Source organism: Camellia sinensis, chromosome 9 (genome assembly GCF_055761805.1).
Source record: "Camellia sinensis isolate YWXY chromosome 9, ASM5576180v1, whole genome shotgun sequence".
NCBI classification, from domain to species: domain Eukaryota; kingdom Viridiplantae; phylum Streptophyta; class Magnoliopsida; order Ericales; family Theaceae; genus Camellia; species Camellia sinensis.
Window position 1 is genome coordinate 8,521,332 of NC_138969.1, and position 72,089 is coordinate 8,593,420.

A 72,089-nucleotide genomic window follows, 5' to 3' on the forward strand; every position below is an offset into this window, starting at 1 on the left:
TTATACATATTCAACTGAAAGGGTTTCATGGAAGAAATGGATTTTAGGGCCAAGAAGTTTCAAAACCTTAAAGAATAAAGAAAAATGTTTTGGAGTTCTAATTCTTGAACTTTAAAGCCAACTCTAATGAGTTGGCACTGGGCCCCACCCATTGTGGTATGATGTTTTGGTCTTGATTTGTTTGTTTGTTTGTTTGCTTATTTTTTTATAGAGAAATTACCCACAGGTCCCATGTGAAACATGTGGACACCATTTAATCCCATAACTTTTTGAGTACACCCAAAAGTCCTTTCCTCTCTCTCTCTCTCTCTCTCTGTTTTTTGCTTCCCTTCTTCTCTCGTTTTTTTTTTTTCTGCATTTTTCTCTCATCGTCTTTGTCATGGACGACGACCGGTGATCATGTCTTTCTCCATTGATCGGGGTTCACTGATAACCGCCAACCATCGAAAGCAACTCGTGACTTCACTCTCACCGACGACGAAGATAATATATTTCCGACGAAGAAGATGATATATTTCCGACGAAGAAGATGAGTGGATGTACTTAGATCTGATGTAGATCTACTTAGATCTACATCAAATCTGAGTAGATCTACATCAGATTTGGCTAGATCTAAACAAAAAATAGTTGCCGGAGTACAATCCTCTCTCTACATGCGCCTTTCTCCTTCGATCACTTTTTTTTTTCTCTGCTATACACTTCTGTTTTTCTGTTCTAATGGAGAAAATTTTCGAATTCTGAACAAGTAGTTTTCGAGTTTTAGTTACAGGCGGTGAAAACTGTAAAATTTTGCAGTTTCAAATTTTTTTGGTGCTGGAATGAATCATGGTATAAAACTGTAAAATTTTACAGTTTCATAACATGTTTTTCAGTTTGATTAATAAGGATAAATGCTTAATAGATTTTTGTTTTGAAACTGTAACATTTTACAGTTTCAAAACTTACTTTTCAGTTTGATCACTATTTAGAGATTATTTGCTTGAACCTTACAAAAATTGAAAAATAACATATGTTTTCCCCATTGTTGCTGTTTTTTGTCGTTTCATTTTTTTTCCTTTTAGTTTATCAATATTTAGCACATTTTGCTATGTTTTTTTTGCTATAATTTATCCATTTATTCTTTTTTTTTCCGGCAATATTCTAGACATTCCGGTGAGTCTTCAGTGATGTTCTTAACGTCTAGTGAACGTTCTGAACATTCCGGCGACTTCCATTAACGTTCTTAACACTCCGGCGAACTTCCGGCGAAACTCCGGCGACTTCCCAGCGATGTTGAACATTTCGACGAGTCTCCGGCGACCGTTTGATGGAAGTCCTACGGTAGTAAGATGTGAACAGTGTCTGTAAATTAAAAAAAAAAAAAAAGATTTTTTGGTAACAATTAAAAATATATTGGACTAATTGGTGCAAGTATTTTGTTTTGGGATTAGCTGAGTTTTGAACTTGGTGCATGGGACTTATCAGTAAGTTCTCCTTTTTTTTATCTCATTACCATGTCATTAGTGTTTCACTAGAGTATCGAAATTAGTACTCTGAATCATTGCTGAAAAAATAAAATATAAATTAGAATCTTCAATGATTAATTTTACAAACAAAATATATATCAAAATCTTATCCAAAACATAAGCACCCTTTTCGGACAATACAAACCCAAAACCTCAATCAATGGTTGCACTAACAAATCCAATTTCCGACATTTATTGTTACAATCTACACAAAATCCAATCCATTAGAGGGTTCAGGCATTTATGTTACAACCTATGCAATGCATTTATTGTCTCTCCATGCAATTCTTCTGGGTTCTGGCCATTGAATTTTTTTTTGATGAATACAATGTATGGAATACCCGATGATCCCCCATATAATAACAACATTGTAAGATTCGATTACTTCAGCAGACAATCTGGGTCTGTTGAACGCTTGTTTTTCATGGTTTTACATCTTTGATCTATACTATATATTAAGTAAGAGGGAGTTTTTAACCCTCAAAGCTTGTGGGAGTTTCAATATGTCAATCCTAATTTTCTAATTTTTTATTTAAAAAAAAAAAACCTTAGTATTCGTTAACTTCTCCTAACCCCCAAGCTTTACTCTCATAATAACACCTTAACACATTAAAAATAAGTATAAAAAAAATTCCTTAAAAAATTCAACACATATAAATTCCTTGAAAAGTTCCAACACATAAGATTATTATCCCTCATAATAACACTTTAATGTATTAAGAACAAGCATAAAAGAAATTCCTTAAAAAGTCCAACACATGAATTCCTTGAAAAGTCCAACACGTGATTATTATCAAAATATTAAACTTTAATATAATATAAAATAAAAAAGAAGACATTTAAAAAAAAGAAAAAAGAAGACAAAGTGGTGAAATACAACCTGTGCATAACACGGGTGATATGCTAGTACTATATATTAAGCAAAAGGGAGTTTTTAACCCTCAAGGCTTGTGGGAGCTTCAATATGTCAATCCTAATTTTCTAATTCTTTATTTAAAAAAAAATTAACTTCAGCAATTATTAACTTTTCTCAACCCACGAGACTTTTTGACTTCTCTCATAATTACTGCAGTACCTTTTTCAAAACAAATAATTTGTATATTAAAAAAATTTAAAACAAATATAAATATCTATATCTATATCTATATCTATCTATTTATTTATATCTATTTCTAACCCACAAGTTTTGTGGGAGTTTCAATATCTGAACCTTAATTTCTTAATTTTTTTGTTTTTTTTTTTTAAAAAAAACTTAACACTTATTAAATTCTTTCAAGTCTTTTTAACTTCTCCAATACACACACTCTTTTTAACTTTTCACATACCTATTGCAAACAGTGAGTTTCTTTTTTGTTTTCTCTTTCTTGACTTCTCACTTCGACACTTTCAATTTCAGTGACCACGTATGCAAACAGTAAGTCTTCTTTTTGTTTTCTCTTTCTTAACTTTTCCTTTTGTTTATTGTTTTAATATTGTAGTTAGATAGCGCATAAAAATATTTGTGATTTGTCTAGCGAATAATAAATTATAATTTGATTTTTTAATATAATTGAAGTTAGATAAATATAAACCCTCATAAAGAGAAAAATGTGATTATAATTAGTTGAATGATTCTTTTTTTTTTTAATGTGATTGTAGTTAGTTTAATAGTTCTTTTTTTTCATTTATTTATTTTATTATGGGAAAAATGTAATGTAATTGTAGTTTGTTCAATGACTCTTTTTTTTTAATATGATTGTTGTAGTTAGTTCAATGGATTTTTTTTTTAAAGTTATTTAATCTTTTTATTTATTATTTTAATTTTATTTTTAATATGATTGAAATTAGATAAACATAAACACTCACAAAGAAAAAAATGTGATTGTAGTTAGTCAATTGTTCTTTTTTTCATTTATTTATTTTTTTTATTATGGGAAAAATGTGATGTGATTGTAGTTTGTTCAATGGTTCTTTTTTTTAATGTGATTTAATCTTTTATTTACTGTTTTAATGGTTTTTCTTTACAATTATTCATGAAAAAAAAAAGATTGTAGTTAGATAACATAAAAATATTTGTGATTTGATTTGATTTTTTTCTGATTTGATTTTTAAAGTACCAATTATTGATAATGCTTAGATTGTATTTTGAAAAAAAAAATGTAATTGATTTTTTTAACTCACTGTGTTTTTTTGAAAAAAAAATATTGTGTTTTTTAAACTATCAATTCACTTAATTTGTGATTTGATTTTTAATCCACTGTGTTTTTTGAAAAAAAAAATGGATTGTACTCATTAGGGTCACATAATGTACTAATTATTGATGATGATTAGATTGTTTTTTGACCCCCAAAAAAATTGTAATTCATATTTTTAACTCACTATATTTTTTGAAAAATAAATTATTGTGTTTTTTAATTATCAATTAACTTAATTTTTGATTGATTTTTTTAATTATTGATGATGATTAGATAGAATTAAAAAAATCAACAATGATAGAGACCACTAATTTTGAAGCTCTAAAAAGATCACTAATGACATGACACTAAATAAAAAAAGAAAAAAAATACAGCACCAAGGCCAAAGAAAAATGCTTGGGAGCACTAAAAGGGGATCACTAAAGGGAGCACTAATGATGTGGCAGTGGGCCCCGCCCACTTTCTATGCCTTGTTTTTATTTTGAAAAATGCTTGGGAGCACTAATTAGTGCTCCCACTAATTAGGTGGCAGTGGGTCCCGCCATTAATGATGTGATGTTTTGGTCTTGAAGTTGTATTTTTTTTTATTTTTTTTTACTTTTTTAATGCATTAGTGCTATTAGTGGTGATGTTTTTAGTGGGATGACTCATTGTTGTTTTATTTTTTTATTATTTTTTTTGTCATTCCCAATGTATTAGTGCTATTAGTGGTGTATTTTTTAGTGGCCTAAATCAATGTTGAAGGCCAAAACATCAAATCATTCATGGTGGGGCCCCACTGCCACATCATTAGTGGTAGCACTAATTAGTGCTCTCACGCATTTTCCTAAAAAAATTGTGATTTGTATGATTGAAGTTATCTCCTTTTGTTTATAATTTTATATTTTAATATGATTGAAGTTAGATAAACATAAGAAATTAGTGCTCCCACTAATTAGGTGGCAGTGGGTCCCGTCATGAATGATGTGATGTTTTGGTCTTGGAGCTGTAATTTTTTTTTTTTTTTTTAATGCATTAGTGCTATTAGTGGTGATATTTTTAGTGGGATGAATCATTGTTGTAAACATAAACACTCACAAAAAAGAAAAATGTGATTGTAATTTGTTCAATGGTTCTAAATAATCTTTTTTATTTACTATTTTAATGGTTATTTTTTCAATTATTTTTTTTATTATGAGAAAAATGTCATTGTAGTTAGATAGCGTCAAAAAATTGTGATTTGTATGATTAAAGTTATCTTTTTTTGTTTATAATTTGATTTTTTAATATGATTGAAGTTAACTCACAAAAGAAAAAAGTGATTGTAGTTTGTTCAACGGCTCTAAATAATATTTTTATTTACTATTTTAATGGTTCTTTTTTCAATTATTTTTTTTATTATGAGCAAAATATGATTGTAGTTAGATAACAATAAAAAAATTGTGATTTGTATGATTAAAATTATCTCATTTTGTTTATAATTTGGTTTTTTAATATGATTGAAGTTAACTCACAAAAAGAAAAATGTGATTGTAGTTTGTTCAACGGCTCTAAATAATATTTTTATTTACTATTTTAATGGTTCTTTTTTTCAATTAATTTTTTTATTATGAGAAAAATATGATTGTAGTTAGATAGCATTAAAAAAATTATGATTTGTATGATTGAAGTTATCTTCTTTTGTTTATAATTTGATTTTTTAATATGATTGAAATTAATTGACAAAAAGAAAAATGTGATTACAGTTTGTTCAACAGTTCTAAATAATATTTTTATTTACTATTTTAATGGTTCTTTTTTTCAATTATTTTTTTTTATTATGAGAAAAATATGATTATAGTAAGATAGCATTAAAAAAATTGTGATTTGTATGATTGAAGTTATGTCATTTTGTTTATAATTTGATTTTTTAATATGATTGAAGTTAACTCACAAAAAGAAAAATGTGATTGTAGTTTGTTCAACGGCTCTAAATAATATTTTTATTTACTATTTTAATGGTTCTTTTTTTTAATTATTTTTTTTATTATGAAAAAAATATGATTGTAGTTAGATAGCATTAAAAAAATTGTGATTTGTATGATTGAAGTTATCTCATTTTGTTTATAATTTGATTTTTTTAATATGATTAAAGTTAGATAAACATAAACACTCACAAAAAGAAAAATGTGATTGTAGTTTGTTCAATGCTTCTAAGCAATCTTTTTATTTACTATTTTAATGGTTCTTTTTTTGAATTATTTTTTTTTATTATGAGAAAAATGTGATTGTAGTTAGATAGCATTAAAAAAAAAGTGATTTGTATGATTGAAGTTATCTCCTTTTGTATATACTTTGTTTTTTTAATATGATTGAAGTTAGATAAATATAAACGCTCACACAAAAAAAAATGTGATTGTAATTTGTTCAATACTTCTAAATAATCTTTTTATTTACTATTTTAATGGTTCTTTTTTTCAATTATTTTTTTATTATGAGAAAAATATGATTGTAGTTAGATAGCATTAAAAAAATTGTGATTTGTATGATTGAAATTATCTCATTTTGTTTATAATTTGATTTTTTTTAATATGATTGAAGTTAACTCACAAAAAGAAAAATGTGATTGTAATTTGTTTAACGGCTCTAAATAATATTTTTATTTACTATTTTAATGGTTATTTTTTCAATTATTTTTTTTATTATGAGAAAAATATGATTGTAGTTAGATAGTATTAAAAAAATTGTGATTTGTATGATTAAATTTATCTCCTTTTGTTTATAATTTATTTTTTAATATGATTGAAACTAACTCACAGAAAGAAAAATGTGATTGTAGGTTGTTCAACGGCTCTAAATAATATTTTTATTTACTAGTTTAATGGTTCTTTTTTTCAATTATTTTTTTATTATGAGAAAAATATGATTGTAGTTAGATAGCATTAAAAAAATTGTGATTTGTATGATTGAAATTATCTCCTTTTGTTTATAATTTGATTTTTTAATATGATTGAAATTAATTGACAAAAAGAAAAATGTGATTATAGTTTGTTCAACGGCTCTAAATAATATTTTTATTTACTATTTTAATGGTTCTTTTTTTCAATTATTTTTTTTATTATGAGAAAAATATGATTGTAGTTAGATAGCATTAAAAAAAATTGTGATTTGTATGATTGAAGTTATCTCCTTTTGTTTATAATTTGATTTTTTAATATGTTTAAAGTTAGATAAACATAAACACTCACAAAAAGAAAAATGTGATTGTAGTTTGTTCAATGCTTCTAAGCAATCTTTTTATTTACTATTTTAATGGTTCTTTTTTTGAATTATTTTTTTTTATTATGTGAAAAATGTGATTGTAGTTAGATAGCATTAAAAAAAATGTGATTTGTATGATTGAAGTTATCTCCTTTTGTTTATACTTTGATTTTTTAATATGATTGAAGTTAGATAAATATAAACGCTCACACAAAAAAAAATGTGATTGTAATTTGTTCAATACTTCTAAATAATCTTTTTATTTACTATTTTAATGGTTCTTTTTTTCAATTATTTTTTTATTATGAGAAAAATATGATTGTAGTTAGATAGCATTAAAAAAATTGTGATTTGTATGATTGAAATTATCTCATTTTGTTTATAATTTGATTTTTTTAATATGATTGAAGTTAACTCACAAAAAGAAAAATGTGATTGTAATTTGTTTAACGGCTCTAAATAATATTTTTATTTACTATTTTAATGGTTATTTTTTCAATTATTTTTTTTTATTATGAGAAAAATATGATTGTAGTTAGATAGTATTAAAAAAATTATGATTTGTATGATTAAATTTATCTCCTTTTGTTTATAATTTATTTTTTAATATGATTGAAGCTAACTCACAAAAAGAAAAATGTGATTGTAGGTTGTTCAACGGCTCTAAATAATATTTTTATTTACTATTTTAATGGTTCTTTTTTTCAATTATTTTTTTATTATGAGAAAAATATGATTGTAGTTAGATAGCATTAAAAAAATTGTGATTTGTATGATTGAAATTATCTCCTTTTGTTTATAATTTGATTTTTTAATATGATTGAAATTAATTGACAAAAAGAAAAATGTGATTATAGTTTGTTCAACAGCTCTAAATAATATTTTTATTTACTATTTTAATGGTTCTTTTTTCCAATTATTTTTTTTATTATGAGAAAAATATGATTGTAGTTCGATAGCATTAAAAAAATTGTGATTTGTATGATTGAAGTTATGTCATTTTGTTTATAATTTGATTTTTTAATATGTTTGAAGTTAACTCACTAAAAGAAAAATGTGATTGTAGTTTGTTCAACGGCTCTAAATAATATTTTTATTTACTATTTTAATGGTTCTTTTTTTCAATTATTTTTTTTATTATGAAAAAAATATGATTGTAGTTAGATAGTATTAAAAAAATTATGATTTGTATGATTGAAGTTATCTCTTTTTGTTTATAATTTGATTTTGTTAATATGATTAAAGTTAGATAAACATAAACATTCACAAAAAGAAAAATGTGATTGTAGTTTGTTCAATGTTTCTAAATAATCTTCTTATTTACTATTTTAATGGTTTTTTTTTCAATTTTTTTTTTTATTTTGACAAAAATGTGATTGTTGTTAGATAGCATTAAAAAAAATGTGATTTGTATGATTGAAGTTATCTCCTTTTGTTTATAATTTTATTTTTTAATATGATTGAAGTTAGATAAACATAAACACTCACAAAAAGAAAAATGTGATTGTAATTTGTTCAATTCTTCTAAATAATCTTTTTATTTACTATTTTAATGGTTCTTTTTTTAATTATTTTTTTTATTATGAGAAAAATATAATTGTAGTTAGATAACATTAAAATATTGTGATTTGTAAGATTGAAGTTATCTCTTTTTGTTTATCATTTGATTTTTTTAATATGATTAAAGTTAACTCACAAAAAGAAAAATGTGATTGTAGTTTGTTCAATAGTTCTAAATAATCTTTTTATTTACTATTTTAATTGTTCTTTTTTAGAAGCTATTTTTTTTATTATGAGAAAAATATGATTGTAGTTAGAAAGCATCTATCTATCTATCTATATTTATTATATATTAAGCAAAAAGGGGTTTTTAACCCCCAAGTCCTATGGGAGCTTTAATATCCAAATCTAAATTTTTAAAATTTTTTATTTAAGAAAAAAAACTCAGCATTTATTGATTTGGTCAAAATCCCCTGATTAGCATTTAAAATCCCTTCATACAAATAATTATAGATACAATCCATGTATAGTTACTGTAGTATCTTTTTCAACTTCTCCTATACCTTATGTTTAGTGATAAGATTGTTAAATTATTTTTATAAAAAATCTTAAAAAACATAATTTATATATTAAAAAAATCTAAAACAAATATAAATATTTATAATTATCCTGTGCATAGCACGGGTGATAAGCTAGTTCATCTATAATTCAAAGTGGTGTTGGGTGTACCTTGAGAGGTAATTTGGGAAAGAAAAAAAAAAAGGTTTATTTAAAATAAATTATAACCTTAAGTAATTGAATAGGAGTTGTTGAGAAGTTAAGCATATTTAATAATTTTTAAGGTACAAGTAAAATCCCCCGAAATCCAGTTAGGCCCACAAAATATGAAGATTTGGGACTTTATATTTTTAGTACCATATTTTTCTATTGATTAGATTTAGTATGTTTAGATTTAGTACCATATTTTTATTACTTGTATTGTTATTTTTTAGCATGTTTAGATTTAGTACCATATTTTTATTCTTTTTCTATTGAAAAGCATGCCCAAATCTAAGGGCCCAAACCGATCCCCCTATCCGATTCACCACTTTGCAAAACCAAAGTGGTCGGTTTGGTTCAAATTCCCTGTTAAACCCGGACGGTAGTGCATCCATTACACTCTTGTTTTTATTGTTTTTGTTTTTGAGAATACGAAAAATTAAAACAGAAAAAAAAAAAAAGAAAAAAGTACACAACTAAATATTGCCTAATTTTTTTTTCTCTCTTTCTTTTTATTTTTATTTTTATTTGTTAAGTTAAGAAAATAATAAAAAAAATTAATTGATATAAATGAAAAAATAATTTCTTCTCGATTATTCATGATACGTAATTTCATTTTCCTTTTTGTTTTTTTTTATTTGAAAAATTCAAAATCTCAATATGACAAGGGGTCGAAATTGGCATTACATTATGTGTGGGTGATTTTCTGGCCACAATGCCAAACAGGTACCCAGTTGGAGAGCACCGGCAGAATAGATTAAGTCCGAACGACCTGCAATAGAAAGAAAAGTTTTCGGCGGTGGCTCGTCCACCCGGGGGCACTCCGACGATTAAGTCAGTACTCAATATCTCTCAAAGATAACCAATAGTGCTTAATTCACTAGACAGAATATCAAAAGTCTACCTTAGACCCATGGGGGTGCCTCCATTTTATAACCAACACAATCCTAGTCCCAATAGAAGCTTAGCTTTAATGGACTTAGGATTACTGCTAATCTTGGACTCCCAGTAGAATTAGGATAAACTCTCTAAGAGTCTCATCTTTACCTAAACTGAAGTATTCTCCCATTTTAGGACTCTTGTCCCTTATCCGCTTATCTCGGATTTCGGTATTCTCGCAGATAATCTCGGCCTAGCCGAGATTACCTCGACGTCATAACCAGGACACGTAGCACCTCGGTGACACCTTGGTTACGTGTTGTCGTTCAAAAATTATGTCCCCACAACTGCCTCCTAGGTTCTATTACCTCGGCATCCTGAGGTGATGGAACCTATACATGTACTCCTCCGACCGAGTTCATGGCTTGTCGGCACCAAGAATTTAGGACTCATATGTCCACTCATCAAGAATTAAGAATCAAGAACCATCATGTTCTTTCTCATCCAGGTTCAACATCTCAACAGAGATCACACTATCATCAGAGATCATCATCAGATTTGGAACATACCGATCACGTCCCCATTGTGTCGCATCAGTTCTGCCCCCGCTATCTGACGTCAGCACGGGCACGTCATGATTTCTAATTCCAACAAAACCATTTGATTTCTATCTGTGTCCCTAGACTCTCTTTCTTTTTATTCTCCTAAATCTGCCATGTTTCAAGCTCTCAAGCTCTGCAACCACTTCCATTCTTCTCCTCCGGTGAAGCTTTTGCTGATCCTTTCTGATTGCTGCCGTCATCTGACTCTGGCATACTGGACACCGGCTTCATTTTCTTCGGTGAGTTATTCCTTTTTTTCCCTCTTTAGTTTCATACCTTGTTGTCTCTGCTTGTTTGCCATGTTTTGAACATATCCATCTGCTCTTGTCCCTAAGGATTCTCCTCTCAAGAATGCTAGCAACCTCGTCCTGTCATTCCCTCCATCTCCAAGCCAGTCTGAAGACGAAGCTGAGTCCGAGGATCAGACTGAGGCTGAGAAGAAATGAAGAGGCTGATAAGGCCAAGTCTTCAACTCTAAATGAGCAAGTCTTCGACTTGACTCAGGATGAAGGGGATGAGGTCTCAAAGACGCTATCCCTAAGAAGACCACATTTGACGCGTCTATCGCCAAGAAGAGCATTGACCAGACTCTACAAGAGATCGACGCTGAGCTCGAGGCGGAGAAGGTTGCCGGGAAGTCTTCCTAGCTGTCTTCTGGAGGTGAGACATAGTCTGTTGCCAACGCTGAGTAGTTTTGTTTATGATTTTTTTTTCTTTGTACTTAGTACTCTTTTCTTACTTTTGAAACAATGTAAGCTTTAATTTGGCCGACGTGCCACTTTTGTAATCTGTACAATCATTCTTCAATGTTTAGGCCGAAGTGCCTTCTTTCCTTTTCTGAATGCATTCTATACTTAAAATAATTTGCATGTCTTCAAGGTACACCCTCAAAATAATACATAAAACCCATCACTTTAGACATGCATTGATATAAAAGAAACTAACCATTTCTATTTATCAGAGTAATTCTTATAACAGTATTACATGTTCACAACAAAAGCAAATGCCCTATGGGCTTACAGCTTTCCAAGTTAACACTTGGTTACAAAAATGAGAGTGCTAACTCAATACATATTAAGCCCTTGGCTTGAGTTTACAAGTAATACATCAAAATAAACAAAAAGAGTCTTCAACTCTCATCCTCACCCAAGCTATGTCCTTGGAGGTGGCATACTACCTGTACCTGAAAATAATGTCCCATAAAGTGTGAGCCAACGCCCAGTAGAGATATGCTAAACACAGTATGAGCAATAACTAAGACATTAGCAATTGATAAATGTTCAATGTCCATAAACCAATTCATAACCCGTTTCCATTTCTTATCAGTTTCACAATTTTCATTAACGGCTCAGAACCTGGCCAACCACTTATATGAGACAATGACTCATATTAAACATTTCCCATTTTATAATAGATAAACATACTAGTTGTATCAACATCTCAACAGATAAGCATACAAGTTGTATCCACATTTCAACAGATATGCATATTAGCTATATCAATACTTCCAACGATAAGCATATGAGCTGTATCAGTGGAGTCCATCCGCTATCTCCTCCTAAACAACATCCGGTTTAGAGGTCCATCTCCTATCTTCCCCTAAACCGTGGAGTACATCCCCTATCTCCTCCCATACACACAACGTATATACACAAAGATCATATACACAATCAATCAATACATAACGTTAATGTATTCTATCAACCGTCATACTCTATGACATATCCAATTGATTAGTTTTAGTTTGCCTAATCATCATGCATTGTCTACAACAATCAAAACTACCCTCCACCGGTAGCCCAAGCAATTATTTCTAAACAGATAATAAAAGCTCCAACAGATAAAATATCAATGTTTTCAAAAGTGAGCGATTAATAAATCTAACTCCACTATTCTACTATATAATGAACCAATTTCATTATTTCCAACTCAATTCCATATAGCTACAATTTCCCAAATTAATTATACCAATTAATTTAAACAACAAATTAGGGCTTTTTTTCCTCAACTCTCGATATCACCTCAAAGGTTCAAATATCACCAACCAACAACTATATCATTATTTTGAAACCCAAAATACATATCATGAGCCCAAAATCACAAAACCCTCTTTAACACATTTTGAAACCCTAAGTCCCAAAATCAACCATTTAAACAATAAGCTCAAAATCTAGGTTAAAACCCATAAGAGTGAGTAGGAATCCCTACCTCAAAAGATGACACTCAACGAAGAAGATGGCGAAAACGAAGTTGCTCCAAACCACGAGTTTCTCGGATCAAAAGATAGCCCTCGACGATCAACTAATTTTTTGTAAAGGCCAAAGGTGAGGAAACAACTCTTACTAGATCAATACCTAGAGAGAAGACAAGGTTCTAGAGAGAGAAGCTCTCAAATGCTTTTTCAGAAAAGTAAGAGAGAGAAAGAATGAGAAAAAGTGATTTAAAACTGCCTCACAGCCAACTGATATACGACATTCCCGCTCGAGCGGAAAACACAACGCTCGAGCGTCAAAAACAGAAAACTGAGTCCGCTCGAGCGCAAGAAAGCCCGCTCGAGCGCCGAGACACAAGAATAAAATACATCCGCTCGAGCACGAAAACCAGTCCGCTCGAGCGTAGATTTCCATCTCCCAGAACTTACACAAAAAGGTACTACCCGCTCGAGCGCCAAAGTACCCGCTCGAGCGTAAAGAAACCCGCTTGAGCGTAAAAATCACACCTGCAGAAGTTTTGCAGGGACACGAAAAATTGGAAGTGTGCAATATCCGCTCGAGCGCAACAAGACTCGCTCGAGCGAAACGACCAAAAACCTGGCAACAAGATTTCAGACCAAAGTTCAACCCACCTGTTCGAAACAAGCCCAACACATCCTATAACTCAAACAAATGGAATTAAAGGACAACAACAAGATAGATACAACTATCAACTCCACGAAACCGAGTCCGAAATACAACAGAGCAGTAAAGGGACAATTGGGATCGCTATAACCTCCCCCCCTTAAAGAATTTCGTCTCCGAAATTAAACACAAGTTTTTGAAAAACAGGTTTTCTCCATTCTCAACAATATTACAACGTAATATTAAACAACCCGACCCATTACCGGTCAATCCCATCTCTTTTCAAGAGGCATAACACATTATTCATAACAACCTGCATTATCAACATGCATTCTTTTGAAATTTACCAATTTCAACTCATTTTCCACAATTCCATAACACATGCAACATTATCATTATGCTTGCATTTCCACAATACATTGAACATATGCAATGTTATAACAAATTTCCATTAACCAAAACATTCACAATGTTTTACAACTTAAGACACATATAATGTTCTTAAAGTTCAACGATATTACAAAATTACCAATACATGGTTACACATCAATAAACAAGTCCGGATATTTCTCGCGGACTTCCAACTCACGTTCCCAAGTGGCTCCTCCACTCCGTGATGTTTCCACAAAACCTTCACCAAAGGAATGGTCTTGCCATGCAGGACTTGATCCCGCCTATCCAAGACCCGAACCGGTCTCTCCTCATACGAGACATCCTCATCTACCTCCAAGTCGGCCCAATCTAACACATGGGACGGATTCGGCTCATACTTTCGAAGCATACTCACATGAAACACGTCATGCACTCCGGACAACTGCGGCGGCAAAGCTAAACGATAAGCAACCTTGCCAATCCTCTCAAGGATCTCAAAGGGACTGATAAACCGAGGGGATAACTTCACACTCTTCCCGAACCTCATCAAACCTCGCCTAGGTGATATTTTCAGGAAAACATGATCACCTACCTCAAACGCCAAAGGCCTCCTCCTACGGTCGGCATAACTCTTTTGGCGACTCTAGGCTGTAACAAGCCTCCTACGGATAAGCTCAACTTTCTCCGTCATCTCCCTAACCAACTCCGGACCCAACAAAGGTGCATCACCCACCTCGGCCCAACACACTAGAGACCTACACGGTCGGCCATGCAAGGCCTCAAACGGTGCCATACCAATGCTAGACTAAAAACTGTTGTTGTAGGCAAATTCCACCAAGGGCAAGTGCCTCTCCTACGTCCCACTAAAGTCAAGGACACAACCTCGAAGCATATCCTTAAGGATCTGAATAGTACGCTCGGACTGCTCGTCAGTCTGAGGATGATAAGCCGTACTAAAGGTCAACTTAGTGCCCAAGGCACTCTGCAAACTCTGCCACAACCTAGCACTAAAACGAGGGTCTCTATCTGAGACGATCGTCACTGGGACCCCGTGCAATCTCACTATGTCCCGAATATACAAGTCGGCGAGATGATCTACCGAATCTCTCACGCGCATAGGAATGAAGTGCGCCGACTTAGTCAACCGGTCTACAACCACCCAAATGGCATCACTACCCCACTGAGTCCTCGGAAGACCTACAACGAAGTCCATAGTGACATGCTCCCACTTCCACTCGGCAATAGGCAAGGGTTGCAACAAACCCGCCGGCCTCTGATGCTCGGCCTTCACTTGCTGGCAAGTAAGGCACTTCGATATGAAAACAGTCACATCTCTCTTCATACCCCGCCACCAAAACTAGCGACCCAAATCCCGATACATCTTAGTAACTCCCGGATACACCGCAAGACGTGAATGATGGAACTCTCGGAGTACTTTCTCTCAGTACGACTCCAGCACAAACAAACGGTCTCGGTATCTCACACTCAGGTCGGGATACACCGTCAAAACCTTCTCAACCTTCCCATCTGAGATCTTCTCTTGGAGGGATTCTACCTCAAGGTTACCTCTCTGTGCCTCTAACACTCGGGTCACAAGTGTAGGCTGCGCAACAACAGAAAACAAGGTCGCAGCCTCAGCTGATTCACTTAGAAGCAAGTCAAACTCGCCAAGTGCACCCAACATCACCCATTCCCGGATGGCTATACAAGCTACCTCACTAATGGATTTCCTACTAAGGGCATCGGCCACAACATTGGCCTTTCCCGGGTGATAGTACAACTCAAAATCATAGTCCTCAATGAACTCCATCCATCTCCTCTGCCTCAAATTCAAGTCTCTCTGTGTAAACAGATACTTCAAACTCTTGTGGTCCGAGAACACCTCGAACCTCTCACCATAAAGGTAGTGCCTCCAAATCTTCAAGGCAAAGATCACTGTTGCTAACTCTAGGTCGTGTGTAGGGTAATTCTTCTCGTGTATTTTCAACTGACGTGAGCCATAAGCTACCACTTTTCCCTCTTACATCAACACACAACCCAAACCCTCTTGTGAGGCATCACAATAAACCGCATAACCCAACCCTCTCTCCGGAATAATCAAAACCGGAGCGGTGGTCAATCTAACCTTCAACTCTTGGAACGACTTTTCACAAGTCTCACTCCACACAAACTTGACCCCTTTCCGCGTCAATCTAGTTAACGGCGAAGCTAGCCTGGAGAAATCTTTCACAAACCGACGGTAATACCCAGCAAATCCCAGAAAACTGCGGATCTCAAACATACTCTTAGGCTGTGTCCAATCTTGCACTGCCTCTACCTTGGATGTATCAACAGACACCCCTTCTCCGGATACCACATGGCCTAAGAATTTGACCTCTCCTAGTCAGAACTCACACTTCCCAAACTTGGCATACAACCTATGGACTTTAAGCAACTCGAGCACCACTCTCAAGTGTTCCTCGTGCTCCTCCTCAGAAGGCGAATAGATAAGAATGTTATCCACGAAAACGACTACAAATCAATCCAAGAATTTCCGGAAGATCCGGTTCATCAAGTCCATAAAGACTGCCGGTGCATTGGTGAGCCCAAATGGCATCATCAGAAACTCATAGTGGCCATACCGTGTACGGAATGCCGTCTTCGGAATATCCTCCTCCCTGACCCTCAACTGGTGGTAACCCGATCTTAAGTCTATCTTAGAGAAACAACGGGAACCCTTCAACTGGTCAAACAGATCATCTATACGGGGCATAGGGTACTTATTCTTGACCGTAGCCCGATTTAACTTCCGGTAGTCTATACACAATCTCAAGGCACCATCTTTCTTTTTAGCAAAGAGGGCCGGTGCTCCCCACGACAAAACACTAGGGCGAACAAAACCCTTATCTAGCAATTCCTGGAGCTGAATCTTCAACTCACTCAACTCGGCTGGGGCAAAACGATAAGGTGCCATAGAAATCGGCGCGGTGCCGGGCACTAAATCAATAGAGAACTCTATCTCTTGGTGAGGTGGCAAACTAACGAGATCCTCGGGAAAAATGTCCGAGTACTCACAAATCACTCTCGGCAACACAGTCGGGGTCTCATCACACTCACCACTCAAAAAGCTAGCAAGTAGACCACTAAGCTCACTCCGCCCTCGCGGATAATACATCGGTGGCAACACACTACCAACCCAATCTCCCAAGAAATGGAAACACTCCCCGCTCAAGGTACAAATTGTGACCCTCTAGCGGTAGCAATCAATAACAGCCCAGTATGAAGATAGCCAGTCTATACCCAAAATAACATCAAAACCCTTCATGGGCATGACAACAAAAGGAAAAGGAAGCCTATGGTCGACGACCTCTATATCACAACCTCTAACACCTTGTTTCAAGATCAACTCACCACCAACAGGCGATACTACACAAATAGGAGATGCTAACTGTGCCAACTCCAATTCCAAAACAGATGCAAATGCAGCAGACACAAAAGAATGAGATGCACCCGTATCAATCAACACACTAGCAACCGAGTTGCAAAACAGAAAGGTACCTCTCACTACTGATGGAGCCGGTACTAGGTCCTACGCGGTAACAGCATACACGCGCTCTGTAGGCCCCTGATCTACCTGCTCACCTCTAGGAGCAAAAGACTGCTGCACTGATTGGGATGACGAAGCTCCCGGATTGGCCCTCGAGGCCTGCACAGACTAAGCTGGCTGATAACTCTGCGTCTGCCTAGAACCAGACGCTCTTGAAGTAGCACTCAACTGTGGGCAAAACCTCTTCAGGTGCCCAGGCTGACCACACTGATAGTAAGACAAAGGCTGGCCCCTGCCCTGACTTTAGCCCTGAGGTCTAACTGAAAAAGAAGCAGCTCACTGACCCCCTCCCTTCTGCGAGCAAACCGAAGATTTGTGACCCAGCTGGCCACACGCAAAACAAGTCAAGCCTCTCTGACTACCTCTCCCAGAGCCCACACTCGGCATTGGAAAGGTCGATCTAGCCAAACCACCCTGAGACTGCTGAGGGTTAGAACCCCTCTGTCTCCTGCCGTCACCCTGACCATCTTGGCTCCTCTTGGAGCCTTTCTGCCCCTCGTCTTCCTCCTGCATCATAACCTCTATATGAGCAGCAGCAGCATCAACCAAACGTCTGTACTCTCGGATAAAGGACCCTCCAACCCTCAACTTGAGTCCACGCCTCAACTTCCACTCAAACTCAAAACAACGACGTTCCTCGGACGCCACCAGTTCAGGTGCAAACCTGGACAGACTAGTAAAAGTAGCCTTAAACTCGGCCACTGACAAGCCCTGCTGTCTAAGCTGGAAAAACTGCTCTCTCAGCTTCTCCCTAGCAGTTGAAGATAAAAACTTCTCTTGGAAAGCATTCACAAACGCCTCCCATGCACCACCAACACTGCCCTTCTCGTACTTCCACCATTGACCCGCATCTCCCTTCAGCTAGAAGGATGCCAAGGTCACCTTTAAAGCCCCGTCCTCGATGCCAAGCATCTCGAACGTCTTCTCCATCTGTTCCAACCACTCGTTAGCCTTAAGTGGCTCCTTCGGATCCCCAACAAACTCGTCCGGATTGGACCGGAAGAATTCTCTCTTCAAGAAGGAAGGCCCTGCCTCAATAACCTGGGCCTGAACTGGAGCCTGAACTGGATTCTCAGCTTGGAAAATACCCACAGACTCCCTCAAAGCATTGGCTATCCCTCAGGCTAAAGCGCCCATAGCCTTCTGACTTGCTGGCTCGGCCACATTGGCCTGGCCAACCCCCTCCTGCTGTGCCGGAATATCATCCGGTAAAGGCATCTCCTGCCTACCACGCCTGCCTCGTCTACCACGTCCTCGTCCTGACATTCTAATAAAGGTAACCAAGACCATTAGCACATTCACAAATGTGCCGAAGCTATAACACTCACGTCCTAATGCATGGACAACTGTAATTCACTCCAGGTAAGCACATAAACACATAAGCACTTACGAATTTCATTTCCGGATAATGATAGTCCCAAGGCGTTACTAGAGTTCCGGTTAGAAACAGCATTGATCAAGTGCTTTTCCAACAAGACTCCCAGAAACCCAAGGATCCAATCAACATCCTAGAAACTACATTCCATACCTACATAGTCACATAAGCATGTTATCAATTAAACACATAGCATATGACACTACGTCTAAGTCTCTATCAAGCGAGACAAACCCATTGTGATCCTAATCACTTCCCACGTACCCAAAGTATTCGAACCTGGTACGCTCTGATACCAAGTTGTAACGCCCTCAAAATAATACATAAAACCCATCACTTTAGACATGCATTGATATAAAAGAAACTAACCATTTCTATTTATCAGAGTAATTCTTACAACTGTATTACATGTTAACAACAAAAGCAAATGCCCTATGGGCTTATAGCTTTCTAAGTTAACACTTGGTTACAAAAATGAGAGTGCTAACTCAATACATATTAAGCCCTTGGCTTGAGTTTACAAGTAATACATCAAAATAAACAAAAAGAGTCTTCAACTCTCATCCTCACCCAAGCTATGTCCTTGGAGGTGGCATACTACCTGTACCTGAAAATAATGTCCCATAAAGGATGAGCCAACGCCCAGTAGAGATATGCTAAACACAGTATGAGCAATAACTAAGACATTAGCAATTGATAAATGTTCAATTTCCATAAACCAATTCATAGCCCGTTTCCATTTCTTATTAGTTTCACAATTTTCATTAACGGCTCAGAACCTGGCCAACCACTTATATGAGACAATGACTCAAATTAAACATTTCCCATTTTACAATAGATAAACATACTAGTTGTATCAACATCTCAACAGATAAGCATACAAGCTGTATCCACATTTCAACAGATATGCATATTAGCTATATCAATACTTCCAATGATAAGCATATGAGCTGTATCAACATTTCCAAAGATAAGCATATGAGCTATATCAACACATTATCTGACAAGCATATGGGCTGTATCAGTGGAGTCCATCCCCTATCTCCTCCCAAACAACATCCAGTTTAGAGGCCCATCCCCTATCGTCCCCTAAACCGTGGAGTACATCCCCTATCTCCTCCCATACACACAACGTATATACACAAAGGTCATATACACAATCAATCAATACATAACGTTAATGTATTCTATCAACCGTCATACTCTATGACATATCCAATTGATTAGTTTTAGTTTGCCTAATCATCATGCATTGTCTACAACAATCAAAACTACCCTCCACCGGTAGCCCAAGCAATTATTTCTAAACAGATAATAAAAGCTCCAACAGATAAAATATCAATGTTTTCAAAAGTGAGCGATTAATAAATCTAACTCCACTATTCTACCATATAATGAACCAATTTCATTATTTCCAACTCAATTCCATATAGCTACAATTTCCCAAATTAATTATACCAATTAATTTAAACAACAAATTAGGGCTTTTTTTCCCCAACTCTCGATATCACCTCAAAAGTTCAAATATCACCAACCAACAACTATATCATCATTTTGAAACCCAAAATACATATCGTGAGCCCAAAATCACAAAACCCTCTTTAACACATTTTGAAACCCTAAGTCCCAAAATCAACCATTTAAACAATAAGTTCAAAATCTAGGTTAAAACCCATAAGAGTGAGTAGGAATCCCTACCTCAAAAGATGACACTCAATGAAGAAGATGGCGAAAACGAAGTTGCTCCAAACCACGAGTTTCTCGGATCAAAAGATAGCCCTCGACGATCAACGACTTTTTTGTAAAGGCCAAAGGTGAGGAAACAACTCTTACTAGATCAATACCTAGAGAGAAGGCAAGGTTCTAGAGAGAGAAGCTCTCAAATGACTTTTTCAGAAAAGTAAGAGAGAGAAAGAATGAGAAAAAGTGATTTAAAACTGCCTCACAGCCAACTAATATACGACATTCCCGCTCGAGCGGAAAACACAACGCTCGAGCGTCAAAAACAGAAAACTGAGTCCGCTCGAGCGCAAGAAAGTCCGCTCGAGCGCCGAGACACAAGAATAAAATACATCCGCTCGAGCGCGAAAACCAGTCCGCTCGAGCGTAGATTTCCATCTCCCAAAACTTACACCAAAAAGGTACTACCCGCTCGAGCGCTAGAGTACCCGCTCGAGCGCCACCGCTCGAGCGTAAAGAAACCCGCTCGAGCGTAAAAATCACACCTGCAGAAGTTTTGCAAGGACACGAAAAACTGGGAGTGTGCAATATCCGCTCGAGCGCAACAAGACCTGCTCGTGCGGAACGACCAACAACCTGGCAACAAGATTTCAGACCAAGGTTCAACCCACTTGTTCGAAACAAGCCCAACACATCCTATAACTCAAAAAAATGGAATTAAAGGACAACAACAAGATAGATACAACTACCAACTCCACGGAATCGAGTCCGGAATACAACAGAGCAGTAAAGAGACTTGTAATCCTGGCTTAATCTCAACTTGTAAATTTTCTCAAAATTTCAACAAGTGTTTAAACCAGTCTTCTTATGACCTCGGCTTTAACTTCAACTTGTAAATTTTCTCAAAATTTCAAAAAGTGTTGAACATAATCTCGGTTTAACTTCAACTTGTAAACTTTTCTCAAGTTTCAACAAGTGTTAAACATAATCTCGGTTTAACTTCAACTTATAAACTTTTGTCAAGTTTCAACCAGTGTTAAATATAATCTCGGTTTAACTTCAACTTGTAAACTTTTGTCAAGTTTTAACAAGTGTTGAACGTGATCTCGGTTTAACTTCAACTTGTAAACTTTTCTCAAGTTTCAACAAGTGTTGAACGTGATCTCGGTTTAACTTCAACTTGTAAACTTTTCTCAAGTTTCAACAAGTGTTAAATATAATCTCGGTTTAATTTCAACTTGTAAACTTTTCTCAAGTTTCAACAAGTGTTAAACATGACCTCGGCTTGACCGGAGAGGTCACCTCGGTATCTTGTCGCTTTCTCTAGAGGTAATCTCTCAGATCCTCCGTGGTTCGTCCAGGAGCTCGGCTATCTCCAGATTTCAGCTTCTTTGGTGCACTACTTCCAGTGTCATTGTAAGTTCTTTTGGACCTCCCTCCATTGGTCATGTCGAAACAGAGTTCCTTTCCTTGAACATCCCGATGTTCTTTGGTACAGGTTTCTTTTGTTCGACGTGTCTTCTGGGATTCTCTATGCCCAACCTCCCGCGAAGGCCGGTGAGAATGTCCCTTGGTCCCGCCATACTGAGGGACTGCAGGAACCGTTTTCTGCTCCCCTTTCTAGGCACCTTTCTTGGCCGCTAGAATCGGCATATCTTGTAGTAGGAACGGTGGCTGCATGACATTGTTCTGCATCATGAAATTGACGATTGTTTGCAGGTCCGCCAATTTGTCCGCCATTCCCTTTATCTCGTCGTCCCTCTGCAGGCATCTATCTTTCCATACCTAGAGGTCGTCCTCATTGTAATACCTGCTCCGGTCTGTTTTCTTTGGTTCGTCGCTCTCCTGGTCGACGTCCTTTCCTTCGTGATTCTTATCACGAGTCTCTTCGTTGCAGTTGACTTCTTCAACGTCAGAGTCAATATGTTTCCCATTCTTAGTAGGGGTGTCGTCCCCAACCTTCTCTTTCTGTCCGTCGTTAGCCATCTATTCTCCTTTCTTTCCCACAGACAGCGCCAAATTATGTGGGTGATTTTCTGACCACACTACCAAACAGGTACCCAGCTAGAGAGCACCGACAGAATAAATTAAGCCCGAACGACCTGCAATAGAAAGAAGAGTTTCCGGCGGTGGCTCGTCCACCCGGAGGCACTCCGACGATCAAGTCAGTACTCAATATCTCTCAAAGATAACCAATAGTGCTTAACTCACTAGACAGAATATCAAAAGCCTACCTTAAACCCATGGAGGGTGCCTCCCTTTTATAGCCAATACAATCCTAGTCCCAATAGAAGCTTAGCTCTGACGGACTTAGGATTATTGCTAATCTTGGACTCCCAGTAGAATTAGGATAAACTCTCTAAGAGTCTCATCTTTACCCAAACTGAAGTCTTCTCCCATTCTAGGACTCTTGTCCCTTATCCGTTTATCTCGGATTCCGGTATTCTCACAGATAACCTCGGCCTAGCCGAGATTACCTTGGTGTCATGACTATGACACGTAGCATCTCGGCTGGCACATCGGTGACACCTCGGCCATGTGTTGTTGTTCAAAAATTATGTCCCCACACATTATATGCGGCCCAAGTACTTTGTTAAGAAGTGCCCTAAGCGCCGTTATCAAGATGATTATTGTAAATTTTTTGTAAAAGTTTTGTTAACCAATGTCATTAGAGAACTAGTTAATAAGACTTTAAATGATGACGTGTTTTGATTTAGAATTTGTGAATTTGTGGAGGAAAAGTAAATGAGAAAGCAAAAAAAAAAAAAAAAAAAAAATCTATTCTCTTTTTCACCATAAATTTTAGATCCAAATGCAATATGAGTAGAATATACAATACTGGCAATTAGTATTCGTTTGGGAAGTGAATTTATTTTTTGATTTTTTGGCTATTTTAGTTTGGGATTAAAAAGTCTCGTTTGAGATATGATTTTTTGACTTTTTTGACTTTTAAAAGAGAAAGAATATAACGATTATGGGTTGAATGTGATATTTTATCTTATTGGACTAAAAAACTTATTTTATTTTTTAGGGCTATTGTAGCCAAAAAAAAGTCCCAAACCTAACTTTCCAAATGAACTCTAAATGAGGGAGGCTGTAATCTTAGGCTAGGTTTGACATCCCTTAAAAAAGTCAAAATGTTAAAAAGTCACTATCTTATTTAAATCACATCACTTCTTTACCACATTACTTTAAACCTAACCTATATTTTATAAAAAATTAAAAAATATATTTATTTAAAATATCCCAAACAACACCTTAGTGAAATATATTGTAATTAAGTACTCATTCAATACCAAATAATATAATTGAACTTCTTTATTGCTCTTGTCTGCTAGGCCTAAAACAAAATCTTTGTTTAGTTTGACAAAAAAAAGACGGTATGGGAGTCAACTCTGCCCAAGTGACCGTTAACAATTATAATTCTATTCCTATTGCATCTGGAGCTTATATGGAAAATGTTCGCGACTTTCTTTTGGGAAGATCTCTCACTTTCAAACTTTTTTATATATATATATATATATATATGTGAAATTTATATTATAAGTGATTCAAATATGTTGGAGTTTTGTAGATATCTTATGAGAGTGGGGTATCAATCATTGCTTATCTTATATATATATATATATATATATATAAATAATGTTTGAAATCTTTTTTTAGAGACCCCACAACTTCCTTTAGATCTCAACCATTGATGGTATGGGCCCCACATATACATCAATGGTTGAGATCTAAAAGAGGTTGTAGGGGTTTCTAAAAAAAAAGAGGGTCTCAAGCATTTATATATATATATATATATATATAGGTACTGTTTGGTGTAATTTTTTGCACGGTAAAAGTTACTAATTTAAAAACAGGAGTTAAAAGCACTCTTGACTTGATTTTTATAAATTAATTTTTTTTTTAGTTTATTTAAGTTATTTCGTTCTAATAAGCTATAAGTAAAAACTATACATAATAGTCTCGTACAGACTCCCAAAATAAAAACGTTATAAGTAGCTCAAATAAATTATACCAAAAAGCCTCATAATTTAATAGTATTCAATTTAAAAATTATTTATCATCCACCACAATCACTAAAAAAATAAAATAATAATAGTATAACTTAAAAGGGATGGGTTTCTCTTCAATTCATCATTTGCACTGGAGGGTTTTGTCAAGTCTCATGGAGCCATTACAGGTTTTATTTTGATAATCAGAATTATTTATTTTATTGGGTCTTGAGTATATATGATTCATAAAAAAAAATTATATTCATTCAATATTTATAACTCATTCGTTTTATTGCATTTGTATGAAAAAAAAAAAGATTTATTTTTAAAAGCACATTGATTGTTAATTTTTTTGAAGACAAATGAAAGGATTACGAATATCGAATCGACTTAATTTTTTTATATAAATAATATACAAGTAGAATTCGACAAAATAAACATTTTAAATCATCAAAATTAAACACACATAATAAATTCTACGAATATGAACAATATCCTCTGATCCAAATTTCGACTGGAGACAACCCGAACCCCAATTAAATTTTCATCTACCCCGTAAAATAAGAGAAAATGATCCGATCGACTTGATTAGGGTTGTTGTATATTGGCCAATGAAATCGTGAGTTGACCAAAAGAAGTTATAATTCAAAAAAAAATAAAAATAAGAGAACCAAAAAAAAAATTCAAAAATTACACATGACTTGGGATTCAGCGCTCCAATGAGATTTATGAGGGTGAGTTGAATTACCTCAATATAAAATAATTAATGAGTAATTTCAGACTATTACTTAGGATTTTGGTCCCAATCAACAACATACAATAATCTCAACAAATGTAAACTTGAAATTCTATTTTTGTTAAATTTTGGGAGTTTTTTTGATAAATCATTTTTTTAAGAGTTTTATTCTATCTAACTCATATTCTTTTTGACTATTCCATTAGGTCTAATTTGAGGTAAGAAGACCAAAATACCCTTTTCATCTACTTATGTTCCATTTAGTCCACATTATTTTCTTATGTTTCAATAAGTCCTATGGGTGACATAATTACCAAAATACCCCCAATGTGAATGTTCACATCGTCAATGTAAATGTTCACACCGTCAATGTGAATGTTCCTATTTGAGGTCAGAAGACCAAAATACCATTTTTATCTACTTATGTTTCATTTAGTCCACATTATTTTCTTATGTTTTAATAAGTCCTGTGGGTGACATAATTACCAAAATACCCCTAATGTGAATGTTCACATCCTATGGGTGACATAATTACCAAAATACCCCTAATGTGAATTTCACATCGTCAATGTGAATGTTCACACCGTTAATGTGAATATTCCTATTTGAGGTAAGAAGACCAAAATACCCTTTTCATCTACTTATGTTCCATTTAGTCTACATTATTTTCTTATGTTTCAATAAGTCTTATGGGTGACATAATTATCAAAATACCCCTAATGTGAATGTTCACATCCTACGGGTAACATGATTACCAAAATACCCCTAATGTGAATGTTCACACCGTCAATGTGAATGTTCATATCATCAATGTGTAGGGACTCGGCCCAGCCCGGGCCGGGGCCAACCTATGTAAAGCCTCGTGGGTGTTTGCCAAAATTCGGGCCGGGCCGAACCGGCCCACAGGCCAAAAAATTAGGCCTAGGCCCTAACCCTGGCACAAAGGTATTCAGGCTTTGGGTGCCCCGGTGGGTCGAGCCAAGGGGCTTGGGCCTAGACTTGGGCTTGGGTCGGGCTTGGGTGAGCCTCACTATTTTTTTTAATTTTTTTTAATTTTTTCTCCCAAAATTTTATTATTTTCCACAAAAAAGACACCGGGCCTCGGGCCGAGCCTTAAATGGGCCTTATGCGGGCTGAGCTTCAAAGTGATGGGCCAGGTCCTAGCCTAAGTTCTCGGGCTCGGGCCCAAACGAGCTTGCCTCGGGCCGCGGGCCAATTTTACACTCCTATCAATGTGAATATTAACATGTCAATGTGAATATTTACGTTGTCAACAGGTCGAACCCGCTCCGGGTCGCGGGCCAATTTTACACTCCTATCAATGTTAATGTTAACATGTCAGTGTAAATATTCACATTATAAACTGGCCGGGCTGGGCCCGCGGGCGGGTTTCGGGCCGCCTACGGGCCGCGAGTCAATTTTACACTCCTATCAACGTGAATGTTAATATGTTAATGTAAATATTCACATTGTCAATGGGCCAGGCCGGGCCCGCCCCGGGCAGCCCACGGGCGGGTTTCGGGCCGCGGGCCAATTTTACACTTTTATCAATGTGAATATGTTAACATTCACATTGTCAACGGACCGGGCCCGCCCCGGCCTAGGAGGAAGCTTCGGACCGCCCACGGGCCAATTTTACATTCTTACCAATGTGAATGTTAAAATATGAATATTTACAGCCCGCCCCGCCCCGGGCAACGGGCGGGCTTCGGGCCGCCCACGGGACGCGGGCCAATTTTACACTCCTATCAATGCGAATGTTAACATGTTAATGTGAATATTCACATTGTAAACGGGCCGAGACGGGCCCGCGGGCGGCTTTCGGGCCGCCCATGGGCCGCGGGCCAATTTTACACTTCTATCAATGTGAATGTTAACATGTCAATGTAAATATTCACATTGTAAACCGGCCGGGCCGGGCCTGCGGGTGGATTTTGGGCCGCCTACGGATCGCAGGTCAATTTTACACTCCTATCAACGTGAATGTTAATATGTTAATGTGAATATTCACATTGTCAACGGGCCGGGTCGGGCCCGCCTCGGGCAGCCCACGGGCCGCGGGCGAGTTTCGGGCCGTCCACGGGCCGCGGGCCAATTTTACACTTCTATCAATGTGAATATTTACATTGATATTCACATTGTTAACGGACCGGGTCCGCCCCGGCTCGGGCCAATTTTACATTCTTACCAATGTGAATGTTAAAATATGAATATTTACAGCCGCCCCGCCCCGGGCAACGGGCGGGCTTCGGGCCGCCCACGGGACGCGGGCCAATTTTACACTCCTATCAATGTGAATGTTAACATGTTAATGTGAATATTCACATTGTTAACGGACCGGGACCGCCTACGGGCCATGGGCCAATTTTACATTCTTACCAATGTGAATGTTAGAATATGAATATTTACAGTTCGCCCCGCCCCGGGCAACGGGTGGGCTTCGGGCCGCCCACAGGCCGCAGGCCAATTTTATATTCCTATCAATGTGAATGTTAACATGTCAATGTGAATATTCACATTGTAAACGGGCCGGGCCGCGTCTGCGGGCAAGTTTCTGGCCGCCTACGGGCCCCGGGTCAATTTTACACTCCTATCAACGTGAATGTTAATATGTTAATGTGAATATTCATATTGTCAACGGGCCGGGCCGAGCCGGGCCCGCCCCGGGCAGCCCACGGGCCGCGGGCGGGTTTCGGGCAGCCCACGGGCCGCGGACCAATTTTACACTTCTATCAATGTGAATGTTAACATGTCAATGTGAATATTCACATTGTCAACGGACCGGACTCGCCCCAGCTTGGGGGGAGCTTCGGACAGCCTACGGGCCATGGGCCAATTTTACATTCTTACCAATGTGAATGTTAAAATATGAATATTTACAGCCCGCCCCGCCCCGCCCCGGGCAACGGGTGGGCTTCGGGCCGCCCACGGGCCGCGGGTCAATTTTACATTTCTATCAATGTGAATGTTAACATGTCAATGTGAATATTCACATTGTAAACGGGCCGGGCTGCGCCTGCGGGCAGGTTTCTGGCCGCCTACGGGCCCCGGGTCAATTTTACACTCCTATCAACGTGAATGTTAATATGTTAATGTGAATATTCATATTGTCAACAGGCCGGGCCGAGCCGGGCCCGCCCCGGGCAGCCCACGGGCCACGGGCGGGTTTCGGGCCGCCCACGGGCCGCGGGCCAATTTTACACTTCTATCAATGTGAGTGTTAACATGTCAATGTGAATATTCACATTGTCAACGGACCGGACTCGCCCCAGCTTGGGGGGAGCTTCGGACAGCCTACGGGCCATGGGCCAATTTTACATTCTTACCAATGTGAATGTTAAAATATGAATATTTACAGCCCGTCCGGCCCCGGGCAACGGGCGGGCTTCGGGCCGCCCACGGGCCGCGGGCCAATTTTACATTTCTATCAATGTGAATGTTAACATGTCAATATGAATATTCACATTGTAAATGGGCTGGGTCGGGCCCGCAGGCACGTTTCGGGCCGCCTACGGGCCTCGGGTCAATTTTACACTCCTATCAACGTGAATGTTACTATGTTAATGTGAATATTAACATTGTCAACGGGCCGGGCCCGCCCCGGGCAGCCCACGGGCCACGGGCGGGTTTCGGGCCGCCCACAGGTCGCGGGTCAATTTTACACTTCTATCAATGTGAATGTTAACATGTCAATGTGAATATTCACATTGTCAACGGACCGGGCCCGCCCCGGCCCGGGGGCGATCTTCGGACGGCACACGGGCCACGAGCCAATTTTACATTCTTACCAATGTGAATGTTAAAATATTAATATTACATCATAAAATTGCTAACCGTTCAAAAAATATTTGTAAGGGTATCAAAATTAAATATAAGGGCATAAGAGTCTAAAAAAAGAGTGTAAATCAAGAAAAAGGATTTTATGGAATAAAACTATACATACATGGGACTAAATGGGTTAAAAAATTTTTTCATGGACTTTTTGGGTTAAAACACTTCTAAATGAGATTTATCAATAAAAATCCCTTAAATTTTTAGTAAAGTTGAAATATATAGTTCATCTTTATTGAGGTGGTCATTCTTGATTGGTTGAGACCAAAATTAGGCTGGTTTTGATTAAGAAAAAAAATTGACAATTTTTTTTAAATTTTTTTAATCTTTAGTGAACTTAATTTAGAATTTTTCAAAAAAAAATCATCTTTAGGTTTATGTTCCCCTAAAGGGAAAAAAAAGATGGGTCACTTTTTCATAAATTCCTTTTTACTTACTTATATTTCATTTAGTTCACATTAATTTTTTATGTTCCAATAAGTCCTATGGGTGACATAATTATCAAAATATCCCTAATAACATTCACATTTACAATGTGAATGTTTCGTGATGTGAATGTTCACACCTTCAATGTGAATGTTCACATCGTCAATGTAAATGTTAACCTGTCAATGTAAATATTCACATTGTAAAATATAAAGGTTCACATCATCAAATTGCTAACCGTTCAAAAAATATTTGTAAGGGTTGAAATGTCCATAAAATATCTTTCATATGAGAATTAGGATTTGGTAGATCAAATTTCCAAATAATAGGACTTATCAGAATACAAGAATATCTTATGGACTAATTGGGATACAAACACTTGAAAAAGAATTTTCTAATAAATTTCTCAAAAATGATTTCTTCTTTTTTCTTTAATTATTTGTTTTAAATTAAAATTTTATATTATTCAAATTAGACAAACTTGAAAAGAAAAAAAAAATGACAAATTTTAAGAAATTTTACTAAAAACAACCAAAAAAAATAAAAAAATAAAAAAACTATTTTAGCTATTCTCAAAGCGAGCCTTAATGTCATTTTTACATATCACCTAATCAGAGGTGGAGTAATTTGAGTAAAATGTCATAATTAATTTATAGTAGGTTTAAAGATACAAAATTGATCAAAGAACTAACCATATAAAATATAAATCAAATAAACTGAGTGATGAGCACTATCATGTAATATGTATAGTTATAATTATTTTATATGATTAATTTTATGTTAATAGTCTTGTTATTTTTTTCGAGTAATTTTTTTTTTTTTTTTTTTAATGTTTATATCTTGTATCTTATATCTAATGGTCAAGATTTGCCCCCATTAAGCGCTCTCTATACCTCGAACTTTTTTTTGGGTAATACCTCGAACTTGCCTTACAAGCTGCGCTAAGGAAAGTTCCATTGACTTAGGTCCCGTTTGGGAACATGTTAATTTAGTAATTTTTTGATTATTTGGTTAAAATATGAGTTAAAAAAAAATAATATGTTTGGGATGATTTTTTGACTTTTTACGAAAAGATGTGTAAAAAATTGAGAGAAAAGAGAATCTTTGACTTTTTGGTATAAGTTGTTGACTTTTTGACTAATTTAATAATTTTTGACTAAAATTGAGGGTTTCTAAACGAGGCCTTATAAGGTATAGAGGACGTCAATGAAGAGGAAAGATTTAGGGCGGCTTGACCTACTAGTATCTAATTGTCATACTTTCCATGGTTGCAACACAAATCTTTATGTTTATGGTTATGGTTATGTTATGTGTCTCTTAATGTGGACAATTTATCATTTGGTACTGTTCATTTCAGATAAAATGTCAGTCTAAAATATAAAAATAGTAAATGCAAAAATATTCCAATTTAACTTTTTTTTTTTTGAATAATGCTTGGGACCCCCTTTTAGGGGTCACCCCCTCACCCCTTTGCCACGTGGCGGGTGGTGATTGGAGGAGCGGGAAAAAAAAGAAAAAGAAAAAGAAAATGTAACCAATGAGAGAGAGAGGGGGTCAAAGGGGTGGAGGAAAAAGGGGATGAATCATTGTTGTTTTTTTTTTTTAAATTATGGAATTTCCTTTACCCCTCATTTCTGTTACCACTTCAACACCTTCTGTCGCCTCCACCATTTTCTCTTACATTTTTTCCCGTCACCATTAGCTATTTTTCATCCCATGCTTACTCGTCACTACTACCCTTCTCCATATTGTCCACCAACTCTAGGTCTTGTCGTTCCCAATCTTCAATCCTTGTTTCTCCATCTCCAAACTATAGGCACCGTATCCTATCTCAACCATTCAAGTTTCTCCCAGTCAAGAAGCCGACTGTGCAAACGTGAACTATATTGATTGCAACTATAGTGTCAGATTCAATTGAAAATTGTGTTGTTTTCATTTGCACCTAACAGAGTTCACACCTTTGGGATGAAAGTATATGGGGTTACGAGATGAAAGAGTTAGGTAGGGATGGGCATATGTCGGGCCAGGTCGAATTTAGGCCGGGTCAATATTACATAATAAGAGATTTTGTATCTATTCAAGTTCGGTCTGGCTCTAACATTTGGCCTCTATATCTGCCTAAGTTCTAAGCCTGATCCAAAAATAATTATAAATCCCAAATTTACCCATCAGGCTATATACTAAAAAAAATTAAAACATTCCATAATTAAATTCAATCACACATTATATTTCTTAAATAAATATATTGACATCATTATAAATTGAAAGATTTTGTGTATAAATTGAAGGATTTCTTAAATTAATTCAATCACACATCACCACAAATATGAGTTTCAATAAAATCAATAAAGATAGAGTCTACATCCCAACAAAAAATATATATTTTAATGTATTGTAATTAATTAATTAATTAATTAATTTAATAGAGGGCCAGACTGAGCCGGATTAGGTTGAAAATATAAATTTCAAATCTAACTCATTAATAAATCGGGCTGAAAATATTAACCTAGCCCAGCCTTATGGGCTAAAGCAATCTTCCCAAGCCTAACAAAAATAGGAAAGGGAGATTGTGGGGTGGGGTGGAAATGTGTAGGGCTAGGTAAGACGAGAGAGCGACGAAGAAGATGATAAAGGTTAGTAATAATAGTGGCAATAGTAAAAACGAATTAAGGAGGGCTTTGTGAGTAGGAAGAATTAAAAATTATTGAATAACCTCAATATATCATATAACTAGGGGTGTAATTTTGGCCCGGCCCATGTCGAGCCTTGCAGGCTCTCGCCAAAAAATCGGTCTAGGCCGGGCCGGCTCACGGACAAAAAAATTAGGCCCAGGCCTAGAGGTATTTGGGCTTTGGACGGGCCAGTGGGACGGGCCCCTTTGGGTGGGTTTGAGCGGGCCTAAACAAATTATTTTATTTTATTTTTTATTTTTTCCACCAAAATTTTATTATTTTGCATTAAAAATAACACTGGGCATTGGGTGGGCCGGGCGGGCCGGGCCTTTGGTCGGCTTTTGAGCGGGACAATAGATCGGGCCACGGGCCGGGCCGAACTTCAAAACGATGGCCCAGGCCTAAAGCCTTGGGCTGGGCTTGGGCTCGGGCCTAAACGGGCCTTAAAGGGCCGGGCCCACCTCAGGCCGCCCGCGGGCCACGGGCCAAAATTACACTCCTACATATAACATTCCCCATTAAGAAAAAAAAAAAAACTAGTTAAGTGAATAATTCATCGTCTTTTAATTAGTCAACAAGGTAAGTCAATATTATTTTAGCAGTAAAATTTTTTAGTACGTTGAAAAATCAAAGCACAATATAAAAAATACAACATAGTATACTGAGATCACTCAATAATTACTTAGGAAGAACATACATTTTGATTTCAATAAATAAATATAAATGGCGTACTACAAATTTTTATATAATTTTTTTTTTCTTTATTACTTTTATACAAATTTGTAGCTGGTCACTTTCCAATTTTAATTTTTTTGTGTTGAAAGTGTAAAAATATCCCGCGTTCTAGGATGGGCCCTACCTGTTTAAGCCCGAGCTCGAACCCAGCCCGAATCCCTGGGCTTGTGTCTAGACCATCATTTTGAAGTCCGGCCCGTGACACGATCCATCGGCCCACTTGAGGCCCACTCAAAGTTCGGTTCGCCCAAAGCCCAGTGTTTTTTTAGTGAAAAATAATAAAATTTTGATAAAAAAAATAAAAAAAATGATCAGGCTCATCCAAGCCCGGCCCAAGCCTATCGACTCGCCTAAGACCCGAATATCCCATGGGCCTAGGGTTGGGCCTAATTTTTTGGCCCATGACCCAGCCCGAGCCAAAATTTGACTTTTCTACCCAAGCCCATCGGCTTGCCTAAGACCCGAATATCCCATGGGCCTAGGGTTGGGCCTAATTTTTTAACCCGTGACCCAACCCGGCCCAAATTTTGACTAGAATCCACAAGACCTGACATGGACTGAACCAGGCCAGATTTACACCTCTTGGAAGTAGTACTTGCACAAAATCTCTCTCACCAATGGCCCCACTCCCCACCATCCTTCTAGGGATGGCAATTTCAACCCGGCCCGACGGGGACCCGACCCCCCGTCCCCGATAAGAGTGATTTTTTCCCGAAAAATACCCCCGACGGGCCGGGGATGGTATTCAAAAACAAATCCCCGGTGATATTCGGGCCAGGGACGGTGATATATATTTCATCCCCGGCCCCAGCCCGATCCTGGCCCCGCCTCCCGCCCCGGTTATCCCCTGATTTATATATTATAGTTTATATATATATATATATATGTATGTTTGGTTTGGTTACAGGCTGTAAACAATAATATTATATATTATATATCTGTAAACTTACAGCTCCTATCTATAATATTATATTATATATATATATATGTTTATATGTTTGTTTATTATATTATGTATATGTTCATTGTTTACAGATCCACAACTCTCTCTTATAGACGCTCTCTCTCTTCTCTTCTCTCACTCTTTCTTCTCACCCTCACCTCACTCTTCCGATCGTCCTTCTCTCTCTCTCTCTCTCTCTCTCTTTCTTCCCTCTGCCGACACCGTTGCCTCTTCCGACGTCCCTACCTTCTTCGTCGACTCGATCTGCCGACGCTGTTGCCTCTGCCGTGGCCGTCGTCCCTCAGTAGCTCTTCACCGCTGCAGATTTGCTCGATCTGCTCGATCTGTAGATTTGCCTCTGCCGTGGCCATCTCTCTCTCAGATCTGTCTTATTCTATCAATTTTTTTTTTGGTGTAGTTGATCCGTTCTCTGTTGTTAATGATTTGTTGATGTTGAGATGTTGTTGATTTTTTTTTTTTTTTTTTGTTGATGTTGTTGATGTTGTATTTGAGCCCAAATATTCTGTTGATGTTGTTTTTTTGGCCGGGGATTTTCGGGGTCGGGGAAACCCGATCCCCGTTAGGAGGCGGGGGTGGGGGTGGTAGTTGGTTCCCCGTCGGGGACGGGGACGGGGACGGGGACGGGGGGAAGTTCTGCCATCAGGGATCGGGGACGGAGAGGGTGATCCCCGGCCCCGCCCCGCCCCGTTGCCATTCCTACATCCTTCTAGTCGTCCCCAACCATCTCTTTTAAAAGTTTCACCGTAATTTGCAAGTTAGAACTTCCATTCGTTGGTAGTTCGTTCCGCTGACTCCGTCCTCCATCACCTTTCTCTCTTCTCTCTCTCTCTCTCTGTCATTGTCTCTTTTACGTCATACCCAGGCCCGGCCCTGAGGGCAGGCCCAAGAGGCCTGCGCCTTGGGCCCCCAGATTTGGGCTGAAAATAAGGCCCCAAAATATGATTTTTTGTTTTAGATATAAAAAAAAAAAATTCCAAATGTTATAGCCCAATTGAATATAGGCCCAAAAAAACAAATATATATATCATAATAGAGGCCCAATAAACTGTTCATAATAGAGGCCCATAACAAAATCCTTTACATTAATCATTATGAACATGGGCCCAAGATATACCCACCTGACCTGAGAAGAATGAATTCCATGGGTCTTTACATATTTTATTTTGACGAAACACAGCGCACACCTGATAAGAATGAAATGAAACACATCTCTGTTCTGTCTCCTCCATTTTTGACAAAACCGTGAGCCTTCTTGCATTGGACTGCTCTCTCTCTTCTTGCATTGGGCATCAAAACCGTGAGTCTCTCACTCTCTCTCTCTCTCTCTCTCTCTTTATATATATATATATATATATACCACATTTAAATAGAGGAAGTTTTTGCTCTAATTTTTTCCCTAATTTGTTGCCCTATTTTTTCCCCTAATTTTCCTCTTAATTTCTTGCCCTATATAATTTGTTCTTTAAATTAGAAAATTACCTAATTTAGCGTAACGTTGGGACAAGATTGATCAGAATTTCAGAGATTTATTAGTTGAAAGAGGTCCTATAAGAAGTAATGTTGTCAATTTTCCTAGAGATGACAAGGATAGACATTTCTCCTCTACACATTACATTCAAAATTTACCAAATGAAGAGAAGCAAGATAGGAAATGGCTAGTATATTCAGATGCTTCAAACAAAGTATTTTGTTTTTGTTGTAAGTTATTTAAGGAAGATGGGAACAAGACTCAGTTGGCTACTAATGGATTTAAAGATTGGAAGAATCTAGGTCATAGGCTTAGAAGTTAGGAAACTAGCAATGAGCACATGACTTGTATGAGCAAATGGATTGAATTGGAAAAAAGATTGCAAAAGAATGAAACAATTGACAAAGGTGTTCAATAACAAATCAATAGGGAGAGAGAACATTGGAAAAAGGTGTTACTAAGGATAATTGCTGTTGTGAGAACTCTTGCTAAAAATAATTTAGCGTTTCGTGGAGACAAGGAGAAGATTTATCAAGAAAGAAATGGAAACTTTTTGAGTTTAATTGAAATGATTGCTCAATTTGATTCGGTAATGCAAGACCACCTTCATTGCATTGAAAGGAATGAAATTCATTACCATTATCTTGGTCACAAAATCCAAAATGGATGTTAGCGGGTGAGATCAAAAGTACAATTGTGAAAAGGATCAAAGAAGCGAAATATTTTTCAGTTATTCTTGATTGTACTCCAGATGTTAGTCATGAAGAACAAATGTCTCTTGTAATAAGATGTATGGATGTTTCAACTAATCAAGTAAAGGTGGAAGAGTTCTTTTTAGAATTTTTAAAGGTGGATGACACATCGGGATTGGCTCTTTTTAATGTACTTAAAGAGGTATTGTGCACACTCCAACTTGATATTGGTGATATAAGAGGGCAATGATATGATAATGGCTCTAACATGAAAGGGAAACACAAAGGTGTACAGAAAAGGCTACTTGAAATAAATCCTAGAGCATTCTACACACCATGTGGTTGTCATAGTCTTAACCTTGCACTTTGTGATATGGCTAACTCTTGTCCCAAAGCTATCTCTTTTTTTGGAGTGTTACAACGTATATATTTATTGTTTTCATCTTCAACAAAGCGGTGGAAAGTTTTCAAAGATCATGTGGAAGGTCTCACATTGAAGCCATTGTCACAAACAAGGTGGGAAAGTCGCGTTGAAAGTGTTAAAGCAATAAGATATCAAGCTCCACAAATAACAGATGCTTTAAATCATTTGGCAAATCTTGGTGAACCCCACAATACAAAGAGTGAAGCTGAGTCTTTAGCAACACATGAAATTGAGAACTTTGAATTTTTGATTGGCATGATTATTTGGCACAATTTATTGTTTGCAGTTAACTCAGTTAGCAAAATATTTCAAAGGGAAGACATGCATATTGATGTTGCTATATTTCAGTTAAAAAGACTCATTACCTTTCTTGAAAAGTATAGAGAAACTGGATTTTTGGATGCCATGATTGAGGCAAAAGAAGTTGCTACTCTAATGGAAATTGATCCAGTATTTCGTGAAAAGCGTGTCATTCGCAAAAAGAAGCAATTTGATGAGAATGTTAGTGAAGAGGTAACACAGACTGCTAAAGAATCTTTTAGAGTTAATTACTTTATGTATATATTTGATTAAGCTCTTTCTTCACTTAAGAGTAGGTTTGAATAATTTCAAGTATATGAGGAAAATTTTGGATTTTTGTTTGATTTGAAAAAGTTGAGTTCTACTAACAAGGAATGTTTGAAGACTTATTGTGTTAATCTTGAAGATTTTCTGAAACATGATGAACTTTCTGATATTGATGGGAGAGATCTATTTTCAGAGTTGAATGTCTTGAAAGAAGTTTTACCGGAAGGAATCAAAAGGCTAATTGAAGTATTAAATTATTTGAAAACAATAGATGGTTGTTTCCCAAATGCATGGATTGTGTATAGAATTTTGTTAACCATACCTGTTACAGTGGCCTCTGGAGAAAGAAGTTTTTCAAAGTTGAAGTTAATCAAATCTTACCTTCGGTCAACTATGTCACAAGAAAGATTGAATGGGTTAGCTTTGTTATCCATTGAAAAGGATATGGTAGATAAATTCAATTATGCAAGCTTCATTAGTGATTTTGCAGCTAAAAATGTGAGAAGAGTAATGTTTATGTGATAGTTGGTTCAATTGTAAACTGGATATTGCTAAACTATAAAGCAACAAAACCAAATTTTTAGTTTTTTGAGTATTTGTAATGATTGCTTCCTATCTTAATATATGAAAGTAAATTTTTTTTTATAATTTTAATGATTATATGTGCAAATAATTTTTTATCCATTTATCCATCAACTTTTTTTTTTTTTAATTTTCCAATGTAAGAAAGGCCCCATTTTCGAAGGTCGCCTTAAGCCCCTAAATCTCAGGGTCAGCCCTGGTCATACCCAACAATACAAACCCAAATGGTAGACGATAAGCAAAGTCAAGCCTCTCTCTCAATCCTAACTTTTAAGTAATTTTACCTCTCTCTCTCTCTCTCTTTCTCCCATTTCTTTGCTTTCTCGAAACCCAAACAAAAATTCGAAACCAGAGCTCGTTAATGGTGACGACCCACATGACGATTCTCTGGAATTTGCTCATAGCTTTGTGGGTTTTGTCGATTGTCTTGGTTTGCACTGTAGATGCTTGATTCGTGGTCGAAAAGGAGAGTATCAGTGTACTCTCCCCTCCGGAGCTTCACTCGAAGCGTGATGGTGCGATTGGGAACTTTGGAGTTCTTGTGTATGGAGGATCTATGGTGGGCATTGTTGTTTACCCTGATAAAGGCTCTTTTGGTTGCAACCCCTTCGATGGTTATAAACCCTTTAAGTCAAAGTTTCATCTTCCAGTTATTCTACTTCTCGATAGCGGAGGTAAATTATTAACTCATATATTAACTCATATATATATACAGTTTATTTTATTTTATTTTATTGTAAATATAGCTTCTTTTTATGAATTTGATTGATGGGCTGAATTGACATGGCCTTTGAATTGTTGGGTAATTGTTTGTTATTGTTTTTATGATTACACTTACACTTCTTGAGGTTTGAGTTTAATACATATCATTTTCTGACGTTTAGAAAATTACATTAACCCTCTTATCATTGTTATTATTTAGACGGAATGGAAATATTAAACTCATACACTATATCTTTTTTTGTTTTGCTTTACTTTCTCTTTTTTTCTCCCATTCTTTTACTTTTTTTAAAAAAAAAAATTTTTAATTTCCTTTATTTTTCTACTAGGAGTTGTTACCTTTTATATAAGTAGGGGGGTTTGTGAAATAAGACTATTAACCACAGAGGTGGGAATGTAGTTTCCAAAACGTCAGGGGGTGGGTAGTAATTGGACCAAACCTCAAAGGGTGTCAATGTAATTTACTCTTGTTTTTATGTTTAGATTTGACTTCTCTCCAGTTCTTAATCTGATTGGATTGAATTGGATTTGAGGGTCCTGTCCCAACTCTGTTGGATGTATTGTAGGTCCACCTTGGTCATTCAAATTATTCACTGGTTGTGTAGATTGATCGAGCATGTAGCGAAATGATCATTCATGTGAAAAAAAAAAATCAAATTAGATTGATTACATCAGTAGTAATACAATCAGAATACATTTTAGTCTCAGATAAATGTAATTGAATAATGTATTATCGATACTCAATCAATATGATTTTTTATATTAATTAATAGCTATAAAAAATGATGTTTCCCAGATGGGTAGGTGTTAGTTTTGTTGGAAATAATGATCTTTATAGGCTTATTTTGGGCCAATTTTGAATCCAAAATTTGAGTAGGGCCTACACGTCTTTTGAGGTGGGTCCAAAGAGGTGACGTATTCCTTACCGCATGGCAAGTCACATGGTGAAGACGGTTCGTCAAAACCATTATGAGTGAATAAGAAGTTGACGTCATTTTCGGGTTCGTGGAATGAAAAATTAAAGAATAAAATGTGGCTTTCCTTGAAATGGATTGTCCCACATTGAAACTTTAAGAGAACTTGAGTGTGTATATAAGCTCTAGGTGGGAATACTTGGGTTAGGTCCTAAGGGGCACTCCAAGTTTGTAGAAGGGAGGAGTTATGGACAAAGTGAGCATTGGCTCAAACCATCACGCGTGCCACCGCCGTTTGCCCGACCGACCCTACTCGGGTTGCGAGGTGTGGTTTGTGGGTTGGGTCTTAACTTTAATTTTTTGGACAAATTTTTTTAAAATTCTTGCAGGAAAATTATTTGAATTTCTTAACGAAATTAATTTAAATTTTGCGCCAATTTTTTCTGTCCAAACAGTTCCTCGTCCAGTCTAATTTCCAGCGGTCCAATAGGTTCAAACAGGTTAATAGTTGCACCAAACAGCTTCGATTTTTCCAGACATGTTCAAAACTGGGTTCAAACAGTTTTGCACCTGTTTAGTTTAAATTCCATATCTGTTCAGGTTGTTTACATCTATTCACTCAAAAGCATACCTATTCGGACAGATCTGAATGGTCACCGATCTACCTATAAAAATAGACATTTTCCAACATTTCTAAATGCAGAAAAATTATTTTCTTCCCGTTTTTGCTCTTTATGTGCATTGTTCTTCATACTAGTTCTTAGGAAAAAATTTGAGAGTATAGAACACAAGTCTTTGTTCACCGTACAGATTGTTTGGAGTGCTACAACAATTTGTGTAAATCATTGTATACTGGGAGATAGATGCCATTTATCCGTAAGCACTCATCCGTCTTACAGATAGAGTGTCACACATTTGGCTTGATCAATTTTGTACTTTTTCATTTCGGTAAATAAATTCTGTAAGTAATTTATTTTTACTTGTTTGATTTAGTTTCAAGTTATTTATTTTACACAAAAGATTGTTCCAACAATCTTAAGACAGATTCGAATTATTCTATTTACATAATTTTTTGTTTATTTCCTGTTCTTCTTTTCTTTTTCTTTTTTTTTACAGAAATTGTTTTATGTGGTTTTACAAAATATTATTCTGGTTGGAAAATACAAATAGTAGTAATATACTGGTAGTCATTAACAATTCAGAATATTCATTTGTGAAGTTGGTCAGAAATTATTTGGTTTTCAGAAATAATTTCTGAGTTTTCATTAATTAAAATTATGGTTTCAGTATTTTAATTTTTGAAGTGTTATAGAAATAATTTTCTGTGTGGAATTAATTTGTTTAGACAAAATTTTATTTTTAAATTAATTGGAAATAAAAGTTACAATTCTTGTTTATTTTATTTTTACAGAATTAAATTCTATGTTTATAGTTTTAATTTTTTGTGTAGTCTAAAATTCTAATTATAATTTTGTTTTATAATTTAGAATTCATGGCTACTGAAATTAATGTTCAAACAAGTGCTGGTATGGTGGCTGTAATTGTGCTAACCTCTCTTCATGTTGTGACGATGCTAGTCAATCACGGTGAAAAGCCATAGAAGTTCTTAGGAACCGATTTTAAAAGATGGCAGCAAAAAATGCTGTTTTATCTTACTACTCTGAACCTTACTCGTTTTCTCTGTGAAAATGCTCCTACTCTAAAAGAGGATGAAACCGACCAACAAATAATTGTTGTGGTCAATGCCTGGAAACATGTTGATTTCCTTTGTTGGAACTACATCTTGAACGGACTTGATAACACATTGTACAACATCTATAGTCCTATCAAGACGGCAAAGGAACTTTGGGAATTCTTGGAGAAAAAGTACAAAACAGAGGATGCTGGCTCGAAGAAATTCGTGGTTGGCAAATTTCTGGATTTTAAAATGATTGATTCAAAAAGTGTGATCAGTCAAGTTCAAGATCTCCAACTCATTCTGCATGACATTCATGCAGAAGGCACGACTCTCGATGAATCCTTCCAAATTGCTGCCTTAATTGAAAAATTACCACAAGGCTAGAAGGAATTCAAGAACTACTTCAAACACAAGTGCAAAAAAAAATGACTTTAGAGGAATTGATTGTGCATTTGAGGATTGAGGAGGACAACAGCAATTCTGAGAAACGAGCTGGTAAGCATCCCATGGAGTCTAAGGCAAATGTGGTGGAACATGCTCCAAAAGCAAAGAAATGAAAGTTTTCTGGAGAAAGTTCCTCACAGGGCTCTAAAGGAGGGAAAACTAAAAAGTACAAGTTTAATGGCAAATGTTACATTTGTGACAAAGAAGGATATCCGGCCAAAGATTGTTGTAGCAAGCGCAAAGATAAAAGAAGATCAAGCAAGAAGCCTGCTCAAGCCAATATAACCGAAGTGGACAAAATTTCTAATGGTGTCGATGACATAAATCTTTCTGCAGTTGTTTCTGAGGCAAACCTTGTCGGAAATCTTAAAGAATGGTGGGTGGACACTGGTGCTACTTGTTGGAACAATCTTCTGTGTAAATAAAATAACTTAAAATAATTCAAACAAAATAAAATAAAACTTACAGAATTTATTTTGTTGAACTGAATCAATAATTTAAAGACCAAGTCGAGTGTGTGACACTCTGTCCTTAAGACAGATTCACCCCGCTACGGTGCTTACGGTTATGTGGCGTCTATCTCCCAAGATACAATGATCTTTACAAATTTGTAGTAGCACTTCAAACAAATTTGTTCGACGAACCAGAACCTTGTGTTCTATAACTCTCTGAAATTTTTCCTAAAATAATATGAAAAATAAAGGATGCAAGAGAGCAAAATGAAGGCAAGGAAAATGAATTTTCGGAATCAATCAAAATTGGAATGGGACTGCCTTTATATAGGCTTTGTTGGCACCTATTCAATTTGAATAGAAAAGGTATGAAGAAGGGACATACCCCTTTCTTTAAAATAAAGAGACACCATGAAAGGTTTGGACCCTTTCATTCAAATGGAGGTTTGACCCTTCCTTTAAAACAAAAAGACACCATGAAAGGTTACACCCTTTCATTCAAAATGGAGTCTATTTCAATTCACAACTACCACTTTATAAATTTTCCAACAATCCCCCACATGAATGAAATTGACAGAGAGAAAATGCAACAATATGATGTAAATACAGAGAGTACAGAAATTGAAAATATTCTGCAAAGGATAGGTAGCTTTTGGCTTTGAACCTTCCCTTGTGAGATACTATCGGATTTACTAGCTAACTAGTGAACATGATGTCTTGAACTGTTCAGCCGTTTGTGTAAACCAAGACAATAGAACTCACACAGTATATCTCCAGACACAGTTTAGTTCTCACTATTGTGTTCATTTTGGCCCTGAACAACCTGGTCTTTCATGAGTGCTCTAAAGAATTGTAGCCCTTCACAAATCTTATAGAACCGGCCCAGTTCATACTCACATAGGTGATTCTTATGAAGAGTATCCTGCTATACTCCACTAGGTTTACCTAGATATAAGAATCATTTAAAGTTTTACTTAACCTAAAACGCTGCAGACATCACTATTTCATCATAGAAATGGGTAGGAGTTAGACTCCCCAGTGATTCTTCTGAGTCATTCACAACTCGGTTGTCCCTTTGAACCTAGATCTTGGGATCTCCAGTCAACTAGGTTGGGTTGCCGTTGTGGTAACTCTTATTTAATAGGCTTAAGTCCCATTCCCCTCGATGAATTCTCAACTAACTCTCTTGTTAACCCTTTGGTTAGTGGATCCGCTATGTTGTCTTTGGACTTAACATATTCTATGAAAATAATTCCATTAGAGAGTAGTTGTCTCATGGTGTTATGTCGACGACGAATGTGTTGTGACTTACCGTTATACATATGACTCTGTGCTCTACCTATAGCTGATTGACTATCGCAATGTATGCATATAGCAGGCACCGGTTTTGGCCAAATTGGAATATCTTCAAGGAAGTGGCGAAGCCATTCTGCCTTTTCCCCTGCTTTGTCTAAAGCTATGAATTCAGATTCCATAGTAGACCTAGCAATACGAGTCTGTTTGGAAGATTTCCAAGATACAGCCGCACTACCAAGAGTAAAGACATACCCACTGGTGGACTTCGAGTCTTTAGTATCCGATATCCAATTTGCATCACAGTATCCTTCAAGTACTGCTGGATATCTAGTATAATTAAGCCCAATGTTACGAGTAAATCGGAGATATCTTAGAACCCTTATCATTGCTTTCCAGTGTTCTACTCCCGGATTACTCGTATATCTACTTAATTTACTTACTGCGTAAGCTACATCTGGGCGAGTGCAGTTCATTAAGTACGTTAAGCTTTCAATAATTTGGGCATACTCTAATTGAGAAATACTTTCCTGTACATTCTTAGAAAGATACAAATTAACATCTACAGGAGTTCTAGCAAGATGATCATCATCTTTGCTGAATTTGTCAAGTATTTTCTCAATGTAATGAGATTGTGACAAAGCATATCCTTCTGATGGTTTGGTAATTTTCATACCAAGTATTACATCAGCAATGCCCATGTCCTTCATGTCAAAATGTTTATTCAACATTTTCTTGGTAGTTTTAATCATGTCATTATTACTACCAATGATGAGCATATCATCTACATAAAGACATACAATGACATAACCTTTATCTGTGTTTTTAATATAAACACATTGGTCACACTCATTAATTTTAAATCCATTTGACATCATTGCCTTGTCAAATTTCTCATGCCATAGCTTTGGCGCTTGTTTTAAACCATATAATGATTTAACCAATTTACACACTTTCTTTTCTTTCCCTGGAATAGAAAACCCTTCTGGTTGTTCCATGTAAATTTCTTCATTTAACTCACCATTTAAGAAAACGGTTTTAACATCCATTTGATGAATTTCTAGATTGTATAGAGATGCAATGGCGATTAGCATTCTAATGGATGTTGAGTATGTGTCAAAGTAATCTAGACCTTCTTTTTGTCTAAAACCTTTGACTACAAGTCTTGCTTTGTATTTGTCCATTGATCCATCCGCTTTCAATTTTCTTTTGAAAATCCACTTGTACCCAAGAGGTTTACAACCTGGTGGCAAGTCCACTAATTCCCAAGTGTGATTTTGCAAGATGGATTCAACTTCACTATTGACAGCTTCTTTCCATAAAGGAGCTTCAGGACTGGACATAGCATCTTTAAAAGTTAAAGGCTCATTTTCTAACAAATATGTTAGAAAATCTGGACCAAAAGATTTTGAGGTCTAGCACGTTTACTACGCCTAAGTTTCTCTTCCTCATTTTGATCTAACTTTTGTTCTTGATCATGTTCTTGATCCTGACTAGTAATAACATCAAAAGATCTTTTATTAGTACTAGTCTCTTGTCCAGTCTTCTTTGGAAATACATGTTCAAAGAATGATGCATTCCGAGACTCAATAATAGTATTTACATGCATTTTGGTATTTTCTGATTTATGAATCAAAAACCGATATGCACTACTATTCTTGGCATAACCAATGAAAATGCAATCAATGGTCTTAGGACCTATCTTAGTCTTTTTAGGATTAGGAATAGCCACTTTAGCCAAACACCCCCACACTTTTAAGTATTTGTAGGATGGTACTCTTCCATGCCACAATTCATAAGGTGTTTGATTCACTTTCTTTCGGGGTACTTTGTTAAGTATATAGTTAGCAGAAAGTATTGCTTCCCCCCACAAGTTCTGAGGTAATCTAGAACTGATTAACATGGCATTCATCATTTCTTTTAAAGTCCTATTTTTCCTTTCAACAATTCCATTTTGCTAAGGTGAGTAAGGAGCGGTGGTTTGATGAATTATTCCATGATCTTTACAAAACTCACCACAAGGTGATTCATATTCACCACCTCTATCACTTCTAAGTTTCTTGATTTTCTTACCAAGTTGATTTTCAACTTCATTCTTATATTGAATGAAAGTTTCCAAAGCTTCATCCTTGGTTCGAATTAAATAAACATAACTATATCTAGTATAGTCATCTATAAAAGTGATAAAATACTTTTTCCCACCTTTAGTTTGAATTGATTTAAAATCACAAATGTCACTATGAATTAATTCAAGTGGTTCCGTACTTCTTTTAATTGAATGAAAAGGAGTTTTAGATAATTTTGCCTCAACGCAAACTTCACATTTATGATTTGAATCAATGTTAAAATTAGGTAAACATTCCATATTAATTAATCAACGCAAAGATCCATAATTAACATGTCCTAGTCTACCATGCCATAAACTTGAAGACTCAAGCAAGTAAGAAGAAGATGTAGTATTATTAATAACTGAGGGTACAACGGTCATTACATTTAACTTGAAATGGCCATCAGACATGTAACCTTTTCCTACATACATCCCGTTTTTGGTAAGTACAAACTTGTCACTTTCAAAAACTATCCTAAACCCATTCTTACTCAACAAAGATCCGGAAACTAAATTCTTGCGAATGTCCGGTATATGCAGCACATTATTGAGAGTGAGTTCTTTTCCTGATGTCATCTTGAGTACAATCTTTCCTTGTCCTTCAACTTTGGGAGTTGAGGAGTTACCCATAAAGAGTTGTTCACCATTGTCCACTATAGAATAAGATGTGAACATCTTTTTGTCGGCACAAATATGGCGAGTAGCACCAGTGTCCACCTACCATTCTTTAGGATTTCCGACAAGATTTGCCTCGGAAACAACTGCAGAAAGATTGATGTCTTCGATACCATTGGAAATATTGTCCACTTCGGTCATATGGGTTTGAGCAGGCTTCTTGCTTGTTCTTCTTTTGCTTTTGCCTTTGCTACGGCAATCTTTGGCTCGATGTCCCTCTTTGTCACAGATGTAACATTTGCCATTAAACTTGTACTTTTTATTTTCCCCCCCTTTAGAGCCTTGTGATGAACTTTCTCCAGAAGACTTTCGTTTCTTGGTTTTTGAAGCATGTTCCACCATATTTGCCTTAGACTCCATAGGAAGCTTACCAGCCTGCTTTTTAGAATTGCGGTTGTCCTCCTCAATCCTCAAACGCACAATTAACTCGTCTATAGAAATTTCTTTGCGCTTGTGTTCGAGGTAGTTCTTGAATTCCTTCCAGCCTTTTGGTAATTTTTCAATTAAAGCTGCAACTTGAAAGGATTCACTGAGAGACATACCTTCTGTGTGAAAGTCATGCAGAATGAGTTGGAAATCTTGAGCTTGGCTGATCACAGTTTTTGAATCAACCATTACAAAATCTAAGAATCTGCCAACCACAAATTTCTTTGAGCCGGCATCTTCCGTTTTGTATTTTTTCTCCAACGATTCCCAAAGTTCTTTTGCTATCTTGATTGGACTGTAGACGTTGTATAATGTGTTGTCAAGTCCGTTCAAGATGTAGTTCCGGAAAAGAAAATCGGCATGTTTCCAAGCATCAACCGCCGCAACCACTTGTCGGTCGGTTTCATCCTCTTTCAGGATATGAGCATCTTCACGGAGGAAATGAGCCAGGTTTAGAGTTGTAAGATAGAACAACATTTTCTGTTGCCATCTTTTAAAGTCAGTTCCTGAGAACTTCTCTAGCTTCTCTCCATGATTTATTGGTACTGTTATCACAGGAGAGGGGGTTAGTGCAATTGCAGCCACCACAATTGTACTTGTTTGGGCATTTGTTTCAGTAGCCATCAATTCTAATATATAAAACAAAATTATAATTAGAATTTACACTACACAGAAAATTAAACCAAATTCACAGAATTAAATTCTGTAAAAATAAAAGAAACAAGAATGTAACTTTTATTTTCCAATTAATTTGAAAATAAAATAAAATTATATTTAAACAAATTAATTCCACACAGAAAATTAAATTCTGTAAAAATAAAAGAAACAAGAATGTAACTTTTATTTTCCACTTAATTTGAAAATAAAATAAAATTTTATTTAAACAAATTAATTCCACACAAGAAATTAAATTCTGTAAAATAAAAGAAATAAAAATATAACTTTTATTTTTCAATTAATTTGGAAATAAAATAAAATTTTATTTAACCAAATTAATTCCACACAGAAAATTAATTTCAGTAACACTTCAATAATTAAAATACTGAAAACAGAATTTTAATTAATGAAAACTCAGAAAATAATTTCTAAAAAACCAATATTAATTTTCTGATAAAATTTCACAAAAATATATTCTGAATTGTTAATGACACTAGTATCGTACTACTAGTTGTCAAAGAAAAGAGACAGTATATTACTACTATCTGTCAAATAGTATATAATCACTATTTATTTTTCCAACCAGAATATTATTTTGTAAATTCACAGAAAATAATTTTCTTCCGAAATTATTTACGAAGAATAAAAAAAGGAAACAAACGAAAAATTCTATAAACAGAATAATTCAAATCTGTCTTAAGATTGTTGGAACAATCTTCTGTGTAAATAAAATAACTTAAAATAATTCAAACAAAATAAAATAAAACTTACAGAATTTATTTTGTTGAACTGAATCAATAATTTAAAGACCAAGTCGAGTATGTGACACTCTGTCCTTAAGACAGATTCGCCCCGCTACGGTGCTTACGGTTATGTGGCGTCTATCTTTCAGGATACAATGATCTTCACAAATTTGTAGTAGCACTTCAAACAAATTTGTTCGACGAACCAGAACCTTGTGTTCTACAACTCTCTGATATTTTTCCTAAAATAATATGAAGAATAAAGGACGCAAGAGAGCAAAATGAAGGCAAGGAAAATGAATTTTCGGAATCAATCAAAATTGGAATGGGACTGCCTTTATATAGGCTTTGTTGGCACCTATTCAATTTGAATAGAAAAGGTATGAAGAAGGGACATACTCCTTCCTTTAAAATAAAGAGACACCATGAAAGGTTTGCACCCTTTCATTCAAATGGAAGTTTGACCCCTTCCTTTAAAACAAAAAGACACCATGAAGGGTTACACCCTTTCATTCAAAATGGAGTCTATTTCAATTCACAACTACCTTTTTATAAATTTTCCAACACTACTCGCCACATCTGTGCCGACTAAAAGATGTTCACATCCTATTCTGTGGTGGACAATGGTGAACAACTTTTTATGGACAACTCCTTGACTTCTAAAGTTGAAGGATAAGAAAAGATTATTTTCAAAATGACATCTGGAAAGGAACTCACTCTCAACTATGTGTTGCATGTACCGGACATTCGCAAGAACCTAGTGTCCAAATCTTTGTTGAGAAAAAATGGGTTTAGGCTAGTTTTTGAAAGTGACAAATTTGTACTTAGCAAAAACGGGATGTATGTAGGGAAATGTTACATGTCTGATGGCCTTTTCAAATGAAATATAATAACTGTTGTACCCTTTGTTATTAATAATAATACATATTTTTCTTACTTGCTCGAGTCTTCAAATTTATGGCATGGTAGATTAGGACATGTTAATTATAGATCTTTGCGTAGATTAATTAATATGGAATGTTTATCTAAATTTGAAATTGATACAAATCATAAATGTGAAATTTGTGCTGAGACAAAATTATCCAAAACTCATTTTCCTTCAATTGAAAGAAGTACGAAACCACTTGAATTAATTCATAGTGACATTTATGATTTCAAATCAATTCAAACTAGAGGTGGGAAAAAATATTTTATCACTTTCATAGATGACTATACTAAATATAGTTATGTTTATTTAATTCGAACCAATGATGAAACTTTGGAAACTTTTATTCAATATAAGAATGAAGTTGAAAATCAACTTGGTAAGAAAATTAAAAAACTAAGAAGTGATAGAGGTGGTGAATATGAATCACCTTTCGGTGAGTTTTGTAAAAAACATGGAATAATTCGTCAAACCACCCCTCCTTATTCACCTCAGCAAAATGGAAATTGCTGAAAAGAAAATTAGGACTTTCAATGAAATGATGAATGCCATGTTAATAAGTTTTGGATTATCTTAGGACTTGTGAGGGGAAAAAATACTTTCTGCTAATTACATTCTTAATAAAATACCCCAAAAGAAAGTGAATCAAACACCTTATGAAATGTGGCATGGAGTACCATCCTACAAATACTTAAAAGTGTGGGAGTGTTTGGCTAAAGTGGCTATTCCTAGTCCTAAAAATATTAAGATAGGTCCTAAAACTGTTGATTGCATTTTCATTGGTTATGCCAATAATAGTAGTGCATATCGATTTTTGATTTACAAATTAGAACATTTTGAAATGCATGTAAATACCATTTATTGAATCTCGGAATGCATCTTTCTTTGAACATGTGTTTCCAAATAAGACTGGACAAGAGACTAGTTCTAATAAAAGATCTTATGATGCTATTACTAGTCATCTTCAAGAACAAGATCAAGAACAAGAGCAAGAGCAAGAGATAGATCAAAATGAGGAAGAGGTACCTAGGCGTAGTAAATGTGCTAGAACCTCAAAATCGTTTGGTCTAGATTTTCTAACTTTTTTGTTAGAAAATGAGCCTTCAACTTTCAAAGAAGCTATGTCCAGTCCTGAAGCTCCTTTATGGAAAGAGGCTGTCAATAGTGAAGTTGAATCCATCTTGCAAAATCGCATTTGAGAATTGGTGGATTTGCCACTAGGTTGTAAACCTCTTGGATACAAGTGGATTTTCAAGAAGAAAATGAAAGCGGATAAATCAATTGTCAAATACAAGGCAAGACTTGTGGTCAAAGGATTTAGACAAAAAGAAGGTCTTGATTACTTTGACACATACTCACCAGTTACTAGAATAACATCCATTAGAATGCTAATTGCCATTGCATCTTTGTACAATTTAGAAATTCATCAAATGGATGTGAAAATTGCTTTTTTAAATGGTGAGTTAGATGAAGAAATTTACATGGAACAACCAGAAAGATTTTCTATTCCAGGAAAAGAAAAGAAAGTATGTAAATTGGTTAAATCATTATGTGGTTTAAAACAAGCGCCAAAGCAATGGCATGAGAAATCTGATAAGGCAATGATGTCAAATGGATTTAAAATTAGTGAATGTGACAAATGTGTTTATATTAAAAACATAAAACAAAGGCTATGTATAGTATGTCTTTATGTGGATGATATGCTCATCATAGGTAGTAATAATGACATGATTAAAATTACTAAGAAAATGTTGAATAAACATTTTGACATGAAAGACATGGGGATTGTTGATGTAATTCTTGGTATGAAAATTACCAAAACATCAGAAGGTTATGCTTTGTCATAATCTCATTATATTGAGAAAATACTTGACAAGTTTAGCAAAGATGATGATTATCTTGCTTGAACACCTGTGGATGTTAATTTGTTTCTTTCTAAAAATGTATAGAAAAATATTTCTCAATTAGAGTATACCCAAATTATTGGAAGCTTAATGCATTTAATGAACTGCACTAGCCCAGATATAGCTTATGCAGTAAGCAAATTAAGTAGGTATATGCGTAATCTAGGAGTAGAACACTAGAAGGCAGTTATAAGGGTTCTAAGATATCTCCGATTTATTCGTAACATTGGGCTAAATTATACCAGATATCCAGCAGTACTTGAAGGATGCTGTGATGCAAACTGGATATCGGATACTAGAGACTCAAAATCTACCAGTGGGTATGTCTTTATTTTTGGTGGTGCGGCTGTATCTTAGAAATCTTCCAAATAGACTTGCATTGCAAGGTCTACTATGGAATCATAGTTTATAGCTTTAGATAAAGCTGGGGAAGAAACAAAATGACTTAGCCACTTCCTTGAAGATATTCCAATGTGGCCAAAATCGGTGCCTGCTATATGCATACATTGCGCTAGTCAATCAGCAATTGGTAGAGCACAGAGTCATATGCATAATAGTAACTCATGACACATCGACATAACACCATGAGACAACTACTCTCTAAAAGAATTATTTCTATTGAATATGTAAAGTCTAAAGACAACATAGCGGATCCACTAACCAAAGGGTTAGCAAGAGAGTTAGTTGAAAATTCATCGAGGGGAATGGGACTTAAGCCTATTAAATAAGAGTTACTACAACGGCAACCCAACCTAGTTGACTGGAGATCCCAAGATCTAGGTTCAAAGGGACAACCGAGTTGTGTATGACTCATAAGGATCACTGGGGAGTCAAACTCCTACCCATTTCTACGATGACAGAGTGATGTCTGAAGCGTTTTAAGTTACGTTATACTTTTAATGATTCTTATATCTATGAATGCTTAGTGGAGTATGGCAAGCTACTCTTCATGAGAATTACCTATATGAGTGTAAATTGGGCCGGTTCTATGAGATTTGTGAAGGCTACAATTCTCTTGAGCACTCATGAAAGACTAGGTCATTTAGGGCCAAAATGAACACGATAGTAAGAACTAAACTGTGTTTGGTGATATACTGTGTGAGTTCTATTATCTTGGTTTACAAAGAACTAAACTGTGTTTGGTGATATACTGTGTGAGTTCTATTATCTTGGTTTACAAAAACGGCTGAATAGTTTAAGACATCATATTCACTGGTTAGCTAGTAAATTCGATAGTGTCTCACAAGGGAATGTTCAAAGCTAAAAGCTACCTATTCTTTGTGGTATATTTCCAATTTTTGTACTCTCTGTAATTATATCATGTTATTGCATTTTCTCTCCGTCAAATTCCATTCATGTGGGGGATTGTTGGAAATAATGGTTTTTATAGGCTTATGTTATTTTGGGACAACTTTGAGCCCAAAATTTGAGTAGGGCCCACATGTTTTTTGAGATGGGTCCAAGAGGTGACATGTTCCTTGCCAAATGGCAAGTCGCAGGGCGAAAACGGTTTGTCAAAACCATTTATGAGTGAATGTGGAATTGGCAATTAAAGAATAAAATATGGGTTTCCTTGAGATGGATTGTCCCACATTGAAACTTTAAGAGAACTCGAGTGTGCATATAAGCTCTAGGTGGGAATACTTGGGTTAGGCCTTAAGGGGCACCCCAAGCTTGTAGAAGGGAAGAGTTATGGATAAAGTGAGCCTTGGTTCAAACCCCTACATGCGCGCCACCGCTGCCGTCCGCCTAACCAATACGGCTCGAGTGTGAGGTGCGGTTTGTGGGTTGGGTCCTAACTTTAATTTTTTCAAATTCTTGCGGGAAAATTATTTGAATTTCCTAACGAAATTAATTTAAATTTTGCGCCAATTTTTTTTGTCCAAACAGTTCCTCCTCCGGTCCAATTTCCAGCGGTCCAGCAGGTTCAAACAGGTTAACAGTTGCACCAAATAGCTTCGGTTTTTCCGGACAGGTTCAAAATTGGGTTCAAACAGTTTTGCACTTGTTCAGTTTAAATTCCATATCTGTTCAGGTTGTTTGCATCTGTTCATTCAAAAACATATATGTTCAGACAGATCTGAATGGTCACCAATTTGCCTATAAAAGCAGACCTTTTCCAGCATTTCTAAGTACAGAAAAAATTATTTTCTTCCTGTTTTTGCTTTTTGTGTGCATTGTTCTTCATACTAGTTCTTAGGAAAAATTTTGAGAATATAGAACACAGGTTTTTATTCGCCGTACAGATTGTTTGGAGTGCTACTACAAGTTGTGTAGATCATTGTATCCTGGGAGATAGACGTCATTTATCCGTAAGCACCGAAGCGGGGTAAATTTGTCTTAAGGATAGAGTGTCACACACTCGACTTGATCAATTTTGTACTTTTTCATTTCGGTAAATAAATTCTGTAAGTAATTTATTTTTATTTGTTTGATTTAGTTTCAAGATATTTATTTTACACAAAAGATTGTTCCAACAAGTTTTTCTTGTTTCACTTGGTTAACCAAGTATATCGTTTGGGAATATATGGGTATTTATTATCCCAGGGAATTAGCTTTTGGAAGTTTTCTTCTTTTTTTTCACTAATACTACCTACTCAGAATTTTAATACAAATATTAATGTGTGGTACAGATTCATTCACTACAATACACCAATCAAGTCTCAGTCACACTTCTCCAATCATGTAATTTTTAGAGTTTTTTTTTTTTTTTTTTTTGGTATGTGAAGAAGCTGTTGGACATAGTTATTGAAAAATCTAGAAATCCCCTAGATGTTGATTCGTGATTATGTATCAATTTTAACTAGTAAATAGCAATCCCAATCAAACACTCAAAGACAAATCTACACAACGATTTTACAAGGAAAAATCACAATTGGAGCGCCTCCAATTGTGATAAAAAAAAAACCATGGGCAAAAGCCACAAAACAACCCACTAAGAAGATATAAAGAAATTACATAAGTGTACTCTTAAATACCTAGCGAATCTACGCCTGAATCGAATCGACCCCTATGTGCCTCTTTCAGCCCAGTCTTCACCTCAGAATTGTTTTGCCCAATGTTGAATCCACAATGCCGATGTCAAATCACGACAATGAGCTACTCCATAATCCACCAAAGCTTCAGGCCCGAATTCCACAGAATCCACCGAAGAACAACTCTCTCCTTTGTGAATAAAACAAACTAAACAAATCCTTTGATATAATCCACTCAATTCATGATTAAACTCCCACAAATATCAAAGGAAAACAAGCAAAGAAGCTCCAAAAAAAAATCCTAGTATCCAAGAAGAAGATCTGGAAGTCGTACCCTAAAAACTGACTGAAACACAGATTTATAGCAAACAGATCCGCGATCTCCGCTTGAGCACAAGAATGGATGCTCAAGCGGTCTTCGCTCGAGCGCAGGAAAGTTCGCTGGAGGCCAAAATCCTAACTCCTAGTATTTTTGCAAGCGAGTGAAACTTTTGAAAGGACGCGATATCTGCTCGAGCGCAAGAATGACCGCTTCGAGCGGACAAACAACTTCGACTGCAATTTTGCTTTTGGCTTCGAGGGAGCTGCCCTTCGACCCTGCTTGGGTGCTGCCTCTTGGACCCTCGCGAGCTGACTGGGCAACTCGATCCCCGACATAGTCAGCGAAGTGGCAAACATGATAGGATTAAGATCATAAACTCTTCTGCATAGGCACATTTCAGGTTGGATTCGCATCTAAATACTCAAAACCTCATTGAAATAAAAAAGATCAAATAAAATTACAACTGAAAGTAGTTTTGTCAAACGAGATTGCCAAGAATAAAAATCTAACAATCTCCCCCTTTGGCAATGCCGTGACAAAACACACCTAACAAATAAAATCCTAATCACTATAACCCATTACAACCAACAAAAGCAAACTTCTTTCTCAAGGTCATGATCTGCAAAACATCTATTAGTGCCACAATCTCCAAAACAACTATTAACAATAGACATATGACAAGATTATCTCGAAGCATAATATGGAAATATGAATAGATGACAATTAGAGATTTTAAGAATATGTAGCAAGAATAGATGACAATCCTAAGAAACATGCAAACATGCTCAAAAACAGTTTTGACTAAAACTTCTCCTCATTTTTTGTCATGGATTATCAAAGGAAGCTCAAACAACTAAAGTAAGAGCATAAACCACACAAGTAGGGATAAGATGATGAAAAAATTAATATCATGCGAGAAGTAAGTAATCAACAAGCAGTGAAAAACAACATGCAAACCAACGAACGCCAATCTCCCTTACCAAACCAATCAATGTAAGATCATGCTAACAAATCCTTGCAATGGTAAACCAAATTCCTCCTCACTAAGAGCAACTACAAACATTGAAAACAATGAACAAGAAGAAAAAGACAAAAAAAAAAAAAAAATACGATGGAGCAAGAAAGGAATTTTAGATTTGTACTTTAAAACACACAAGACTATCCAAGAAACACAATTACTTGAAAACACAATGTGCACAGCCTGTAGAAGATTCCCCAGGAAAGAAAGTGATGCAACATGTGAAAAGCATAGATCCCATGATAAATGTGTGTGTGACTCTTGGAGTTCGACAAACACTAGATTCAAATCCTAGTAGTGATCTGATAGCTGGACCTTAGGCAAGAGAATGTAAACATACTTAAGGAAAGTCAAACCACTAGGCATCAAGGGGTATTTGTTGAGTAAAAGTTGAGGCTCTCCCTCGATCAATGCATCATATATATATATATATATATTTCTTTCTTTTTCCCTTTTGCGCACTCATTGGCGGCTTACACGCTCAAGAGTATAAAAACCGAATTAGAGAAGCATGGATAAATTAAGGATAGCCTGGTTGGTGACTCTGAGGTAGCCTTTTCCTCATGGCTGGACAACAAAGAACAGAGGGGAAAGTCGTGGAGATGCGAAAAGATGGAAGGTGGTTAAGAGACTCAACATCACCCATGATGTGCTAGTATAGGTCAATGCCTCTAGAAATGCAAAAGACATAATGCTAGAAGTCCATAGAGAAAATAGATTACTTAAGCAGAAGATTCTAATATTTGCTAATCCAAGAGTGTGTACAGAATGAGACATATTAATCAAAGTTCACACTATCCGAAATGAGTAATGACCACAGAAAGCACACACATATAAACATGTAATAGAGATTCTCATCAATTCCAATATGCACCAAGGACATCTCAAAAATTTCAAGCTTGCAAAACCACACAAGAAAATCTTTTTGGAATTTTTTCTAAACACAAAGCAAGACAGAAAACGAACAAGCACACACAAAATGACCCAAAAATAAAATCAAGCATAAATTCAAAACACAAAGAGAAAAAAACAAAAAACGAATAAACAATTAACACAAGTCAAGCTTTCTCACCCAAATCGCTTTAGTATGAACAAAGTTATGAGAATTGTGGTACTTGGGTGGTGTCTTGACGTTGTGGTTTCCTTCCCCTGCAATGGGAACCCGTCTTGGCTTGGTTTCTAACCTCTTACTCCAGGATTTAGGCAAATGCAAACTCGCTTCATGTTTGGTCTCAAGCAAATCATAATAGCACGGTCTATTAGGATCTTTGACCTCATTACGAACAATGAAATGTCTCCCACCCCATGAGATGCTGGAATTTCTTCTATCTCTATGAGACACTTTTCCATGCAACTCATAACAATAAGGGCGAATATGACCATACATACCACAATGATGACAAACAAAAACAGGGTGTACCTTTTTTTCTTTGACCTTACCAACTCTAGAAAGATTGAGAAGTCCTTCCTATCGTTGAATATTTTGCTCCCCCTTTCCTTGAGTTCTTGTATCATGAGATGTGGATGCACTTCGTTTTTGCTCTTTGTTACCACCAAAGCCAATGCCACTCTTGTCAGAACAAATTTGTTGAGACCCAATGATATTGTCCAAAGTTTTTGATCCTTTGTTCTAAAGACCAATGGTTGCCATAGCACACTTGAGTTGCTCATCTTTCTTGATGATTAGCTCCTCCAAGGCCCCGGAGACATCTCGAGAGTTTCAATCTTTTCTTCATACGTTGTATAGATTTGCTGTAGCTCATTCCTCTCAGTCTCACAAGTCAAGAGTTTTGCACAAAGGATTTGTCGATCATTAGATATCTTGATGGCATCATTCCTAGCATCGGAAATCACCTTCTTTAATTTGATATTCTCATTTTCACATACTTTGAGTTTCATAGTAAGTTTGTCATTTAATTTGGATAAGTTAAGAGATTCTTTATACAACTTTTCATAAGCTTGGCCTCTTTGGATACTCTATTTGTCTTTCAGTTTCGGAAGCCGCTATGAAAGCAAGGATTTTTTTATGCCCCTCTTCACCTTGAGCTTCATTGTCACTTTCATCTTTATTAGACTCTGATTTATCATCCCAAGTGATAGCGAGGGCTTTTTTCTTCCTCAAGCGAGTAGGGCATTCGTGAGCAAAGCGGCCAAATTCTTGGTATTCATAGCATTGGACTCTTTCAGAGTTCCTTTGTATCTTCTTTTCTCCTTCTTGGTTATAGAATTAATTTTGAGTTTATTTTTGCCTTTGGATTTACGAGTTAATTCCAAAAGATTAGGATTCTTTTTTAGAAAAGACTTTTTAAATTGTTTTATGAAAGCATTCGTTATCTTGGAATCAAACTCACAATCCTTAAAAGAATCCTTTCCAACTTTATGAGCACTACTTAAAGAAATATCATCTTTTTGTTTCTTTTTGAAATTTTATGTGCCTCGTAAGTTTGGAGATTTCTAACCAAATGATCCAGCTTGAGGTTGTTAACATCTTGAGCCTTTTCAATAGTTGTAACTTTTGGTTGGAACCGATCGGGCAAGGACCTCAAAATTTTTCCCATAACCTTGGATTCTGGTATTTTTTCACTTAAATTGAAGCTGGAATTTACAATGTCACTCAACTTGGCATAAAATTCATCAAAGGTCTCACTGTTTTCATTGAAAGGTTTTTGAAACTAGATGTGACCCTTTGAAGTTTTGAGCGTTTAACAGAAGGAGTGCCCTCATGAATAGTTTGTAAGACATCCCAAGCCTCTTTGGCGACTTCACAATTGCAAATATGACTAAACTCTTTTGGTGTGACGACGCAAAAGAGAGAATTGATAGCTTTACTATTCTAGCTACTATTTTGGTAATCAGTTATGTCCCACTTATCAATTGGTTTGGGGAAAGTTACTCCATCAATGGTAGTCGTTGGTTCGGTCCACCCATACATGACAGATTGCCAACCTTTTTCATCGATAGATTTTAAAAATGATCTCATTCTAGCTTTCCAAAAAGAATAATTAGATCCGTCAAGTAGGGGTGGTCGAACCATAGAATTTTCCACACGAATTGAATCCATTATCACAAATCAAACAAGATCTCACTCTAATAGTTTTTTTTTTTTAAAAAAAAAAATAAAGCGACCTACTCTAATACTAACTGAAAAATCTAGAAATCTCCTAGATGTTGATTCGTGATTATGTATCAATTTTAACCAGTAAATAACAATCTCAATCAAACAATCAAAGACAAATCGAGACAACGATTTTACGTGGAAAAACCAAAATTGGAGTGCCTTCAATTGTGATAAAAAAAATCACGGGCAAAAGTCACAAAACAATCCACTAAGAAGACATAAAAGAATTATACAAGTGTACTCTCAAATACCTAGTGAATCTACGCCCGAATCGAACTGACCCCTATGTGCCTCTTCTAGCCCAGTCTTTACCTTGGAATTGTCTTGCCCAACATTGAATCTATAACACCGATGTCAAATCACGACAATGACCTACTCCAGAATCCACTAAAGCTTCAGGCTTGAATTTCACGGAATCCACCGAAGAACAACTCTCTCTTTTGTGAATAAAACAAACGAAACAAACCTTTTGATATAATTCACTTAATTCATGATTAAACTCTCACAGATATCAAAGGAAAATAAGTAAAGAAGCTCTAGAAGAAAACCTTAGTATCTAAGAAGAAGATCTAAAAGCCGTACCCTAAAAACTGACTGAAACACATATTTATAGCAAAAAGATCCGCGATCTTCGCTCGAGCGCAGGAATGGATGCTCAAGTGGTCTTTGCTCGAGCGCAAGAAAGTTCACTTGAGCGCAAAATCCTAACTCCCTGTATTTTTGCAAGCGAGTGACACTTCTGAATGGTCGTGATATCCGTTCGAGCGCAAGAATGACCGATCAAGCGAACAAACAACTTCGACTACAATTTTGCTTCTAGCTTCGGGGGCGCTGCCTTTTGAACCCTCGCGAGCTGACCGGGCAACTCGATTCCTGGCATAGTTAGCGAAGTGGCAAACATGATAAGATTAAGATCACAAACTCCTCTGCATAGGCAAGAATAAAAACCTAACCGTTATTGATGCCTAGACGTTGCTTCTCTGTTCTATACTTTGTTTCACCCTTTTGTCCCCTTCTTACTAACTGTGCTTTTAATTATGCTAGATAGAGATTCTCCATGTGACAAATCAAATGTTTCTATTCTACTTTAGTTCATAAATCTTTGGCTTCTTCCTTGGAAAAAAAACTGCTCAATTGAATGAAAGCAAAATTTGGGTTTGTTTCTGTCTTTTGTGGGTGTCTTAATTTCTCAATCCAATTAATTGGGACAAAAGTCCTTTGTTTCTTCTTTTCTTTATGTGATGAAGATCCGTTTATGAAGCTAGTTTTGTGAGGAATTGACAGTTGTATCTCATGTTTATCTCTCTCTCTCTCTCTCTCTCTCTCTCTCTATTCTCTGTCTCTCCCTCTAGCTTGTACCATTGAATTTTTTTTTTTTTTTTTTTTTTTTGTGTGTAATCACATTTTTTAATTGCTCTTGTTATTAGAATATTAAATGTATAATGTAGCTAGTAGATCATATTCTGCATTGGGGGGTTGTGTGGTTTTTCCTTGGTGACAAATTTGTAATTTTGAGATGAATGTTAAATTAATCGCTTCTTGCTTACACTATTAATTGCTTAAAAAGATCTAGAGATATTATAAAGAAAAAAAAATGAAAAATGCCAATCTGGAGGTAATATAAGAAAAAATCATTGGATTAACAATAGGATTTTCTTTTGTCCTTCAAAAATGAGAATTTAGAAAGAAAGTTGTCTATTTATTTATTTATTTTTAATTTAATAATTTCTTACACTCTCCAAATTTCATTTCAAAATGAATCACAAAATGAATGGTCTACATATTGCAGTTTCATGCCCAGTTCTTCATTTTTTCCCTTCTCAACTCTTATTTGTCGTTTGTAGCATGAGTAATTTATATAATTTTCTTGTCTTTTCCAGTGGGTTAAATGACTCTTTTAACAGTGAAATTTCACATCAATCCATTATATTTTCTCTAATAACTATTGTTGTGGCTTATATTACGATCTTCTTGACAAAGTAGAGATTGCTATGACGGTCTGTTCTGTTTTGATAATTCAATAATATCAATTGGTATTTCGTATCACAAAGAATAGTAGTTTGGAGGGGGCGACCATTGGTTCAATGGTTAAAACTTGGCCTAATAACCTTGAGGTTATATATTAAGTCTTGGGACCACCACTTTGGTGGTGTTTGGTAGCACTTAATTTCAGCTTAAATTAGCTTTTGGCTTAAAATAAGCCATTTTGGAGTGTTTGGTTGAGCTTATAAGAGATAGATTAAGCTTAAATTAATTGATTTCGAGCTAAAAGTTGTAAGCTGCCTCAGAGGTGCTTTGTTTTTTTTTTTTTTAAACTTAAGCGCGCAGTTGCGTATGGAAGGGCAAAATGACTTAAATGCCCCTTCAAAAATTGAAAAATTACCAAAATACCAATATATAAACTTGAAAATCAAACACTGTTCATGTCCGGAGAGAGAGAGAGAGAGCGTGAGGCAATTTTCGGCGACAATTTCTGGCTAAGATTTCGAGCTGCTCTCTCTCTCTCTCTCTCTTTCTCCGGCGTTGGTTCGTCGCTCTGTTCTCTCTCTGTCTCTCTTTCTTTGGCGTTGGTTCATCGCGAAGCCTTGGTTTGTCACCATCGCGATTGCGAAGCTCGGTTTGTGTCTCTCTCTCCGGCGTTGGTTCGTCACCATCGCGATCTGAACCAACGTCGTCGTTGCGATTTACGTTGGTCTCTCTCTCTTTGTGTGCCTCCGTCGTCGTCGTCCCCCATCCCCTATCCTCCATCGCGATCGGCCGTGAGAGGCGATTTCAAACCCTAGCGCCGGTTCGTCGTCGCTGTGGTGCCGGAGCTAGGGTTTTCAACTTCTTTTTCTTTTCCTTTCTTTTTTTTGGGGAGTTTTTCGGTGTTGTCTTAATCAAAATAATAATAATAATAATTAAGCATTTTAGCCACGAATGAAATAAATTTTATATTAATTGAAAAAATGAAATAATTTTATCCTAATTGATTTATAATGAAAAAAATGAAATAATTTTATACTAATTGATTTATAATGAAAAAATGAAAAAATGAAAATAATAATCTATAATGAAAGAATGAAAATAAGCCATTAATTGACACTAATTAATTTATAATGAAAAAATGATATAATTCTATACTAATTAATTTATAATGAAAAAATGGAAATAATAATCTATAATGAAAAAATGAAAATAAGCCATTAATTGACACTAATTAATTTATTATGAAATAATTTTATACTAATTGAAAAATGAAAATAATAATTTATAATGAAAAAATGGAAATAATAATCTATAATGAAAAAATGAAAATAAGCCATTAATTGACACTAATTAATTTATAATGAAATAATTTTATACTAATTGAAAAATGAAAATAATAATATGTAATGAAAAAATGAAAACAAGCCATTAATTGACACTAATTAATTTATAATGAAAAAATAATATAATTTTATACTAATTAATTTATAATGAAAAAATAGAAATAATAATCTATAATGAAAAAAATGAAAATAAGCCATTAATTGACACTAATTAATTTATAATGAAATAATTTTATACTAATTGAAAAATGAAAATAATAATCTATAATGAAAAAATGAAAACAAGCCATTAATTGACACTAATTAATTTATAATGAAAAATGAAAATAATAATCTGTAATGAAAAAATGAAAATAAGCCATAATTGACACTAATTAATTTATAATGAAATAATTTTATAGTAATTGAAAAATGAAAATAATAATTTATAATGAAAAAATGAAAATAAGCGATTAATTGACACTAATTAATTTATAATGAAAAAATGGAAATAATAATTTTTGTAATACTAATTATATTAATTTTTATTAATGAAATAATTTTTTTCAAATTAAAACTGAAAACAATGACAAAATAATCATTTTTATATCATATAAGGGCGAAAATGATAATTATACAGTAAAAAGTTATTTTACAGCTTGTCAACCAAACACTATTCTGCTGCTTAAATTTATAATCTCACAGCTGCACCAAACAGATTAACAACTTATGTTTAAAACTATAATCTATAATCTATTAAGTTATAATCTATAACCACTTTCTTATAGCTCTACCAAACGGGGCCTTTATGCATTATGCTAAAAGTTAGGCATTTACTCAATATTTTTCCTCCTAAACATATATTAATGTGTACTACTTGGGCTTTTTTTTTTTTACTTTCTTTTTTTAAAGAATTGTAGTTTGGACATATTAAGGCCTCGTTTGGCAAGTGGCTATTTTAGCAAAAAAGCAAAAAAGTCAAAAAGTCACTAAGGCCTCGATTGGGAACAGGCTAATTTAGTAGCTTTTTGGCTATTTGGCTAAAAAGGTAGATAAAAAAAACTTGTATGTTTAGGATGACTTTTTGGCTAATTACGAAAAGATGTGCAAAAAGTAGAGAGAAAAGAGAATCTTTGACTTTTTGGTATGGGTTGTTGGCTTTTTGGCTAATTTAGTAATTTTTTGGCTAATTGGCTAAAATAGCCTCTTGCCAAACGAGGCCTAAAAAAACCAAAAAGCCAACAACACATATCAAAAAGTCAAAAATTCTATTTTCTCTCTACTTTATGCATATTTTTTCGTAAAAAGTTAAAAAATCATTCCAAACATACTAGTTTTTTTTAGCTCATATTTTAGTCAAATAGCCAAAAAATTATTAAATTAGCCTGATTCCAAACGAGCCATAAATGACTTCCTTTTCTTGTGCTGCCTTGCAATGTTAGACTGCTACTTTGCCATGAAGGTATGGAATGGGCAACGGGCTGGTGCTGCAGCGGTTCTGGTAGCTGATAACGTAAATGAACCTCTGATAACTATGGATTCTCCTGAGGAGAGCTCCGACGCAGAGGGATACATATAAAAGATTGAGATTCCATCGGCTTTAATAGAACGGGCCTTTGGTGAAAGCTTGAAGGCTGCATACAAGAAAGGTGATGAAGATGTCGCGATAAAACTAGACTGGTCAGAGTCAATGCCCCACCCCGATGAAAGGGTTGAGTATGAGCTGTGGACTAACAGCAATGACGAGTGTGGAATTCGCTGCGATGAGCAAATGAATTTCATTAAAGATTTCAAAGGCCACGCTCAGATTCTTGAGAAGGGTGGTTTCGCTCAGTTCACACCTCACTATATAACTTGGTATTGTCCTCGACCTTTTATCCTTAGCAATCAGTGCAAGTCACAGTGTATAAACCATGGACGATACTGTGCACCTGATCCGGAGCAGGATTTTGGAACGGGGTATCAAGGGAAGGATGTGGTGTATGAGAATTTAAGGCAGCTTTGTGTCCATAGAGTTGCCAATGAAACAAACCGGTCTTGGGTTTGGTGGGATTACGTGATGGATTTACATACCAGGTGTTCGATGAAGCAAAAGAGATACAGCAAAGAATGTGCCGAAGATGTCATGAAATCGCTTGGTAAGTGACATCTCAAGAAATCATTTAGCATATAATTAAGTTTGTTTTTTGTTCTCTTACACTGTGTTTGGTTGGGAGATTTAGAGAGAGATTTGGAAAGGGGAAGAGAAAAGGTGTGTGAAACTATGTGAAATATAGGTGTGTTTTATTCACATTTCACCTACCTTTTCCATTTACCTTTCCAAATCCCTCATCAAATCTCCCAACCAAACACAACATTAAGAAATTCTTAATGTTTGATTCTGAACCACCAGATCTGCCAATTGAACAGATAAAGACATGCATGGGAGACCCAGAAGCCGATGTGGAAAATGAAGTCCTAAACTTGGAGCAAGAGCTCCAGGTTCGTACTTTCTCTGATTCTCTGTTTAACCACATTAATGTTTTTTTTTTTAAACTACTTTTTTCACTAGTGCATTTTCTGTTTGTACTTCTCTCGTGATGCAAATTTAGTTAAACGATTTCAGTTGCTGTACTAGATGAACATATTATTTGTGCTCTGATTTTTAAAATCAAGGTTGGACGAGGTTCTCGTGGTGACGTTACCATCTTGCCAACACTGATCATAAATAACGTTCAGTACCGAGGTTCGTTGGATAATTCACTATTCTGATCTATTATAGAATTATGCTATGCACTTTAGCTTTTCGTATGAGTAGTATCAGAAAGATCTAACAGCCAAATATATATATATATATATATATTTTAATTACATGAAAGCTACACTGAATGAGATATGGTGAGCTTATGGAAGGGAATTCTTCATTTTATCATTTTATGATAATCAGATTTTAATGCACTATGTTTATGATATTTTTAATGGTACGTTTTTGTGAGGTGCAAATGTTGGATGAATAGTTGTTAAAATCATACTATTCGCAATTTGAATATTATGATTTGAGTTGATTCAAGCCTTAATTAGTACAAATTGGTTGGGTGAATTAACAAAGGCCTTGAATTGGTGGTGGGTGAATTGATGAACCGATAGACCAAATCATGATTCTGTCAAATGCTTCTTTATCAATTTTTAGTCTTTTTTTTTTCTTCTTGTTCTTGTTCTTTTGTTGGAAAACGGTATTTTAAAGCCTTCTAAGGCTTTTAAGATTGTTCTATACCATTTTTCTCCTCTTTTTCCCCTTTATTCAAATTTAGCTTTGGCTTCTTGTGTGATGGACCTTGAATGCTTTTCTCTTGTAATTTTCTTACTTTCTTTTAACTGTTTTCTTTTAAGTGAATCAATGCACACAATTCATGTTTTCCTACCTATTCAAGAAAGTTCACCGACTTTTATAATTCATAATTTGAAAAAAGAGAATTTTCATTCACAATCCATATCTCGATTCAATGACCAACTTGGATGTCTTTTTTGAGCTAGAAATGAATGTTGTTGTTTTTCACACCACCCCAACAGTTAAAACACAGGGGCTTTGAAAATTGGAATCCATTTTGTTGTACTTTTCTCATGAACTACATAACTTGATCAATATAGTTTGGTATTGCTAGTATTTTTAATATAATCGGTATTTCAATTTTTGCGTACAGTCTTCTAAAGTACTTGTTCTGTCTTTCCTGAAGGAAAATTGGAGAGGATGGCTGTGCTGAAGGCTGTATGGGCTGAATATAAGGAGACCACTGAGCCTCGAATTTGTTTGAGTGCAGGTTTGTGTCGTTGCATTCTTTTCTAGTCTGTACCTGTTGACATCATAAATTTACAATTTTATTATTTATTATTTATATAATTGCAGGACATGTGGTACTTTCCTATTCATTTGGAGGTTATGAGAAGTTATGAAATGTGGAAAGATGATAGAGAACAAAGTGGAGAATGTGAAGCATGAAGTGGAGGTTGAAGGAAGTTTTGGAAAATCATCGAGTATGAAATGGAGGAGGTGGAAGAATGGGTAGTTTAAGGTAATTTTTTCTTACAAATGTTTGCTTATAAATAGCCATTCATGGCTATATTGTAAAAGATCCAGAACTCAAATCAAAGACAATTGATTTCTATTTTTCTTATCATTTATATTTCCTGCATTTTATTTTACACACTTCCTTTCCGAAACATTTATTTTCAGCACTTCATTTTCGAAGCATTTTATGCACTTTCTTTTCAAAGCATAGGAGTAGAGGTAAGTAATTGTTATTTTAATTGTTTACTCAATCATCTTTCTCCATCTCTCTCATTTTCCTGTTAATTTTTCTTTTACCTACACTTGGTAATTTTGAAGTCCTCTTCATTGAGGCAAAAGAGCCGTCTATACAATCGCTTGATAATTGGCTTGAATTTAATCTGTAAGGATTTTTCAATCCTTGTTGGCATGCTCGCATTTATAATATTTTCCTTCGTAGGAAAATTAAGCCAATAATTTTTGGCACGCCCAGTGGGACGTCAAGTCTAAGAAATGAAGAATGAATTGGATTCATCCATCCCAAATATCCTAGATGAAATCTTTTGGCGTAAACAAAAAATTTTGGATCTTCAAGAAGAGATCCATTTTCTTGATGAAATAAATTTTTATCCCTTACAATATTATTTGATGGAAAAAAAAAGACACAATTTAATTGAAGAAATTCATCAACTTGATATGGAAATTCACCAATGGAATGATGAGTTGTCAACTCTCCCTATCAAGTCTTTAATTGAGGCTTTAATGGGCAGAATTGGTGAATTTTTTCAGAATTTTTCCATGGTTGAAAATAACAAAAGCATAGAGTTGATTTCATTAATGGCTCGGGGGTCCAAAAATCAATTTTTAGAGAGTCAAGTCATGAAAATAACATACCTATGGGGGATTTTCATAAGCCATTAATGGCTAACATGGAAAAACAGCTCACTTTGCCAAATAATTATGAAAATCAATTTGGCGAAAATCATGTTTTTAAACCAAATATGGTCAAGAATATTGAGTAAGCTACTGTTCATGAATTCAAAATTTTTGATATTTTTCAAAGTGTCAAAAAGTATGAATTTTCATGGTCACACTATACCATGATTTTTCTTGTTCAAAATCCATTTTAGATTTGTGGACCACATCAAACGTTGACTTTGATAGAATGACTAACAAACACTACAACAAGTTGGGTCTTGAATGATGAAATTTTTTTGTCTTGAAAGAGCTAATTTCGTCACTATAGGTATTTGTGAAGAAATATTTTCGTCACCAGTTTCGTCATTGAATGTTTGTCACTAAAAACCACCGTGACGAAAAATAATTTCGTCACCAATGAAATTACTTCAGTGACAAAATTTTTTGTCACCAATAAAATAAGATTTTGTGGCCAAAAATTCTCATTTTCGTCACCAAATAATTATTCAGTACCATATTTATAATTTTAGTTGACGAATAAATTTGTCACAAATGTTGATAATTGATGAGGAAATAATTTCGTCACAGTAAGACGTAAAGGTGACGAAATTTTTCGTCTAAAAAAGTCATACATGGGTGACGAAATATATTTCGTGGCAAAAAAATGTATATGTGACAAAATTTTTAGTCACCAAACAACAAAATCAACAAAACTTTTCATATATAGCTGCGATAAATTTCGTCACAAAACTTATTGTTCCATATTTTATAATTCAATTTAAATTATTATTTCACAAATATCCTACTCATATCTCAATAGCCTTCAAATATACTAACAAATCCACTAGCTATTATACACCACTCTACAAAACAATTCAGTAACCAATTTATATTATAAATCAAAATAAATCCATCATACAAATTTAATAATAATTCATCATACAAATTTTTAGCCTCCAAAGTCCATTTCTTCATGTAGATAAGCCAAACCACAAACTGCATCTTGAGCAATTTTTAATCTTGCCATCCATGGCAAAGGAGACGCTACCCGAGCCAACAGATGGCCCTCTAAGCTTTTGTTACGCATGAGCTCATACACGAAAAGCTACTGAATCCCTCTTTCATAATCTTTTGCACAGTATCCCACTAACTTTACAAGATTTGGGTGCTTGACTACACCCAACAAGTACATTTCATTGATCCATTCCTTGTGCCCCTGAAAACTAGAACAAAAAATAACACCCATCAGATAACCTTTAAATTTATGGAGGAGATGCTCTAAAAGATCAAACATACAATATAGCACTTTATCAATCCACAGCCAGGAAATGAGATCAGTCATATAAGCAGAGGAACCCATTCTCTGAATCCACTTCCTGCCGGTGACATAAATGGGTCATTGTAATTATCGATTTGATAACTCTATAACTAAGAAATAACAAAAGCCTTGAAAGCTATGAAAGATTCAATCACTGCCAGCAAAACAAAATGGCAGTAATTGCCATGGGCAAGTGCACATTTTTATTTTATTTTTTTAATTGAGAAGAATCAGAGTATATTTAGATTAGGCATAAAAAGCATCAATGTTGTAAAACCAAGATAACAAAAAACCCTCATCTGGATGATAGTGCATACATTAATTCGAAGAAGCTAAAAACCTGAGGGCACATTTGGAACTGAACAACTATTTGGTCACAAGCATACAGTGATCATTTAATGGGCATTGATGATTAACAGAGATACAGCCAAGATGGATCGTGCCTTATCAATTAACATATCATGAAACACCAGAATTATGTATCCACAAAACAATTTCATTTCCATGAAACATCCAAATATGCAAATGTCCCATGCAGAAAAATCTGATCTGGAGGCAACACCCAAAAAGGAAAAAGAAAGCGTGGTCTCATTCAGACTTTCAAACAAATGGCGTAATTTTATGGGACTGATCTCATTTCATGGCTCAAATCCATTCAAGTTCATAACTAAATTGACATACTTAAAAGCTTAATTTCCTAAGACTAAGTTTGAATCATGATCTTCAATTTTCTACAACATGACAAACATAGAATTACTAAGTCTTTCACGCTAATCCATCACGCTGCATCATGCATGGCGATGGATCCATGAGGTTGGCTTGGAACTGCAAAAGAAAGCAGCAGCTGAGTAATCAAAGACAAGCATATCTAGATTCTAACCAATTATTTAACAAGTTCAATTTACTATGATGAGACAACATTTTTGAAATTTTGGGAAGCAAAGCTCTGATTTGATTAGATTTTTTTGTATTCCTTTTTTCTGCACTGATGCAAGTTAGGATGCAATAGAGCATAGAGTATATTGAAATCTACATAGATGGGATCTACATTAGTATGCAGAACAATATGGAAATTTATAATTACCAAAAAATAAAAAAGTTCGAAAGCTTTAAGTCACAAAAGCTCCAGAAATGTTCAAATGGGTACAAAGGTTTGCTGCATTTTCTCTGCTTCTTGTACTCATGCAAGTTGGAGCATAATGGACTGAGGTCTGCCCAGATGGGATTACGCAACACGTAGAACCAAAGTACTTAACAAATAAAATCAACATTAATAATTTGGAAATTCACCAAAGTACTTAAATATTGATTGAACTGAGCATATGTTCACTGTATATGAAGATCAGAAGATTAGAATCATCATGTGACACGCACTAATGGGAAATTGTTAAATAATTGGTATGAAAGCTAGAAGAGAGACCTGATGCAAACATAGCAAGCTTCAAACAAGGTCTCCTAGTTAACTTGCTCCAAGCAAATTGAGTATGTCAATTCATATTCCGAAGCCTTATTAGCTGTATCTTATTTTCTCGAGTCTTGAATTGCCTACGAGCCAAATTTGAAGTCAGAAATTATAAACCATCTTGAAAGAGTAAAAAAGACACTGATAAAAAGTAAAAGCTGAAAAAACTATAACTAAATTTTGATATCATTGACTTGATCAAGCTATCTCGGAGAATAATTTTGAGGGAGCTAAAATGATGAATTTGATGATGACATATTGATGAAGATGAGAGTGGTTGGGAATTCTGCTCCAAAGAATGATGCTTTGGAAAGTATATCTTTGCAGACCACTCTGTTTTATGGGTTTCTATCGAACAAAGATTGCATAAAATTACTCATTAAATTTAAAAAGAATCAAATGTAGATAAAAGAGTCAACAAGAAAGTTGCTCTGATTTGCATTTGAACAAGCAAGAAGAACCCTATCAATTGAGCATTATAGTCCCACCATGATTCATGAGATTTGATCATATTTGGTAATTTAAAGAGTAAATACGAATGTGAAACATCTCAGTAGGGCTTGTTAGTCTCACTGTTTCTAAGAAACAACAAAGTCACTAGCAGCAGGTTGCGGAGTTTGCACACATTCTATTTTCCTGTTATAATTCATTATGGTGATTTATATGATAACTCTCTTAAACAGGAAGAAATTGCAATTAAAGAAACTTGTTTCCTTATTAGCTGCGCCAAAAACCATTGGTTGAGCCTCCTCATGTACTTAGGACAAACAAATACAATTAACATTATTTAATTAAGTAAAGCATTGTGAAAATTTAGATAATAGCATGCCAATAATCAAATATCCACTTAAACAAGAAAACAATAAAAATAAGAAAGCTGAAAGAAAGATTAGCAGATGGATCTACACAATCACAATTTACATAATACCAGCTAATGGATTTTGAATGCACTAGTTAACAACAAAGCCACTGTTTTAGCAAATGTAATTCAAATGTTGAGCTTATGATCATAAAATTGCTACTGTCTTGCCAGCAAGACCAACAAGAAGATAAGCAATACACTTGTAAATAATTGTAATTGACTCAGATGAAAACAAGGTTGAGTAATAGTACTTGTCTACTAATCTAAAAAAGATATTTGTCAATATCCTTATCATCGCTAAATGAAATCACTATTCACGTTAGAACTTACAAGTTCCATGAAGAACCCTCCAATAAACTACATTGGTTTAGTTCCAATAAAATGTGAAAGGCTTGTATGTATGAGATAAAAATCACAAGCATTGGGTGTGCTTGCCTGCAAACGAGATGGCCAATCTGCATGTTTAACAAACCAATCGAAAACTCAGTGTATACTCCATTTATGAATCTATCAAACATCCTACTATCCCCTAAACTTTGCTTAAATACATATATGCATTAATCACCTATGGAATTAATTGATTTGGTTTCATCCTCACAACATAGATTTAAGCAAAAGTCTCAATTAAACAACAGTAAAGGAATTGAAGAATTCAGATAAGAACTCACTGTAAATGCCACAATAGCATTGGAAAGAACGAGAAACCCATACTTAGCCATGCCTTTTGATCTTTGTTTTTTAGTAAATCTGCTACAGTTTCCTGTTAATTGCATATAAAGCAAATAGCATGAACGAGTCATTAACTTAACAAGTCTATATTCAGGCACTTTCTATGGAGGTCCTCGGCCAAGAAGTTATTATAAGAAAATTTATTAATATAATCACTTTTAACAATAAGGGGTAAATCCACATAGTTTATTCAATCAACTAACCAATATTAATGTCAATTGAAGTAGACTTATGCGAAGGTGAAAAACTAAACCGTTTTTAGCCAAGTGATATCCATTGAGTGAAAAATACCTAGCAGGAAGGTTTTTGATAGATTGTAACAGGAAAAAGATAATAATCAATACCTTTCTTCAATGACGATTCATGTAACTTAAATATTCCAATTGCATCACCAAGAGACAATTTGTTACACAAACACATAAAAATAAACTTGTAACCAAGTCCAAAATTTTAGAAAAACTGATTCAGAAAAGTTAGTATGGAGATATGCTTCAAGGGAACTTGAAAAATGGAGTTAAAAATTGTTAAATGTAAGTAAGTTTGCAATCATGGGCATAACGAAATTTTTTTGTGAAAACTTTCATATAACAAAGAACAAATCTTACATTTATGACAAAATTCTAGATGCGAATGTATGAAAATAGCTATGATTTTTCCCCCCCAGTAAACTTAGGTATTGTTGTGATTTTTTAGAGGTTTGGGTAGAAATTGCTTTAAGGGAAGCTCTATTTACTAGTACTAAATGCATGTGTTACACACACAAACACGTACAATAAAGAGTATAACCTCTACCTTTTCAAATATCCCTCCATCAATATAATCACCAAAGCTTTGGGTACAAGTCAATCATCATAAGTAGAAGAAACAACCAAGCTAGTGTGGATCAAGTATGTACCTCCTGTTGGGCAATCTTCACTGTATTTAAATAGATTTAATTCTATTGTGTACACAACAACAATTTAGAATTTAAAGAAATAAAGAAAAGGAGAGAATTTGTTTGATTACAAAAATCAAACTCGAAATAAAAATAAATAAATAAAAACAGATTTTATTTTGTTACAAAAACAAAATTTAAATTTGATTTTAACAAATAAAAACAACACTGAAAATAAATTAAATAACTTACTTGATTTAATTTGTTCGAATTATTTTCTGATCAAGTCCAGTGTTTGACACTGTGTCCTTAAGACAGATTCGTCCTCTCCACGGTGCTTTCAGAATTTGGACGTCTATCTCCCAGGATGAAATGATCTTACCACAAACAATAGCAGCACTACAAATTGTTTGCCTTACGAACACACTAAGTGTTTACACTCTTTCTTTCAGAAATAAAATGCAGCAAGATGAAGAATATAATTAGCAGAGGTGAAATACGAAATTTCTGAATGATTAACATCAAATGAGGGTGGTCCTATTTATAGATGTAAATGTGGCTCTTGGTTTTAAATTGAACAGGTATGACACCTGTTGGTTTTGAATTCAAACAGATTTGAATCTGTTAACAATTCAAACAGATAGCAAAAACGGGAAGGGCC

General features: G+C 35.3%; 2 protein-coding genes across 2 annotated transcripts; both read left to right on the plus strand.

Annotated features, from left to right (window-relative positions):
• Nucleotides 1–36,275: 36,275 nt before the first annotated feature.
• LOC114285004 (uncharacterized) lies at nt 36,276–40,814 on the plus strand. Its single transcript, XM_082888764.1, has 4 exons — nt 36,276–36,944; nt 37,086–37,505; nt 38,047–38,254; nt 40,702–40,814. The coding sequence occupies exons 1-4, from the start codon at nt 36,276–36,278 to the stop codon at nt 40,812–40,814; spliced, it is 1,410 nt and encodes a 469-aa protein (XP_082744890.1).
• A 21,657-nt stretch (nt 40,815–62,471) lies between these two features.
• On the plus strand, nt 62,472–65,363 carry LOC114284994 (vacuolar-sorting receptor 6-like). Its single transcript, XM_082888601.1, has 5 exons — nt 62,472–63,379; nt 63,634–63,722; nt 63,897–63,966; nt 64,955–65,038; nt 65,125–65,363. The coding sequence occupies exons 1-5, from the start codon at nt 62,932–62,934 to the stop codon at nt 65,169–65,171; spliced, it is 738 nt and encodes a 245-aa protein (XP_082744727.1). The 5' UTR covers nt 62,472–62,931; the 3' UTR covers nt 65,172–65,363.
• Nucleotides 65,364–72,089: the final 6,726 nt, after the last annotated feature.

Excerpts from the sequence above, each read along its gene's own strand:
- LOC114285004 (XM_082888764.1), top strand. The coding sequence starts at position 36,276 with ATGAAAGGGAAACACAAAGGTGTACAGAAAAGGCTACTTGAAATAAAT. Across the intron at positions 37,506-38,046 it reads CAGCTAAAAATGTGAGAAGA|GAGAGTATCAGTGTACTCTC; the intron begins GTAATGTTTATG and ends GTGGTCGAAAAG. Across the intron at positions 38,255-40,701 it reads TCTACTTCTCGATAGCGGAG|AATTCATGGCTACTGAAATT; the intron begins GTAAATTATTAA and ends TTTATAATTTAG.
- LOC114284994 (XM_082888601.1), top strand. The coding sequence starts at position 62,932 with ATGCCCCACCCCGATGAAAGGGTTGAGTATGAGCTGTGGACTAACAGC. Across the intron at positions 63,967-64,954 it reads AAATAACGTTCAGTACCGAG|GAAAATTGGAGAGGATGGCT; the intron begins GTTCGTTGGATA and ends TCTTTCCTGAAG. Across the intron at positions 65,039-65,124 it reads TCGAATTTGTTTGAGTGCAG|GACATGTGGTACTTTCCTAT; the intron begins GTTTGTGTCGTT and ends ATATAATTGCAG.